This window comes from Vitis riparia, chromosome 17 (assembly GCF_004353265.1).
Source record: "Vitis riparia cultivar Riparia Gloire de Montpellier isolate 1030 chromosome 17, EGFV_Vit.rip_1.0, whole genome shotgun sequence".
Lineage (NCBI taxonomy): Eukaryota > Viridiplantae > Streptophyta > Magnoliopsida > Vitales > Vitaceae > Vitis > Vitis riparia.
This window is the reverse complement of record NC_048447.1, coordinates 4,720,951-4,793,039: the sequence shown is the minus strand read 5'-3', so window position 1 is coordinate 4,793,039 and position 72,089 is coordinate 4,720,951. Positions and strand designations below refer to the sequence as shown.

General features: G+C 39.0%; 1 protein-coding gene across 2 annotated transcripts; it reads left to right on the top strand.

Moving 5' to 3' along the window:
- Positions 1-14,056: 14,056 nt before the first annotated feature.
- On the top strand, positions 14,057-40,669 carry LOC117934445 (monoacylglycerol lipase-like). Of its 2 annotated transcripts, XM_034856132.1 has the most exons (8): positions 14,057-14,262; positions 14,364-14,744; positions 17,145-17,183; positions 17,279-17,349; positions 39,495-39,559; positions 39,649-39,738; positions 39,838-39,930; positions 40,103-40,669. In XM_034856132.1, exons 2-8 carry the CDS (start codon positions 14,422-14,424, stop codon positions 40,508-40,510), a joined length of 1,089 nt encoding a protein of 362 aa, XP_034712023.1. In that variant the 5' UTR covers positions 14,057-14,262; positions 14,364-14,421; the 3' UTR covers positions 40,511-40,669. The 2 variants fall into 2 exon arrangements, with proteins under 2 accessions (XP_034712023.1, XP_034712022.1); XM_034856131.1 differs by lacking the exon at positions 14,057-14,262 and having other exon boundaries at positions 14,294-14,744.
- The last annotated feature ends 31,420 nt before the right edge of the window (positions 40,670-72,089 follow it).

The following is a 72,089-nucleotide window of genomic DNA, read 5'->3' as shown; positions in this document are numbered from 1 at the left end:
TGTGAAAATAAGAAAATTACTAAAAATCGAGAATTTGTGAAAGATGTTTGTCGAAAAGAAATATTGCAGCCAATTTTATTATATATATATATATATATATATATATATATATATATATATATATATATTTAAAATCAAGGAAAAAAATAAAGATGCATGCCTAGTGGAAAAGGAGAGGAAAATGGGATTTATTTAAAATAAAGAAAGAAAAATTGAAGAATTAAAATCATTTGAAAACAAGATTTTTTTTAAAAACAGTTTTTGAAAGCATGCATGAAAATACAGGGGTGAGACACGTGGGCTCTGAAAATGGACACAGGATGGTGGCCATGCAAACTGGAATCATGCATGTAGGCTCAGGAGATTTGGTTGGAACTGTTGATGGCGAACCTAGAGGCTCAACAATCTGTTGATCATCCTTCCCTTTTGCATCAAGTGCCAAAACATTAGCATCCATAAATTCCCCCACCAGAGGCCAACTTCTCAATTGCACAAGACCTATTATTATTGATCTTAGCGTCCTCAACAAGTGAAATTCTATTAGGGTTTAGCTCATTATCCTTGATGGATTTGGATTCTTCATGTCCAAGACATTCCCTTCCAAAATCCATCACTCAATTCTAGGTAAACCCTTGATTTAAAATCTTCCCTGGAATACCCTCACCGCATATTTTAGATCAAGATCAACTAATCATAATCATTCCAGCTCATGACTACATGAAATCGAGAAACCAACCATCTTTTCCTCCATAAATGAAGCAAGATGGGGACATGAGAAGGGCTAGGAAGAACACAAAAACCGACATCCACCATAAAGATGCGACCTGAATATTCCTCTGATTTCCCATTCCCACTGTGCAGAACAAAAGAGTATAAAGGTCGCAAGGGTGCAGTCATTGTTGGGCTTTATGGAGCCTAGTTTTGTTTGATCCGGTTTGACGACCCGACCCGAATAATATTGCATGGTTTTTTAATGGGAGATTTACTGAGGCTTAGTCCATGGAGTGAAGGCTTGGGTCGATAGGCCCGTTTAACCCATTGTGGAACCGCCTTTTGTAATTAGGGTTTTTTTAGTGTGGTGTGGTTGCTGTGTTTTATACAGAGAGAAAATATTGCAGCCGCAAGTCGTACTCTGTATTCTTCCCTGATAATAGTGATATCCCTACAACTCCGTGGACGTGGGCAAATTGCCAAACCACATAAATATTGTCTTATGCGTGTGATTGTTTTTCTTTGGCGTGTGTTTTCTCTATTTTTGTTTCTCACAGGTTGGGAATTCGTTTCAACTAGTATCAAAGCCTAGGGTTAGATTTGAGTGGAAGCAATGGCAGAGGCAGCAGGAAAGGCGTCTAGAATAGAAAAGTTTGATGGCATAGACTTTGCGTATTGGAGGATGCAGATTGAAGATTATCTATACGGGAGGAAATTGCATCTGCCTCTTTTGGGGACAAAACCTAAGAGTATGAAGGCTGAGGAATGGGCGCTTCTTGACAGATAAGTTCTAGGAGTTATTCGGTTAACTCTGTCTAGGTCTGTTGCACACAATGTTGTAAATGAGAAGACCACAACAGATCTGATGAAGGCTTTGTCCGATATGTATGAAAAGTCATCTGCAAACAATAAGGTGCATCTGATGAAGAAATTGTTCAATTTGAAAATGGCAGAGAACGCATCACAGCATCTGAATGAATTTAATACAATCACAAATCAATTGTCGTCTGTAGAAATTGATTTTAATGATGAGATTCATGCTCTGATCGTCTTGGCTTCTTTGCCAAACAGTTGGGAGGCAATGAGGATGGCAATAAGCAATTCTACGGGAAAGGAAAAACTCAAGTACAATGATATACGAGATTTAATTCTGGCTAAGGAGATTCGCTGAAGAGATGTAGACGAAATCTCAAGATCTGGTTTTGCCCTAAACCTTGAGACAAAAGGCAGAGGTAATGACAGAAATTCAAATCGGGGTAGATCAAAATCCAAAAATTATAATTAGAACATAAGCAAATCTAGATCATGCCAACAAGTACAATGCTGGAACTGTGGGAAAATAGGTCACTTTAGAAGGCAATGCAAAATTCCTAAGAAGAAGAATGAAGATGATTCTACTAATACTGTAACAGAAGAGGTACAGGATGCATTACTTCTTGTAGTAGACAATCCACTTGATGATTGGGTTTTGGATTAAGGAGTTTCGTTTCATACTACTTCACACCGAGAAATCATACAAAATTATGTTGCAGGTGATTTTGGTAAGGTGTATTTGGCTGATGGTTTAGCTTTGGACGTTGTGGGTCTAGGAGACTTTCGAATATTGTTGCCCAATGGGTCTGTTTGGTCATTGGAGAAGGTTCAACATATTCTTGACCTGAGGAGGAATCTGATTTCTGTTGGACAACTTGATGATGAAGGACATGCAATACTATTTGTTGGTGGTACTTGGAAAGTTACAAAGGGAGCTAGGGTATTGGCTCGTGGAAAGAAGACCGGTACTTTGTATATGACCTCATGTCCAAGAGACACAATTGCAATTGCTGATGCAAGTACTGATACAAGCCTATGGCACCACAGACTTGGTCACATGAGTGAGAAAGGAATGAAGATGTTGTTGTCAAAAGGAAAACTACTAGAATTGAAGTCCATTGATTTTTAACATGTGTGAAAGTTGCATCTTAGGAAAGCAAAAAAAGATGAGCTTCTTGAAAACTGGCAGGACACCGAAGGCTGAAAATTAGAACTAGTACACACTGATTTATAGGGGCCTTCTCCGGTTGCATCCCTTGGAGGTTCAAGGTACTACATCACTTTTATTGATGACTCAAGCATAAAGGTATGGGTTTATTTTCTGAAAAATAAATCTGATGTATTTAAAACTTTTAAGAAGTGGAAGGCCATGGTTGAGACAGAAACAAGTTTGAAAGTAAAATGTTTGAGGTCAAATAATGGAGAAGAGTATATAGATGGAAGGTTCAGTGAGTATTGTGTTGCACAGAGAATTAGGATGGAGAAGACCATTCCTAGGACACCACAACAGAATGGTGTGGTTGAGCTCATGAACAGAACTCTTAATGAGCGTGCTAGAAGTATGAGGTTGCATGCTGGACTACTAAAAACTTTTTGGGCTGATGCTGTTAGCACTGCAGCTTACTTGATAAACCGAGGACCATCAGTTCCCATGGAGTTTAGACTTCCTGAGAAGGTTTGGAGCGGTAAAGAGGTAAATTTTTCACATTCAAAAGTTTTTTGTTGTGTTTCTTATGTTCATATTGATTCTGATGCTCGTAGTAAACTTGATGCAAAGTCTAAAATATGTTTTTTCATTGGATATGGTGATGAGAAATTTGGCTATAGGTTTTGGGATGAACAAAACATGAAAATCATCAGAAGTAGAAATGTGATATTTAATGAACAGGTTATGTACAAGGACGGGTCAACTGTAGTGTTAGATGTTACAAAGATAGATCAAAAGAAATTTGAGTTTGTCAACTTAGTGAATTGACTGAAAGTACTATCCAAAAAGGGGTGAAAACGGTAAGGAGAATGTAAATTCACAGGTAAATCTGAGTACACCTGTAGTGTCAGATGTTACAGAGATAGATCAAAAGAAATCTGAGTTTGTCAACTTAGATGAATTGACTAAAAGTACTATCCAAAAAGGAGTGAAGAATATAAGGAGAATGTAAATTCACAGGTAGATCTGAGTACACTTGTAGTTGAAGTTCGCAGATTTTCTAGGAACATTAGACGTCCACAGCGTTATTCACCTGTTTTAAATTATCTCCTGTTAACTGATGGTGGTGAGCCAGAGTGTTATGATGAAGCCTTGCAAGATGAGAATTCAAGCAAGTGGGAGTTAGCCATGAAGGATGAGATGGATTCCTTGTTGGGGAATCAGACATGGGAACTGACTAAATTGCCAGTAGGAAAGAAGGCTTTGCACAACAAGTGAGGATACAGAATAAAGAATGAGCATGATGGTAGCAAACGTTACAAGGCCAGATTAGTTGTTAAAGGGTTCCAGCAGAAGGAGCTGCATTAACTACACAAAGATATTTTCTCTAGTTGTGAAGATGTCAACAATCAGACTTGTACTGAGAATGGTGGCTGTAGAAAACTTACATCTTGAGTAGTTAGATGTGAAGACATCATTCCTTCATGGTGACTTAGAGAAAGACCTTTACATGATTCAGCCAAAAAGGTTCATTGTTCAGGGACAAAAGAATCTAATCTACAAACTGAGAAAGAGCTTGTATGGCTTTAAACAAGCTCCTAGACAGTGGTACAAGAAGTTTGACAGTTTTATGCATAGAATTGGGTTCAAGAGATGTGAAGTTGATCACTATTGTTATGTTAAGTCTTTTGACAATTCTTATATCATATTACTGTTGTATGTGGATGATATGCTTATTGTAGGGTCTAGCATTGAGAAGATTAATAATCTAAAGAAGCAATTGTCCAAACAATTTGCAATGAAGGATTTGGAAGTTATAAAGCAAATCCTTGGTATGAGAATCATTAGAGACAAGGCTAATGGTACATTGAAGCTTTCACAGTCAGAGTATGTGAAGAAAGTTCTCAGCAGGTTCAACATGAATTAAGCTAAACCAGTGAGCACACCTTGGGTAGTCATTTCAAACTAAGCAAAGAACAGTCACCGAAGACAGAAGAAAAAATGGACCATATAAGCAAGGTGCCTTATGCCTCAGCTATTGGCAGCTTGATGTATGCTATGGTGTGTACAAGGCCAGACATTGCACATGCAGTGGGAGTTGTGAGTAAATTCATGAGTAGGCCTGGAAAGCAACATTGGGATGCAGTCAAGTGGATCCCAAGATATCTGAAAGGTTCATTAGATACAAGTCTTTGCTTCACAACTGCAAGTTTGAAACTGCAGGGTTATGTAGATGTTGATTTTGCTGGTGATATTGATAGTAGAAAGAGTACTATTGGGTTTGTTTGTACTCTAGGTGGTACAACTATATCATGGGCTTCAAATCTATAGAAGATTGTTACTTTGTCTACTACAGAAGCTAAGTATGTTGCAGCAACTGAAGCTGGAAAGGAGATGATTTGGCTACATGGTTTCTTAGATGAATTGGGTAAAAAGCAGGAGATGGGTATTATACACAATGACAGTATGAGTGCAATTTTTCTTGCCAAAAATTCGGCTTTTCATTCAAAGTCGAAGCATATACAAACAAAATACCACTTTATCCGTTACCTTGTTGAAGATAAACTGGTAATACTTGAGAAGATTTGTGGATCCAAGAATCCGACAGACATGTTGACTAAGGGTGTCACTACTAAGAAGTTGAAGCTGTGCGCAGCTTCAATTGGTCTTCTAGCTTGATGACAGGAGGATGAGTTGCAGGGATGAGAGATTGTTTCTTGGAGGATAGCGGTTTGATGTTGGTGATTGAACTAGTCTCCAAGTGGGAGATTTGTTGGGCTTTGTGGAGCCTAGTTTTGTTTGATCCGGTTTGAGGACCCAACCCGAATAATATTGCATGGTTTTTTAATGGGATATTTACTGAGGCTTAGTCCATGAAGCGAAGGCTTGGGCCGATAGGCCCGTTTAGCCCATTGTGGAACTGCCTTTTGTAATTAGGGTTTTTTAGTGTGGTATGGTTGCTGTGTTTTATACAGAGAGAAAATATTGCAGTCGCAAGTCGTACTCTGTATTCTTTCTTGATAATAGTGATATCCCTGCAACTCCGTGGACGTAGGCAAATTGCTGAACCACGTAAATACTATCTTGTGCGTGTGATTGTTTTTCATTGACGTGTGTTTTCTCTATTTTTGTTTCTCACAGGTTGGGAATTCGGCTTAATTCCCTTCAGTTATGTCAATTTCTATTGAAGCATCAGGACAATGGATTGCTTCTAGTTTAATTGATGGATCTGTACATGTTTGGGAAGTTGAAACTAGTAGATGCCTTCGAGTCTGGGAGGTTGGTGAAGCTGTCCATTATGTGGCATGGAATCCTTTGCCCGGGCTTCATATTTTGGTAGTCTCCACGGGACAAGATGTGCTTCTTTTGAACACTGGATTGAGGAAAGATGAAGAACAAAAAAATATTGAATAACTTCTTCGCATTGAGACACCTGGTTCAATGGATGACTCTAGAAGCACCACATCCATTGTGAGCTAGGTTCAAGATGATAAGCATGGTAGAATTAGGCTAAAGCATTTTAAGATTGTTTCCTCAGTAGAATGGCACCACAAAGGAGACTACTTATCAACAGTAATGCTAGCTGGTGAATCTAGAGCAATACTTATTCATCAGCTCGCGAAGAAGCTTACCCAAAGAATTCCATTCAAGTTGCATGGCCACCTTAGTGTGCACACAACCAGTTCTTGCCCATCTCCAACTTTGGTACCATCAGCATGACACAACATCTTGTAGTCTCTATCCCTCATACTCTATTGGGATTCAGAAACATCATGCAACCAATGCTTGTGATGCCCCAAGCCTAGAACTCCACTATTGCATGGTTTGCATGGCCACTCTCCTATGTTCATTTTCAAAGCCCATGTGTCTCACCCCTATATTTTCATGCATGCTTTCAAAAATTGTTTTTCAAAAAAATCTTGTGTTCAAATGATTTTAATTCTTCAAATTTTCTTTCTTCATTTTAAATAAATCCCATTTTAATAAATCAATTGCTCCCATTTTCCATTAGGCATGCATCTTTCCTTTTTTCCTTGATTTTAAATATTTTCCTTTTTTTTATTTATAAAATTGGTTGCAACATTTCTTTTCGGCAAACATCTTTCACAAATTCTTTATTTTTAGTAATTTTCTAGTTTTCACATTTTTAATAAGCATTGATAATTCTATAATTTCAAATGATGAAATTTATGGATTTAATTCATGCTAAAATAAATCGGGCTTTGGTGGGGCCCAACATAAGAGATTTTCTCATTCGTTGATTGATTGCTATGCTTGATTTGCCTTGTTTCGTGACACATGTGATTATTTTGTATTCGTTTACTAACCTTTGTTTTTCATGAAGCAATTAGCTCATTACTCAAGTACACACTTTGTCTTTCTTGTTCATTTGATTATTTTTAGATTGATATTTTCTTTTGGTATCCATGTTTAATCAATCAATTGTCACATTCGTTTTAACTTAATTAGTAGAGACCTAATTCTTAGGGCTTAGAGGGGTGGTATGGTCTATCACCGTACCTTCCCAATAGGTAACCCGACCCCCGGACTCAAACTCGATTTTTCATAGACCCATTTTTTCATTTAAGGTTTTTATTTCTTACTTTGTTTTTCTCTTTAAAAGTAAAACAAAAATAAGTGGTGATTCCAAAAAAATTTTAAAGAAAACATTTTTCAAAATAAAAAGCCCCATTCGAGTGAAAACATATGCAATAACTACGAGGTCCATAATATTATATATATATATATATATATATATATATATATATATATATATATTCTTCTTCTTCTTCCTTTTTCCTTTATTTTCTTCCTTCTCTTTCCCATTTCCTTTCCCAACTACTCCACCTACTCTCTTACCCATACCACTCCCCGTACTTACAAAGACCCATCCCCCCTCCTCTCTTTTCTCTTTTCTCTCTTCTCATTTTGGTGGCCAACCCCATTTTTTCCTGATTTTCTCTATCTTCTTCCACTTCCTTTCCCCCACAAAAACGCTTCTTCTTCCCACACACTACCACACCCAAACTAAAGAAAAAACCACTCCCACACACACAATCCTTCATTTCTCTTCCTTCTCTTCTCCCATCTTCCTCTCATTTTTTTTTTTTTACTCTTCATTATATTTTCTTCATTAGATTTTTTTTTTTTTTTTTTTTTTTTCCCGAAAACCTATCACCCCTCACCACCGCCAGCAAGACCATTGGCCAGTTGCTGTCGGCGGGCTACTGTCGAGCGACTCTCTTTTCTCCTCTCTCATTCTCCCATTTCCTTGACTTTCTTTCACTTTCTCATCTCACCCATTTTGTTTTATTTTATTTTTTTCTTTCATTTTATTCTCATTTTCCATTCTCCATTCCCAACCATCACCATTGCCACTTTTTCATCTTTTCAAAATTTGAAATTATGTAAGTTTTTTCTTCTTCTTTTTTCCTTTGATTTTAATAGTAATTGTTGTTGAAATTGAGCTTGTTTTATTTGTGGGTTTATATTTGGGCTTTGAGATTTGGGTATGCATATTGAATATCTAGTTAGCCTTAATTAAATTTATTGGTTTTTTTTTAATTACATGTGGGCTCAATATATTAAAATTTATTTGATTTTAATTGTGGATATATTTTTATGTATTAAATTAGGCTTGAAATATGAAATATTAAATTTAGGCCCAATTGAATTTATTTTGATTTGTCATATTTTGGACTTTGGTGAATTAATATGAAATTTGGACTTTGTTAATTAATATGAAATTTGAGTTAATTTTTATTGGTCAATTAATATAAAATTTGGGCTAATTTGTTGTTAGTAAATTAATATGAAATTTAGGCTAATTTATTGTTGGTGAATTAATTTGAAATTTGCTAATTTTGACTAAAGTAGTTGATAATTTATATGGTTGTGCTTATTTTAATCATTTAATTTGGCATGAGACAATTGTGATATATTTTGAATGTGGGTTTTCATATTGAATTAGCCTTGATTTTGGTTATGGGTTTGAGTTTGTATATTAAATTAGATTTGGATTATGAAATATTAAATTTAGACCTAATGTAATTTGTTTTGATTTGTAATATTTTAGACTTATTTGATTATGTTTATTTATTGACCATTAATATGAAATTTTGGACTAGGGCTTATAGTAAGTGATATATTTTTGTTAATTTGGGTTTATTTTAACTAATGAAATTTATTGGACTAAATTGAAGTTTGTACACTAGAAGGATATTTACATTTAAACTATTTTTGTTTTTGCATTGGCTCATTTTGCAATTCTGTTGGTTGAATACAAATTTATGACACGTGGAACATGAAATTTCATGTAAGAAAGTGAGCCTTGTAAAACTACACATGAAGACATCGAACTTATTGTAACCTTGTAAACTTGTTTGGGTACACGTTTTATTTCACACTACTATTTGATTTTATTTTTATCAGTTTCTATAAATATTTGTTTGTATATATTTACTTGTGTACATAATTGAATAAACAAATTAGAAATTATGTTTAAAAAGAGGAACAATTCAATAAATATGTTTTAATAAAATAATAGTTTTAAAATATTCTTCTTAATAAAAGAAAATTTTTTATTAATAAAAATTTAGAAAAATGCTTTTAGAAAAAAAATTTGTTTTTTAATAGAATTTGAAAAAATATTTTTAATAATAATTGTCCAAAATTTTCTTTGTTTGATAAAAATTGTTCAAAAAATTGTTTATTTTTTAATAAAATTGTCCCAAAGGTTAATTTTTAATAAAATTGTTCAAAAAAAATGTTTTTCTAAATAAATTTTCCCCCTTTATTTAGATAGGATTAAAAGTAATTTTTATGGATAAGAGTCTTAAATAATTTTTTAATAAGAATGGAATTTGCAAATTGAAGTTGTAGAATTTTTTTTTTTTTTTTAATAAAATTGGGTTGAAAATATTTTCGTAAACAAAGTTTGTAAAGAAATTAATTCATTTTTTAAATTAAGTTGTAAGAATTCATTCTTTTCTTAATAAAAGCAAATAAAAATAATTTTTGTTTCCAACTTGAAACTTTGTATTAAATTGTTTTGATAAAATAAGTGTAAATAACTTTGTTGAAAAGAAAAATTAAAAACAAGTAAAGTTGAATAAAATCATTTATTAGAAATAAATTGAAACGTTCTTGTTCATAAATAAATTGAAGTCACTAATTCAAAATTGTTTTTAATAAAATCCTTTAAGATCTCTTAAAAACTATTTTTTTGAAATATCTTTTTTGTAATTATTTCAATAAATCAATTTACATAATCCTCTTGTCATTTATTTTGTGTATTTCTTGTAATTAGATTTTATCATTATTTTTGTGTATATTGATTTTCACTATGACTTGTACATACTTATTTATGTGATTATTTTTCTTGGTATCTATAATTAATTAATTAATTAATTACCATAATTTCTTTAATTCGTTTAGTAGAAACCAAACATATACGAGTTTAGAGGGGTGTTACGGCTCATTACTGTACCTTCCCAATAGGTAACTCGATCCTCAAATTCAGACTTGGTTTTTACAAACATGTCTTTTCCAAATAAGAAGTCACATAAGGTTTTCTTTCTTATTTTATTTTTTCTTTAAAAAAATAAAACAAAAATAAGTGGTGATTTTAAGTCTTTTTTCTAAAAATCAAAATTTCACAAATTAATAAAAAGCGAGTCTTGCCATTCAAGTGGGGGCTCACGTGAAAAACGTGATTCCACATGAGGGTTAGAATCTTATGAATCATACATTTTAATGCTTGTTACAATTGAATTTTTTTTTTATTGATTATGAATTAAAATTTAATGTCGTTTATCTAATCATACCAAATAAATAATTTATAACAACCAAAGATAAAATATATTAATTTATTAACCTATATTTTCACCTACTAATGAACATTATTGAAAATCACTAAACAATAGAAAATTTAGGCGGAACATTTGGATTTATATAATCACAAAGCTTTTTATATCTTCATTTCATCTTGAAAAACTTAGTATCTCTCCAAGTACCAATATAAGGAAAAACTCGAATAGATAACAATAGAATACATTTTTTCAAATGATACATGCTCATGATAAAATAACTTAAAACACAATAAACAATAAGAAACACCACTTTATTTGTTAGAGTTGAACTTTTGGAAGTTATACATAAAGAAAAAGAGAGGATAAGTTCACCATAATTCATCTTATTTATTGAAGCGGTGTTTTCAAGAGGATGTAGGAAAGAATGCTGAACAACAAGCTTTATTATTAAGCATAACAAGACACCCAATATAAATAATACAAAACGTACTTTAAAATTACTCTCATAATCTATATCCTCTTTTATTTGATTTTCTAATATAATTAATGACAACTATCTTTTTTTTATCATGATATTTATTATATAAATAATTTATATTATAAGCTTAAAATAAATTCTACATTTATTGGGCACAATTTCATAAAGTGTTATTTATACATTTCTAATACATAAGAGTATGAATTTAATTTATTTACCAAACAAAGACAATATAATCAATTTTAGTACATCGAAGTTGTAAAAAACTTCCAAATCCAATTTTTTTAGTTGTTGCTTTTTGTTTCAGTTGTAAGCCTTGAAGAATTCTAGACACTCAATCAAGCAAAACAACATGTATAAAATACAACTAAAAAGATATATAGACATATTTAAACAAATATCCAACTAATGTAATTATTTCTTTATTAAAATACTTTTACCTTAAATTTATTCTTTGGACTCATTCTTTTTAAGTGAATAATCTTTCCTTCCACTTTCTCATAAAACATTTTTTTCAACTAATGCAATTATTTCTTGATTAAAATACTTTTACCTTAAATTTATTCTTTGGACTTATTCTTTATAAGTGAATAATCTTTCCTTCGACTTTATCATAAAGCATTTTTTTTCTTCTTTTGGAAGTATGTACCACTTTTTGGTTAAATTTTTCTCATGTATATTTATTTTCTAGTAAGTAGATATTCAAATTTAGAAAATAATTATGTTAGGCAAACAAAAACATTTTTCTTTACATTATCATTTATTTTCACCTTTTTATCATTTTCTTTTATCATGACTAATTGTGCATTTTTATACAATAATTATAAACAAATATAAGTATAATAAGAACAAGAGAATACAAATAACTACTAATTTTGAGTCACCTATCCAAATAACCCTTTCATCAATCACCGTAACAAAATAAATAAATAAATAAATTGAATTATTGATACAAAAAAATAATATTAAAATAGTAGTTATTTGGATAAGTAAGTTAATCCCGTAAAGTTGTCGATTAACATGTTAAATTGTACTCAACTATCTTCAAGTTTTATATAAAAGAACTTAACACTAGTTATGTCCAATTTTTACATGTTAAATACAAACTTTACTTTTTTTCATACAAATCTTTTTAACAAAAAATTTCACAAGCTCATGTTTACTCTAAAATTTTTGTTCTTTTCCTTACAACCAAATAATGTCGAGAATAGCAAAACTAAGGTAATTTTTTCCCCAAATGGGTTTACATACCTTCATCCGACCTCGCCATATGTTTCTCTTTAATCTTCTTTGCTTCTCTTACCTCAGTTTTAATGGTGGGTTGCAGTAATGGTGTATAGAGACGTACTCACAGTATTGACGAGAGATATGCAGATAGATGTATTATTGATGAGAAGGTAAAACTAAAATGTTTTGCTATTGGAGAGATATCATATCTTTGGTGGAGGATCTTACTCTTATCTATTTCTCTACTCTTTTATGCTTTTCTTAGCTCAATTTTATTGGTGGGTTATAAACATGGTGTATAGAGATGTACTCATAGAGTAGGTGAGAAAGAAGTAGTACCGATGAGAGAGGTAAAACTAAAATTTTTTGCTTTTGTAGGGATATCATATCTTTAGTCGAAGATCTTATGCAGTTTTGGAGGAAAATAGATAAGGGTAAAAATGTCCAAATTGGGTCATCTATCAAAACAATTAATCGTTCTTTTTATAATTTTACCTTTATTTTAAGTCACCTATCCAAATAACCCTTTATAAAATTCAAATTTGTCTTATTAAAAATGTATCCATGATCCAATAAGTCTTTTAAGATTTGAAGGAAGTTTGGTACGACCATGCTTGCTCCTAAAAAATAAATCATGTTATACTAATTTTATAACATAATTTCAGAGAGTAGATAATAAATTTTCCAATTTTCTTTTACTATACATTTAAAATAATAAATAAGAAGTTAAATAATACTTACATTACTTTTTTGGAGGAGACTATTAGAATTTGAGATGGATTCTAAAAGGGTTAGAATCTAAGTTAAGATACATACTTAAACACAAAAGAAAAATATCAATACATACATACATATATATATATATATATATATATATATATATATATATATATATATATATATATATATATATATATATATATATATATATATATATATATTGTTCCATTTTCACGGGAATAACCAATGATAATAAAACCGACCTAAACATTCAAAGCTCTGTTTTTATTTTTCTCGGCACCCTCCTTGTTTACAATCCCATATTACTTCGCCACTCCACTCAACAACCATACCTAGGATTAATCCTTACCTGCATTTGTTGCTGTAAAAGGTTTTGAAATATAAAACCAGTAATATAAAGAAAAATATTCTCTCATGAAACAAAATAGTTTTAAATTTTTTTAAAACACAAAATAATGGCAAAAAAAAAAAAAGAAAAAAAGAAAAAAACCTGCACTGAAAGCACCTCCCTACATAGATCGTGGGAAGACAAAATCTTAGGACCCAAAATGGGTGAGATGAAATGGGTAAATGTACTGTGCCACTTCGGGTGCTGAAATGGGCGAAATCCTTTCACCGACTTTCTTTCAAGAGCTCAAAGAATCGTGGTTGAAGAACAACAAAAAAGATTCAAGAGGGAACGAAGAAGAGAAGAGGGAAATGAAAGAGTCTAGGTAGAAGAAGATGAGTGAGAACAGACATTGCAACGGCCGGAATGGAGGGCGAATTTCTCTCAAAACAAATTGGTTATCAATTAAGGCCACTAGATCTTCTTAGATACAATACAGTGGATGAAGCACACTGGATTTGGAAAGAAAGCCGACTCACACACTCACATCTGAACGTGGCGAAAGAGGAGAACGTCAGATGAGGGGTGTCCAACTCACAAAATGACACGTGTCACCATGCAGAACCAGGAAGCCAAGACTTTTTTCCAGCATTCAATGACGCCAAATCGCCGCCGCGTACACCCCTGAAAGCTTCCCACCACTTGTCACATCTTCAACCGTCCATTTCATTCCCTCTCCTGTCTCGTGACTCCCTTACCACGCCATCCTTTGTAATAAATCAGAGGAGCTACATAACAACAAACAGTACAACTTTTTCCTTTTTCCCCTTTTATATATGTTAAATCCTAATTATATTAGTATTATTATTATTACCCAAAACTCATACGAAGAACAAATTCATACAAAGAAGACGAGGAGCAGCCTTAATTCAGTCGATATTCCTTTTGTTAGTTTTTCTCTACAGGGAATAAAGGGGAGGGAAAGAAGAAGATATTGGGATTGAAGGTGTTTTTTTTTTTTTTTTTTTTTTTTTTTTTTTTTTTAATTTAAAAAATGGCTAGGGTCGCTGACGCATCGGCTTCGATAATGTTGACATCGGGCGCTAGCGGCCTGATAAACGCCCTGCTGTCGGTAAGGGCGTTGAGGAGTTTGGTGGTGCTGGTGATGGCGTTGGTGCTTTTACTGTTGGTGCCGTTCCGAGGGAGGCGAGGATCAGTGGACAGGCCCAAGGATGACAAGCATGAGGTTACGCATGCTTCTATTCGGAAGGTTCCAGTGGTGAGAGTTCCCGCGACGGTTCCGTGGAGGTGCGGTGCGGCGGTGGCGGTGGACCAGGATGTGGCGGCGAGGAGAGCCCTGGCGATTGGTAGGGTGGTTCAGGAAGGTGGCGGTGGTGAGAAGTCAGTCAGGGAGTTTTCGCTGTTGACAACTTTGAGGGGCGACACTTTATTCACGCAGTCGTGGACGCCGCTCAGGGTCAAGATTAGGTATGTTTTTTGATTAGTTGTTCCTGAATTTCATCACGTTTACGTTGCTGTCCCTTTCTGTTTGTGTCTCACGATTGATTACATTAGGGCTTCGGATGTGTTCTCCTTTCGTTTTTTGAGGATTGTGTTTATGTTGTTTGGGTACAGATTGGAGGAAAAAAATTTCAAAAAATGTTCTTGTGCTTCATTTCCATTTCCAATTTCATTTTCTTTTCTTTTGGATGAAAATGGAATCAGGGATGTCATCGCTTCTACTTTCTTCCTCTGATATTTTTGCGGGTTTTGTTAATGTTATGGGTGGTGTATTTCGATTTCTTTCCGTCTACAGTAAGCAGATGTCTTTATTCTTATGTTTGAATTCCAACATAACCATTCAGTGAAATTCAAAAATACGAAATTGCCATTGACATTAATGGAACTCGGCATATTCTCTCATACCTAATTCATAAGCGTCAGACTTTATTTTCAATTAACGTCTAAAAGGAATATTGTGGTCTGCATTGACTGCCTCTGCAATTCCCTGCATTGGAGCTTACCCCTAGGATTGCAGTACCCAAGTAAAGCAATCCATTGTTTTTCTTGGATGCTTCTCAACCCAGTCTTTTTTGGGGGGCTCCCTCCCTTGTCTTTTTGTTGCAGTATTATATAAAACGCCACTAAGGACACCAGAAAATATTCCTCCCTCTGCTATTGTATGCAATGTGATAATGTTATTTCCTGACACGCTCTTCAATTGGCACACAATTTTATCAGATCTTTGTTCTGCAGAGCACTGGATTTGTGGGGATGCTCTTTTGGTCATTCTTTTGTTTTTATTTCTAAAATTGGTTTGCGCTTTTCTTGGTGGAAGCTGCTTCATTAATTTATGTTTTGGCTCTGCTGCTTGCAAGTTGTATACTCTCTCGGTTATATTTCCTGAAGTTAGTGGGTAGACTCTAAGTCACCATGTCAAAGTTCAATGTCAAGTTTTACTCCTGGATCATATTATGGGAAGTAATTATTTCTGTGAAATATGATGTATACCTACAGGAACAATCTTTAATAAATGAAAGAAGGAAAAACAAAAACCGAAAAAAGAAAAACCACTTACATCTTATTTGCTCAATTTTTTTTACCAGCATGATACTCGGAACGATTTTTGCTTATTTTTCAACTGCATGTCCCTGTTGAATTGTCGAATAATTTTCATGATGCACTAGGCTTATGCTGGCGATCACTTTTTAAATGGATCATCTGTGAAGTGGCTGGCCAGAATTTTGAACCTAGGATGTCGTGCTTACCTATTTATACCGATATGTTACAGAACCAGTAGTCAGAATAATCAAAGATGACTTCAGAAAATTAACAGCATCATAAAATGGTTTAAAATACTAAAATTTTAAAATCGTTGAGAATAAAACACCAGGTTTGTGAAGAAAAAAAAATAAAAATAGAACACCGAATTGGTTCCGGATCAATCATTTCAGCAGCAAAACTGACCCCTATTTAACACATTATGGGGCTTCCAGTTGGAACTGTAATTATGCATAGGTAGGTTGTAATGACACATCAATTGCCCAACTCATGTGAAATCTGAATCTCTGGTAAATTAGATGTTGGGTTTTGGACAGGTTAACACATCTTACCCTTTAGTTTTAAGGCCTATTTCCTGGAATAGCAGGAGCTAGCCAAATACGAACACTACAAGCAGTTGCTAGCTTCAGTCAACTATGTTGGATTTATCTGTTTTTCTCATGGAGCTGTTTTCTGCCTAATAAAGTGTGAAATGACATGCATGTTTTTGAATTAAATTTCTATCCTGGACATTTTTTTTCCCTTCTTGTTGTTCTTCCTTACTTTGGATCTGCCTCACCTACCAAAATGGTAATGTCCCATGTGCCTAAACAACAAAATTAAGGAATCATCTGTCATTAAAGGTTCCACTTTGTTGGGCCAACAATAATTACTCCCGTCTTAGCATTTTGCTTTCATTCTCTAGATAGTGACCCAGATGATCCTGAGAAATGTGTCAAGAGAAATCTAGTGTTTTCTCCATATTGACACATTCCAAAGATTAGATTGATTGAGGGACAGAGATGACCTGTGTTTTGTTGTAAATGTTTTCCTTTTATTTTAGATTAATCAAATCCCTAATGGTGTTCTTATATATTTTCTCGACTTCTTTAATTGAATGTAGAATGTATTCAATGTTAAATAATTGTACCTTTTTTCTTACATTTTAAATTAAGAAAGCCCTGATGGTTTTCCTTGAGCTCATCATGATGGAATGACTTTTATGACAGTCCCCTAAAGTTCTCATTGCTCTTGTTCCCTATAAAATTTTTCCCTTTTGCATAGGAGCATCTGATTTTATGTGCACCAACTATTTCATTTTTTGATGATCTATTGGATCTTATGCAGGGGACTGATTGTTCTTATGCATGGCCTGAATGAACACAGGTTTGCAATGTCTTCTTTCACCTCTGCGGTTGAATGCCATGTTAGTTGATTGTTTTACTAGACACATTCCTTAACATTTTCAATATGAATTATAGTGGCAGATACAGTGATCTTGGAGAGCAGTTGAATGCTAATGGGTACAAGGTCTTTGGAATGGATTGGATTGGTAAGTTTAAAACCATTTGACAGTGCTGCATTTGATATTATATACTCATAATCAGTCAATAGTTTTCTCTATGTGATATTATGATACAGAAAGCATGTCATAATTTCCCCAGAGATGTTCCATCTTAGCTTAGCTACCTCATTTATTGTTTCACTGGACATTTCCTTTGGTTTATTGTTCCTTAGTCTGACATAAGGAGGCAAAGTTAAATCATAGTTGAATATCAAAAAGCAGGCTGGCATCAATCATATGGACTCTTCCATCATAACATGATTTGTCCATGCTGGTTGATAGAAAGTACCTACTAGAAAATATTCCATACTCAGTTCATTTGTTTAGAGCTACTTATTGTGCAAGACTAACGCCACTCCATTACTTTCTCTAGACTATTTGAATCATTTCTATTGCATGTCTTGGCAAAACAATTTTACTATTTTTATCCTGGAGTCCCTGGTCAAGGTCCTCCTGATAAAAATGCAATGTAAACTCTTTTTTATTTTTTTCCTTTTCATTTTTGTTTTATATGGGAGATGTGCTATTTAGTACTTCCATGTTAATTATCCAACTATATTTCAATATTAAGCATTGAGTGCTCCAATTCAATACCCCTAGCTGTTAAAATATGCTATGAATCCAAAATGGCTTAGGTTTAACATCATTATGCAAGCAGTTTGGATTTAAATTGATCGTGCATTCTTGGAAATAAGAAAATGAATGTTTTATTGGTTCATTACTTTCTTGTAGAGTAATTGGGTCTTCATTTGCTTGCTTGATAACGCTACCATATAGTAGTTTTTCTACCTATTATCCCAATTCTAATGTCATTAATGACTTGTGCCATGTGTCCGACTAGTGATTTCTCTTGGATTCTTTTACCAATGTGCTAAAACGACCTTGTGGGGTAAACCATAAAAAAGCTAAGAGAACTCTGTCATTTTATTTTGTAATTGAGGGTGCTTTGGAAGTGGTACAAGATATAGCATGAGAGACTGAAGGGAAAATGGAGTCTTCGGCTATGATTGGTTCTTGGAAAATTTGAGGAAAAGTGTGAGGGAAAGAAAATAGAGAGAAAAAGTAAAGGGAAAGAAAAAGTGAAGGAAAATAAAAAATAAATTTGAAAATCAAGAAACTATTTTTATATTCTACTTCAAACTCATTTTACTTATTTTTCCTCTTCTATGTAAAGATTATATAATTTAGAAGAGTATAAATTTCTAACTAATGTGAAACTAAACATGAGAAAATCATATTCCTTAGCATTTTTTCTCTCTGTAGTACTTTCTGAGAACCAAACATAGTCGTAAAGTAGCATAGGAAGAGTATTAAGGGTAATTAGCTTGGAAATGATGAAAACCTAATGGAGAACTCTGTTTGATGAATGGAAATTGTTAAATGATTTATGCAGGGCTTTATACCACAATTTATCCCATTAGAAAAGGATTTTCTTAGAAATTTCAGTACTTATGGATATGGATTTTGCCTCATTTAGGGGTTCTAGAATCTGGAGTTGAACATGGAAATAAATATAGGATTGTGTACGGTTCAAAACTAGCCCTTGAGGCTTGGCTCAAGTGGTAATCAGATGGGGAGGGTTTGCGGGTGGTTTGAGGTTCAAATCCCAATGAAAACAAAAATTTACCTATTAAAAAAAAGTGGTGTATGGTTCAAAATTAAAAAATAGAGGAAGTAAAAGCTAATTAGGTGGCTTAGACAAAGAAATTCAGCCATGGGTTTCTAGTCAAGATCATCCATTAAGATTTGGGTTTTGATTATGTATGGACTAAGGTCTACTGATTGTAAAACAGGATAGAAGAAGACATGTTGGATGAGGTTGAATGCACAATATCCAGGAAATTAGAATAAAACAGAAAACCTTGGTTGCAACTAAGTTAGAGAAGGAGGGGAGAGAGAACCTAGAGAATTCACACCTAGGGTTATTAGGGATCATGCTAAGATGATAAAAGCATCACACAACCCAAAGCAAGCGTATCTGCTGCTGTAAGCTCAGAAAGTTTTTAATTAGCTTTTAGTGTAGGAGTTTACAATTGTTTAGCTTTAGTGAACTCATGACCCTGAACACCAATTGGTCAAGGTAAAGTTCACCCCTTATCAACCAGGGCCATTTAGCCCATTTAAATCAGAAAGCAAACAATAAGAAGTCTGACGCCATCCTGACCATTAAATTCCTCATAGAAAAATTACAAAATCACCTTAGGCTAAATTATTTAAAAGAAATGCTAAAAAAAATATTAAGCCATCAGTAAATAATGAATCCAAAATAAAATAAAAACACTTTCAGTGACAAAAAAAAAAAAAAAAAAAAAAAAAAAAAATCAAAGCATCCACCATATTTCTAATTTGCTAAATAAAAAATTGTGATTTAAAATTAGGGGTTCCTTTTCTCCTGCCCTCATCAAACAATTTTTTTTTTTTGATAGATAAACACACATAAAATATATATTAAGAAAAAATGGCGCTTAAGAGGCAACTCAAAGCATACAAGGAGTGTACAAGATTCGCCAAAAGGCAAGGACAAAAAGAAGCAAAAACTCATCAGCCCTCATCTAGAACCCAACCAATCAAAAAAGTTGATTAAAGGTAAAAGTCCTACATCTAAACAAGACTTAGACCAAGACCAAAGATTACAAACAAACGAATTTTTCATCATTTAAATCTAAATATCCTCATTAACAAAAGCTATCCTGTTTCTTTTCTTCCAAACCGTCCAAAATAAACAAAGAGGAGTTGCCATCCAAGCCTTTCTACACTTCTTGCTCACAAAGGAACCATGCCAACCTAGAAGAGTGTCTCCAGCCGAAAGCGGAAGGACCCACTTAACACCAAACAAAGCAAAAACAAGCTCCCACAAAACCCTCACCTTGGAGCAATGGATAAGAATGTGATTAATCGTCTCCTCTTCAGCACAACAAAGGAAACATCTATTAGCTATGTTCCACCCGCTCCTTTTGAGTTGATCCAGGGTTAGGACCTTCCCCCACGAAGCTTCCCAAGCAAAGAAACCCACCTTAGTAGGAACACAAGGGCTCCATATGATGTTCCACGGAAACGGGACTGCACATCTAGGTTCAAGAGAACTATAAAGGGATTTAACAGAAAAATTCCCATTCTTTCTCTCTTTCCACACCACCCTATCCTCCAAACCAAAAACTAGTCTCTTTCCTTGTAGAGTCAAAAGGAACCTCTCCACCGCCTCCACCTCCCAATCATTGAAAGATCTAGAAAAATGGGAATTCCACCCCCCCTCTTCCCCCAAGGAATCCCAACAATCCATTACCCACGCATCTTTTGAATCCGCTAAGGCATACAAATAAGGAAAGGAATCACTTTTTGAGGGGGTTCAAGCCTACTTTAGAAGAGGATGCTGTTTTTTGGAAAGGGGGGAGAAACGGACAGTTTAAAGTAAAAGAAGCATACAACTTGGTGGTAAATACCGTGGCTAATAATTTTCCGAAGAACAACATTTGGGTGGATAAAGTTCCAACAAAAATTCTGTTTTTTGCTTGGGAAGCTACTTGGGGTAAGGTGCTTACGCTTGATAGGCTTCAGAAAAGAGGGTGGCACCTCCCTAATCGGTGCTTCTTGTGTGGCTGCGAAGAGGAGACTGTAAATCACATCCTCATACATTGTATAGTGGCAAAAGTCCTATGGGATATGATATATGCTTTGGTTGGTGTTCAGTGGGTCTTTCCAGAAACTGTAAAGGAGGTCTTGTTAAGCTGGAGGGGCTCTTTTGTAGGGAAAAAAAGGAAAAAGATTTGGAAGTCTATACCGTTGTACATTTTTTGGACCCTTTGGAAGGAAAGAAATAGGCTTGCTTTTAGGGGAGGGATGATAGATATACAGAAACTTAAAAATTCTTTTGTCTGTAATTTATGGTGTTGGGCGAGAATGTATAGTGGAGAGAGGTCAATGTCTCTTATAGGCTCGTTGGAGTGGATAGCCTCCAATTAAGGGCTGGTGGGTTTTTGTTGTCTTGTTGGTGGTGAGGCTTAGCTAATTTGTATACCCCCTGTATACGTGTGGCTTTTTGGCCTCTTATCAATATATTCTGTGCTTACTTATCAAAAAAAAAAAAATAAGGAAAGGAATCACAAAGGGTATTGTTCCCGCACCATTTGTCCTTCTAAAATCTCACTCTTCTACCATCCCCCACAAAAAAGCAATAATTTGTAAGCATCAAAGAGCCTTCCTTTCTAATTTCCTTCCAAAACCCCACCCCATAGCCCTCCCTTACTTCGCGGGTGCTCCAACCTCCTCCTTCCTCCCTAAACTTCCTACTAATAACAAGCTTCCACAAGGACTTCCTTTCAACCGCAAAGTGCCAACTCCATTTGCACAAAAGGGCCCCATTGAGAATAGAAAGATATCTAACTCCCAAGCCATCCTTCCTTTTATCTGAACAAACAATTGCCCACTTTACAAGATGGGGCCTCTTGTCCAAAGCTCCCCCACCCCAAAGAAAGTCCCTTTGGATTTGCTTTAGTCTCAATTTAACAACTCTTGGCATACACATCAGGGACATGAGATAGATTGACATGCTAACCAAAGTGTTCCGAATGAGAGTAATTCTCCCTCGTTTAGAAATGAATTGCCTCTTCCACAAGGCTAGTCTCTTCCAAATCCTCTTCTCCACACCATCCCAAACCGCCACTGATTTGTGCAGAGCACCCAAGGGAAGCCCCAAATAAGTGGAAGGAAGAGCTCCCACTTTGTAGCTAAGATCTAGGGCCAACATCTCTGCATTCTCTACTCTTCCTACTGACAAAATTTCGCTCTTATCCAAATTGATTCTTAGCCTTGATTAGGCTTCAAACCACATTAACAACCAACTTAAAAGAGTCATTTGCTCTTGAGAAGCATCATAGAAAACCAGCGTATCATCAGCGAACAATAGGTGGGTAATTTGAAACCCATCACCACCCCGTTCCCCTTATCTTACAGCCTGTTAAAAATCCCTCCCTTGCTGCTTTATTTATGAGACAGCTTAAGGCCTCCATCCCGATCACAAATAAGTAGGGAGATAGAGGGTCCCCTTGCCTTAGCCCCCTAGTGCTGTGAAAAAAACTCGTTGGCGAGCCATTAATCAATACTGAATACATTGCAATGGATATACACCAATTAATCCAGTCAGCCCATTTCCCCCCAAAACCCATTTTTTGCATCACTAGCAACAAAAAATTCCAATTTTTTGATGAATAAAGAGAAATATATTAAGAGAAAAGAGGCACTTCAAGGAAGCACCCCAACGTATACAGGAGGTATACAAGAGAGAGAGAAAAAAAGAAAAAAACCTTTAACCAGGGCTTAACCAATCAACAAAATCTACAACGGAAGGGGGACTAGAACCAAAAAACCCCCTGGTCCACTCCCACATATTTCAAAGGAAAAACGATTTACACCCATGAAACGATTGCTCTTCATTTTGAAACGCCCTACTGTTTCTTTCCTTCCAAACAATCCAAAAAAGGCACAAGGGAGCTGAAAACCACACTTTCTTCATTTCCTTTCTCACACAAGGCCCAAACCACCCCAATAACGCCTTTCTAACTGAAGAGGGGAGCACCCACGAAACCCCAAAGAGGGAAAAAAGTAAGCTCCATAAACTTCTGGCCAACCCACAATGCAAGAGGATGTGATCAATAGACTCTTCCTCAGCCAGACACAAATAACATCTATTAGCCAAGGAGAACCCTCTTTTTTGAATACGATCCAAGGTTAAGGCATTTTTCCATGTAGCCTCCCAAGCAAAAAAACTCACCCTTGGAGGCACCAAAGAATTCCAAATAACTCTTGCAGGAAAATCTCCTAATCTTTCCGGCTCCAACGTCTTGTAAAAAGACTTAATAGAAAATCTTCCGTCCTTTGCCTTAGTCTAAATTACTTGATCTTTCACATCACTATAAACCCTCTTCCCATGCAACCTTAAGAGAAGGCGCTCCACATCGAACACTTCCCAATCATTAATCCGCTTAGAGAACCTAGGAGCCCACACTCCTCCTCCAGAATGGCTCCACACATACGCCACCCAAGCCTCCTTATCCAAGGATATAGCAAATAAGGAGGGAAAAGAAGTACACAAAGGATCATCTCCACACCACTTGTCCTTCCAAAAGCTAACCCTCCTACCATTTCCTACAGAATAAACCAAATTGTCACCTAACACATCCCAACCTCTCCTAATCGCTTTCCACAAACCAACCCCAAAACTGCCTCTCACAACATGGGGCCTCCAACCACCCTCTTCTTCCCCATACTTTGCACATATAACTTGCCTCCATAAAGCTTCCCTTTCCACCGCAAAACGCCAACTCCACTTACATAGGAGAGCCTTATTTAGCAACGCCAAGTTCCTCACACTCAATCCACCCTTTTGTTTATCTGAGTAAACAATAGACCATTCCACTAAATGGGGCTTCCTTTCCAGGGCCCCACCACCCCAAAAAAAGTCCCTTTGGATCTGCTCCAATCTCAAACTCACGCTCCTTGGCATCTAAAACAAGGACATACAGTAGATAGGCATGCTGGACAAAGTGCTCCAGATCAAGGTCATTCTGCCCCCCTTGGAGATATAATGCCTTTTCCAAAGTGAAAGCCTCTTCCTCAACCTTTCCTCAACTCCGTCCCAAGTTGCCAACTCCTTGAAACGAGCACCCAAAGGAAGACCCAAATAAGAAGAAGGGAGCTGGCTAACCTTGCAACCAAACTCAAGGGCCAACTCCTCTACATTCTCCACTCTTCCCACCGCGATGATCTCACTTTTATCCAAGTTCACCTTCAACCCTGACATGGCTTCGAACCACATAAGAAGCCAACTCAAGTAGGACACCTGATCAATGGAAGGCTCACAAAATACTTAAGTGTTGTTGAAATTTGGCATTCAAAGTTAGGGTTTTTTAATTTAGGAAAGTATTTTAGGAATAAAGAAGGAGAGATCATTTAGGATGATTCAGTTTCCTAATTTTAGGAGAGAATCAAGCTAGATTGATTTTTCTTATTCAATCAGTTGTGTATATATATGTGTATGGTGTGTACCTAAAAAATCAATAAAGGAATTCAGAAATTCTTCATGGTATCAGAGCCAGTTTTCTGGGAATTCAGAAATTCTTCATGGTATCAGAGCCAGTTTTCTGAAACCCTAATCCCTTCTGGCCACCTCGTATTCAGGCCATCATTCATTCCGGCCAAATCTCTCTGGCCATCTCTCAATCCGACCATCTCTCATTCCGGTCATCAGTCCCTGGTATCAGAGCCAGTTTTCTGGGAATTCAGAAATTCTTCAGAGCCAAGGGAGAAAACGCTTTCCAATCGGTAATCGTCGTCAGAAAAACATTCACCGCCGGAGAACTTTTCCGGCGAACTTTTCCGGCGAACTTTTCCGGCGACGGTTTTTTTTCACACCGCAAGGAGCGTCTGGAGGAGATCTACAACTTTTCCAAAAACACCGGAGCCAGAAAACCATCCACGCGCCGCCCACGCGCGTTTTTCCGGCCGGCGACTGCATCTCACGCGCCGGCGCGTGAGGGCGCGTGAGCCACTTTCCGGCGACGCGCTTCCTACTCCAAGCTCGCCTGACGCCGACCAGCCACCCTACGTACCTGTTTCTGCCATCCAAGCCCTGCACGTGCCTCTTTTGGGGTCTTTTTGCCTCCGCGAGCCCTCCGATCAGCTTTTCCGACGTCCTCCGGCTATTTTTCCTCAACTCCAATCCCTGCACGTGCCTTGGGAAGTGTTCTTCTACCTTTCCGGTCCATGACGAAATACGGAATGGCATCATCACAAGTATCCAGCGTCACGTCACCAGAATTAGGAGGCAGATCTGAAATTCCAAACCTTGGTGGTAGTGATTCCTCTCCTATTCTCATCACAGGACACAAATTAAATGGCCATAACTACTTACAGTGGTCACAATCTGTGTTGCTGTTCATTTGCGGTAAAGGAAAGGATGAGTACCTCACTGGAGAAGCAGTCATGCCAGAAACTACAGAACCGGGTTTCAGGAAGTGGAAGATTGAAAACAGCATGATCATGTCATGGCTTATCAATTCCATGAATAATGACATAGGTGAAAATTTCTTGCTGTTTAGGACTGCAAAGGACATATGGGATGCAGCCAAAGAAACTTACTCAAGTTCTGAAAATATTTCAGAACTTTTTCAGGTTGAATCAGCCCTACATGACTTCCGCCAAGGAGAGCAGACAGTTACTCAGTATTACAACACACTCACAAGGTATTGGCAGCACCTTGACTTATTCGAGACTCACTCATGGAAATGTCCTGATGATGCAGCAACATACAGGAAAATTGTGGAACAAAAGAGACTGTTCAAGTTTTTCCTAGGACTAAACAGGGAATTGGATGATGTTAGAGGCCGAATCATGGGCATTAAACCCCTGCCAAGTCTCAGGGAGGCTTTTTCAGAGGTTAGGCGTGAAGAAAGTAGAAAGAAAGTGATGATGGGATCCAAAGAGCAACCTGCCCCAACATTGGATGCCTCTGCCCTTGCGACTCGGTCATTTAATAGTAGTGGTGGAGATCGTCAGAAACGGGATAGGCCTTGGTGTGATTATTGTAAGAAACCAGGCCATTATAAGGAGACTTGCTGGAAGCTTCATGGCAAACCAGCTGATTGGAAACCAAAGCCACGGTCTGACAGAGATGGCAGAGCACACGTGGCTGCCAACTCTGAGAGCACCTCTGTTCCCGAGCCGAGTCCATTCAACAAAGAGCAGATGGAGATGCTACAGAAACTATTAAGCCAGGTTGGCAGTGGCAGTACTACCGGTGTAGCCTTCACTGCTAATCGAGGAGGAATGAAGTCGTGGATAGTGGACACAGGTGCTTCTGATCACATGACAGGAGATGCTACCATTCTTCAAAATTACAAGCCAAGTAATGGTCATTCATCCGTCCATATTGCTGATGGTTCAAAGTCAAAAATTGCCGGGACAGGTTCTATAAAACTTACTAAAGACTTGTATCTTGACTCTGTTCTCCATGTTCCAAACTTGGATTGTAATCTTTTGTCCATTAGCAAATTGGCCCGTGATCTCCAATGTGTTACTAAATTTTATCCAAACTTGTGTGTTTTTCAGGACTTGAAATCGGGGAAGATGATTGGCAGTGCTGAACTGTGTTCCGGGCTCTACCTCCTCTCATGTGGTCAATTCTCAAACCAAGTTTCTCAAGCAAGTTGCGTACAGTCTCAGAGTATGTTAGAGTCTTTCAATTCTGTGTCAAATTCTAAGGTCAATAAAGATAGTGAGATTATAATGTTACACTATCGCCTTGGTCATCCTAGCTTTGTTTACCTTGCAAAATTGTTTCCCAAATTATTTATCAATAAAAATCCAGCATCTTATCACTGTGAAATTTGTCAGTTTGCAAAGCATACTCGAACAGTCTATCCTCAAATCCCATACAAACCTTCGACTGTTTTCTCTCTTGTACATAGTGATGTGTGGGGTCCCTCCCGGATAAAAAATATTTCTGGCACTCGATGGTTTGTGACATTCGTTGATGATCATACATGGGTAACATGGGTTTTCCTTATGAAAGAAAAGTCAGAGGTCGGGCACATTTTTCAAACCTTCCACCTTATGGTTCAAAATCAATTCAATTCCAAAATTCAAGTCCTCAAGTCAGATAATGCAAAGGAATACTTTACTAGTAGTCTCAGTACTTATCTTCAAAATCACGGCATTATCCACATAAGTTCTTGCGTTGACACCCCACAACAAAATGGGGTGGCTGAACGCAAGAATAGACATCTCTTGGAGGTTGCCCGGTGTCTTATGTTTTCCTCTAATGTTCCAAACTATTTCTGGGGGAAGCTATTCTCACAGCTACTTATTTGATTAACCGTATGCCATCCAGAGTGCTTACCTTTCAATCCCCACGTCAACTTTTCTTAAAACAATTTCCTCACACCCGTGTAGCCTCTTCTGATTTACCACTCAAAGTATTTGGTTGCACGGCATTCATTCATGTGTATCCTCAAAATCGTAGCAAATTTGCTCCTCGAGCGAATAAGTGCATTTTCCTAGGGTATTCTCCAACCCAAAAAGGGTACAAATGCTATTCTCCAACCAACAAAAGATTTTACACCACCATGGACGTCTCTTTCTTTGAACATGTATTCTTCTATCCCAAATCTCATGTTCAGGGGGAGAGCATGAATGAACATCAAGTTTGGGAGTCTCTTCTTGAGGGTGTACCTTCTTTTCACTCAGAGTCACCAAATCCTTTTCAATTCGCGCCCACTGAGTTGTCCACACCCATACCGTCATCAGTCCAGCCATCTCCTATGACCATCCAGTCTCCCATGCCTATTCAACCTATAGCCCCACAACTTGCTAATGAGAACTTACAAGTTTACATCAGGAGGAGGAAAAGACAGGAATTAGAGCACGGATCACAGTCAACATGTGGCCAATATATTGACTCCAATTCAAGTCTTCCTGAAGAGAACATAGGTGAGGATAGGGCTGGAGAGGTGTTAATTCCCAGCATTGATGATTCTACTCTGCCGATTGCATTGAGGAAGGGTGTTAGGAGATGTACAGATCACCCAATTGGGAATTATGTTACATATGAAGGGCTATCACCATCTTACAGAGCATTTGCTACTTCTCTTGATGATACTCAGGTTCCCAACACAATACAAGAGGCATTAAAAATTTCAGAATGGAAGAAGGCAGTACAAGATGAGATTGATGCACTTGAGAAGAATGGGACGTGGACTATCACAGATTTGCCGGTTGGGAAGAGGCCCGTGGGGTGCAAGTGGATTTTCACCATAAAATACAAAGCAGATGGATCAGTCGAGAGATTCAAGGCTCGTTTGGTAGCTAGAGGGTTTACGCAATCCTATGGGATAGACTATCAGGAGACTTTTGCTCCTGTTGCAAAACTGAACACTATCAGGATTCTTCTCTCATTGGCTGTCAATCAAGATTGGTGCTTGCAACAACTGGACATAAAAAATGCGTTTCTAAATGGTGACCTAGAAGAGGAAGTCTACATGGAAATACCACCTGGTTTCGAAGGAAGTATGGCAAAGAATCAGGTTTGCAAACTCCAAAAATCCTTGTACGGCCTTAAACAATCTCCCCGAGCCTGGTTTGATAGATTCACAAAAGCAGTCCTGAAGCTGGGCTACAAACAAGGTCAGGCTGATCATACTCTATTTGTCAAGAAGTCTCATGCTGGGAAAATGGCCATATTGATAGTCTATGTTGATGATATTATTCTATCTGGGAATGATATGGAGGAATTACAGAATTTGAAGAAGTATTTGTCAGAGGAGTTTGAAGTTAAAGACCTTGGAAATTTGAAATATTTCCTTGGCATGGAAGTGGCTAGATCAAGGAAGGGAATTGTAGTCTCTCAAAGAAAATACATACTCGATCTTCTTAAGGAGACCGGTATGCTTGGATGCAAACCAATTGATACTCCTATGGATAGTCAGAAGAAACTTGGCATCGAGAAAGAAAGTACACCGGTAGATAGGGGGAGATATCAGCGGCTCGTCGGGCGCTTGATTTATCTCTCACACACTCGGCCAGATATTGGCTTTGCAGTGAGTGCTGTAAGTCAATTCATGCACAGCCCCACTGAGGAACACATGGAAGCAGTCTACAGGATTCTTAGATATTTAAAAATGACACCAGGGAAAGGTCTATTCTTCAGAAAGACAGAGAACCGTGACACTGAAGTATACTCAGATGCGGATTGGGCAGGAAACATCATTGACAGGCGGTCCACTTCTGGATATTGTTCTTTTGTTTGGGGAAATCTTGTTACCTGGAGGAGTAAGAAGCAATCCGTTGTAGCCAGAAGTAGTGCAGAAGCTGAGTACAGAGCTCTTGCACAGGGAATCTGTGAAGGGATTTGGATAAAAAGGGTTCTTAGTGAACTGGGGCAAACGAGTTCATCTCCAATTCTGATGATGTGTGATAATCAGGCAGCTATAAGCATAGCAAAGAACCCCGTGCATCATGACAGGACCAAGCACGTTGAGATTGACAGACACTTCATCACAGAGAAGGTGACTAGTGAGACGGTTAGATTGAACTATGTTGCTCTTTCCACCCCTACCAAGCACCAAACCGCAGACATCCTCACCAAAGCTTTACCTAGGCCTAACTTTGAAGACTTAACTTGCAAGCTGGGATTATATGATATATATTCTCCAGCTTGAGGGGGAGTGTTGAAATTTGGCATTCAAAGTTAGGGTTTTTTAATTTAGGAAAGTATTTTAGGAATAAAGAAGGAGAGATCATTTAGGATGATTCAGTTTCCTAATTTTAGGAGAGAATCAAGCTAGATTGATTTTTCTTATTCAATCAGTTGTGTATATATATGTGTATGGTGTGTACCTAAAAAATCAATAAAGGAATTCAGAAATTCTTCAAGTGTCATCCGCGAACAGCAAATGAGTGATCTCCACTCCCACACCTCCTCTACCACTGAGCTGCCACCCCGGTAAAAACCTCCCCTCCTTCGCTCTCTTCAACAAACAACTAAGGGCTTCCATGACAATCATGAACAGGTAGGGGGATAGGGGATCCCCTTGTCTCAATCCCCGAGAACTTTGGAAGAATCTTGAGGAAGTTCCATTAATAAGGACGGAGAAACTGATAGTCCCAATACACCACTGAATCCAGCTGATCCACTTGGCTCAAAAACCCATCATTTCCATCAACCAAAGAAGAAAACTCCAATTCACATGGTTGTATGCCTTCTCAATATCCAGCTTACAAAGGATGTCACCTCCCCCACTTTTCTACATCGAGTGAATCGCCTCATTCGCAATCAACGAGGCATCCAGGATTTGCCTTCCCTCCACAAATGCATTTTGGGACTTGGACACTATCTTACCCATCACCTTTTTAAGCCTATTAGCTAACACCTTTGCTAACAACTTATAAAGACTTCCCACCAAGCTTATAGGCCTAAAGTCCTTGAGGTCTTCAGCTCCTCCTTTCTTAGGAATTAGAACCATAAAAAAAGCATTAATGCTCTTGACGAACTTGCCCTGATCATGAAAGTCCTTGAAGAACCCCATAACTTCCTCCTTTAGAAAGCTCCAACTGAATTGCTAAAACACCATTGTGAAACCATCAGGACCAGGAGCTTTATCCCCATTGAGGTCCGAGAGAGCACCAAACACCTCTTCCTCAAAAAAAGGAGCCTCTAACAAAGCTGCAGCTTCCCCTTCCAGAACCCCAACCTGTAGCCCATTGCATCTGGGCCTCCACTCATCTGTTTTCGACAACAAAGAGTGGAAAGCCTGAACCACACCATCCTTGATGTCACGTTCTTCTGTTACCCATGTCCCATTTATCTTAATCTTCACCAGGGAATTGACCCTCTTATGTGCATTGACCATTTTATGAAAATAACCAGTGTTTGTGTCACCCTCCCTCAGCAATAACTCTCTAGACTTTTGCCTCCATGATGTCTCTTCCATTATCACCCACTTCTTATACTCCTCCAAAGCCTGCTTTCTGAGAGTTTGCTCTTCAGCAGACAACACCCTGTCCCGTTCTATTGAATCCCAAGACATCATCTGCTTTAAAGCTGATTCTTTTCTAGCAGTGACATTACCAAACACTTCTCTGTTCCAAATCTTCAAGCAGGCCTTAAGCGCTTTCAGCTTTTCAGACAGAGTGAAACTGAAAGAACCTCTAAATTGGAAGCCCATCCACCAATTCCTTAACAAATCCTTAAAACCTTCTTCCTTCAGCCACATATTCTCAAACCTGAAGGGGGAAGGCCCCTTCCTCGCTCCTCCACAGTCCAACAAAATTGGGCAGTGGTGAGAAACAATTCTGGGTAGAAGACTTTGAACTGCCCCACTGAAATAACACTCCCAATCCTCTGAAACTATAAGTCTATCCAACCTTGACTGAATCTGGTTATTCAACCCACCCATCCACGTGAAAGACCCCCCCTGCAAAAGGAGATCCCTTAATTCCAAGTCCTCAATGATCTCTGAGAATCTTCTCATTGCTGAAGACAGTCTTGAAATACTGTTCCTCTTTCTAAAAAATCTAATAACATTAAAATCACCCCCTAAGCACCACAGATCCTGCCATAATCCCCTGATTGTCCCTAGCTCCTCCCAGAAATCTTCCCTAAACCTCCCAACAGCAGGGCCATACACCCCTGTAAAAACCCAACAGAAGCCATCCTCCACATTCTTAAATCGACAAGAAACCAAAAAATTACCAATTTCCATTTCAATCAGCTCTAAAACTCTACTATCCCAAAAAACTAACACCCCCCTACCATACCCCGAGAATCAAGAGCGGCCCACTCCAAGAATCCGCCCACCCCCAAAGACCGAACCAAACTACATGACATACTTTGGATTTTGGTTTCCTGCAGACAAACCAAATCTACTTTTTGAGCCTTGATTAGAGATTTAATGAGTCTTCTTTTATCACTATCATTTGCCCCTCACATTCCAGGAGAGAATTCTTAACTTCATTTACCCTCAGAGACTGAACCCCCACTCTCTCGAAATAGAGCTCTTCCATACCTTGAACTTTTAAAATTAATGGAACACTCTTTTAAGTTCCCTTTCAGACTTTGAGGATTCAACCTTGACCCTTTTAGCCCCAGACCTTCGATTCTTTTGGTCTTTCCTCATGATCCATTTCTTGAGCATGGCTAGAATTTCCTCTTCACATCCTTTGGTTGGCATGCCCAGAAAGTCACTAAATTGGGCAAGGCAAGAGGAATTCCATTCCCCATCTGACTCCGCTCCAAGCACAAGCTGTCTCAAAGAGTTGCTTTCGTCGAGACTCGTCTCACTGACCACAACTAGCGCCCTTTCCTCCTCGGAAGAGGCCGCCACAACACTTCCGCCAGCCAAAACCATGTTCAGGGGGCGAATGCCCGCATCCGCTTCAACCATCTCCTCCCCGATCCACAATTGCGACTTCGGAACCCTTCGTCGCTCTTTTCCGACAAGAAATAGATGAAGAAGAGAAGCCCTGCACCCCCCGAGACACCAAAGGGAAGGGATGAGAGGAATACCTTGTCGCTTAAGCCTGAAGAGCTTCATCGGTGCCGAGATCCAAGCCGACGTCGACTTGAACCACTCCAACGGGACAGTCACTGCTGCACGATTGTCCCCCGTGAGGAGCCCTTAAGGACTATCCACCCCTTTTCTACCCTCCACCCTTAAAAGAGAAGGGCCACTCAATTGGGCCCAACCCAACCCACCTCTATCTTCAACAGCAAGCCCAGTTACCCTTTGGTCTTTTTGCAATTCAACTGGGCTTTTCCCCACCGGCCCACTTGCCCCCTTTGAGTCCCCTGTATCCTCCAAATAGACCCTCCTACCACTGCCTCCAAAATCATCCTCACCTGCAACTGCTTTTTGAAAACAACAGTCTAATCCTTCACCAAAACAACCACTCTTCCTTCCAGAGCTTGACACGTCTCCCCTACCAGTCTGTAACCGGAAAAGGTCTTTCTCCACTCCCATACTCGCGCGTGGACCACCACCGTCGTCACCTCTAACCTTTGACTCTAGCGACCCTTCACTGCAACTTCTCGGAACAACCTTGGAAAATTTCGGGGGGACTTCCCACCACAACTGGATGGAGTAGCACATAGACTCGACCACTAGCTGCAAGTACACGGGTAGACTTCTCCCATTCAACCTTACTAGGATCCTAGCCCACTGTTTGAACTGAATTCACCAATCCTTCATCCACTGCTATGAAGCCCTAACAATAGTCCCCAATTTTAATGAAGACTTCGTGGCTCCACAAATGCAAAGGGAGACCCAACACTCTCACCCATGCCTCCTTGTAAGACCCCTCCTTTACTAAACACCTAGTCTCGTGTTGCCATCTTTCCAAATTGAGAAGTCTCTCCCTGAACCTCCTAGGTCCTCTAACCAACACCCTTTCTACCTCCGAAATATCCTCAAACTCAAACAGAATTAAAGACCCCCCAAAAATATACACCTGCAAGCCAAATCTCAGTTGCCATGTACTCCTAGCCCACATTTCCAAAGCCTGAACCTTTGATACTGAAAAAGATCCCTCTCCAAACTTCCTAACCAGGCACCTCCTAAGCTTCTCTTCTTTGCCTTGCACAACTCCTTCTCCAATCTGAAGCCAATCCGCCAAACATTCATTCTTTCTTACTACACTCGCATACGACATGCTCCCACTTCCATTCTTCCCACTTTCAGCCTTCCGACTGCCCCTAATCTCACCCGGTGGATCCACCTTTTCCTCAGAAAAAGGAACAACCTCGAGCGACCGTAATTTCTCAGCCAAGATGAACCAACCCCCATGGTTCCCTTCTCCTTCTGGGAAAACTAGAGAGAAACTCTTTGCTTCTGCTGTGACCACCTTGCAGAAAATAAGAACCTTCCAGCCCCATTCTCCCAACATTCCAGCCTAAAAAACCTTCCTCTCTCCTTCCACCCTTTACTCCACCTTGGCAACCCAACATCTCTGCAACAAGCTTCCACTCCTGCCAGAAGGCAACGTAGATTGAGCTCCCCAAATCTGATCCACCTGGAGTAACCTCTTCTGCGCTCCACTATGACCCCTCTCAGTCTCCCTCCAAGCCCCTCAACATAGATGTCAAAGGACTGGCACTCCAATTAATATGATCGTATGCCTTCTTTATATCCAACTTACACAACACTCCACTTTCAGTCCTTTTCAGCAAAGAATCTATGGTCTCATTAGCGATTAGCGCAACATTGAGAATTTGTCTTCCTTCAACAAAGGCATTTTGGGATGAGGACACCACCTTTCCCACGACCTTCTTTAGCATACTAGCTAATACCTTTGCTAGTAGCTTGTACAATCCTCCCACCAAAATGATGGGTCTATAAACTCTTAGATTGTGTGCCCCACCCTTTTTTGGAACTAAAACCAGGAACGTGGTGTTCAGGCATTTGACAAATCTTCCCCTCTCATGAAACTCTTTGAAGAAACCCATTATCTCATCTTTAACGAATTCCCAACAGAATTGCCAGAAAGTGAGAGGGAACCCATTTGGACTAGGCGCCTTGTCCCCATTCAGCTCTGAAAGGGCGGAGTAAACCTCTTCCACAGAGAACACCTCCTCCAAACTGGCTGCCTCCTCAACCCTAATTCTATCAAAATCCAAACCATTCAAACTAAGGCGCCAACCACCAAGATGCGATAGTAGATTCTGGTTGGCCCTAACCACACCCCTCTGAATCTCTTGTTCTTCTGTCAACCAGAGACCATTAATTTTGATCTTTGCCAAACAATTCCTCCTTTTGTTAGAATTTGCCATCTTATGAAAAAATCCTATGTTCTTATCACCTTCCTTCAACCACGTTTCTCTTGATTTTTGTCTTAAAGAAATTTCCTCCATAAGTGCCACTGCTTGAAATCCTCCTTATCCTCCTTTCTAGCCTCTAACTCCAGCCAGATAAAGCTCTTAGTCGCTCCTGATCGTCCCAAAAGGACACTCTGTCCAGAGCCAGCCTCTTGTTCACCCCCACTTTCCCAAACACATCCTTGTTCCAAATCTTCAAATTGGTTTTTAAAGCCTTTAATTTTTCTGTCAGGATAAAGCTATAGGATCCGTTGAAATTGAAACCTTGCCACCAGCCTTTCAGCATCTCCTTAAACCTCTTCTCCTTCATCCACATATTTTCAAAATGAAAAGGAATTTGTCCCCTCCTCACCTTACCCCCATCTAACAGAATTGGAAAATGGTCAGACACTGGTCTTGGGAGAGTACCCTGCGTCACCCTGCTAAAATGAGTCTCCCAATCCTCCGATACCAGAAACCGATACAGTCTTGACATGGATTGACCATTCAACCCTCAATTCCAAGTAAAGGGCCCTCCTTGTTGGGGAAGGTCTCTCAAAGCCAACTCATCAATCACCTCCGAAAACCTTCTCATGGAAGCAGATATTCTCCCTTCTCTACTACGCTCACTAGGAAATCTGATCACATTAAAATCCCCTCCAATACACCATGGGTCAATCCACAACCCTCGAATGACCCTTAACTCCTCCCAAAAAAATTCTCTGTATCTTTTCAAGGTAGGCCCGTAGACCCTCGTAAAGGTCCACAACAAGCCATCCTCACAATTTTTAAAGCGACATGAAATTGAGAAGAGACCCACCTCCATACCTACTAAATCCAATACTCTGTTATCCCATATGACTACCCACCCCACCAACTGCCCCTCTTGCATTCACTGCTTCCCAACCTAAAAATCTTCCCACTCCAAGATTGCGCACTAACCCAGGGACACATCTTGAATTTTAGTCTCCTACAAACACACCAAATCCACTCTTTGAGACCTAATCAAGGCCTTGATTAACTTCCTTTTATTTCTGTCATTAGCCCCTTTAACATTCCAAGATAAATTTTTTATCTTCATCTAAGGGTCGAGAGTCAGGCCCCACCTCCTCTGACCAAATTGTTCTCCTTGCTTGCACCATTATAATTAATGGACCACTTTAATTTTTTCAGTTCTCGATCAAACTTAGTAGTCCCTGTGGTTCCCTCTTATTACTCTGCTCTCTTCTTCTCTTGGTCCTTAAAAGCAAATTCAAAATTTCAGCTTCAAAGCCTTTTGTTGAAAATCCCAGAAACTTGCTGAGCCTCGCCAAACAAGCTGTCATCCCATCGAAAGCCTTTCCCCTCCAAATCCTGAAGCAACACCTCATCCTCACCCCCCACTCTTTCCTCAACTAGAGACTTCTCCCCCTCAAAGGCCATCTCCCATGTTCTACCATTAGCCAAAATAATACTGAGCGGGTTCTGCTCCTCTCCACCATCCACGGAGGCTAACCCGCCGAGAGACCCCCCCTTCACCCCCCTTCACCACAACCTAACGGAACCTAGAAGGAGTAAAAGAAGAGAGATCCCAACCCCCCACGAAGAACAAAGGAGAGTCGACGTACCTGGATGCCTCTGCAAACAAAGCTTCTTTAGTAAACGTCGCTCTTTCCACCACCTCAAGGGCCTCTAGCGACAAAGTAGCCCTCGAAATCCCTTCGAGAGGATCCTTGTCTCCTCTTTCCTCTCTTGCCTTGCCAATTGAAGACTCCTCTGATGCCCTAGAATTTGGGATTGAAGACTCTGGTCGTGTTGAATACCCTTCTCCCGTTGCGCCAACAACTTCGGGCCCAAGGCCCAAAACATTTTCCTCCTCACAACCCACTAAACACCCTTTTAAGGCGTTTAAAGCAATGAGCCTTAAGACATCATCTTCTCGGCCCAAAACCACCTGAGGCTCCTTTTCATGTCCTTGGGCCTCTCCAAGGCCCAAACCAGTAGGCCCACTTTTGAAACCACCCAACCCTAAACCATGTCCACCCAGTCTATTTAAAAATGACTTCTCAACCCTTCTCTCTTGGACTCTGCAAGGAGGGTTATCTACCCTAATCCTCTCTTTAGTCTCTAGCTAGAACACGCTCAGCCTCACTTGGGGACTCAGATTCAAACAGCAAGAGTCCTCTGCCTAGCACAACAACACTCAATTTCCTCTTTAAAAGCCAATGCTGATGTGTTCATCTCCTTACAAAATCCAACTCAGGTAATGGAGCTATATTATTACCCCACTAGCCCACCATACACTATTTCATCTGATCTAACCTTCCTTGCACTTCTCTTTTCCCCAACTCTAACCAAACTGAATCGCCTATTCTTCCCGGTTTCAACTTTACAGCATCTGCGTAGGACTTTGTATCCACCCCCTTCTCCCTCCAAAGAACCTTCGAACTCCTCTTCTCCCTTAATGGAGGCTCTGGAACTCTGGTTTCCTTTAAGCCTCCAGAAGGGACCACACCAAGGCCTCTCAACTTCTTGGCCAGAGTATTCCATCCACCAGACAGCCCCTTCCCTTTTGGAAAGATAATGCTGATTTTTTTTTGTTTTGAGATCACGGACAAAGCATAGAATGAACCTTCCTGCCTCATTTGAATGACGCTCTAGCCTATACTTCCTACCCCCCTCCTCCCAGCCAAGAACCCAACTTCTGTTATTGATCCTCTACAATAGGCTTCAACTCCATCCAGTAAGCAACGTAAACTAACCTCCCCTAATCGAATCCATGAGGAGATACCTCTACTTCTCTCCCAAATACATCCTTTCAACTTCCCTCCCACATCCTCACCAAAATATTGAACGACTTAGACTCCACCACAAACCAACTTCTTCCATCCCTGGAAGCTCCAACTTCTCCCATTCCAACTTATATTGGAACTTTCATCAAACAACTTAAACCACTGGAGTTACACTACATTGTGTGGTAATGAGTGAAAATTTTGTCAAAATGATGGAAAGTCTGAACATAGTTGAAATAAACATCAAAACATGTTCTCTCTCTCTCTCTCTCACACATTCACTCCTTGCTTACACAACATATAGAATATCAGAGAGAGAGAACTGTTGATTAGACTGCCTTTGGCCAATCCTTCATAGTAAGATCAGAGAGAAAAACTGTTGGTTAGACTGCCTTTGGCTAATCCTTCATAGTAAGATCAGAGAGAAAAACTGTTGGTTAGACTGCCTTTAGCTAATCCTTCATAGTAATATAGTCTTTTATTTTGGAGCCGCACTCCATGAGTCATGTTCTTCGCCTACCCTAGCATTTTTGAATGTTCATTCTATTTGTGGTTCCAATGGTTTGGTGAAGCATTCACCGAGGAGATTTAAGCATGTTCCGTTTTTTTTTTTGTTTTTTTGGTAGCTTGGTCAACCACACAAGTTACAAAGCGAGGATTATTAACTTCCTTATGACCTTGAGTCATCTTTCTTTATGTGATTGAATGAAGGTGCTATTATGAGTATTTAATTTTGTTTGTGGAGTCTGCTTATCACCTTCTTTATTACAAAGGTATCCTCCATTGGTCTTGTTGAGTTCCATAGAAGAGGATGAAAACCAAAAGCAAGTAGATTTTGATACGAAAGATTGCAAATGCCTCAAATAATTTCAAAAGGATATCTATCACTACCAAAACATGGTTTACCTTGTATCTTTTTTGAGGCTGGAATTGAATTTTTAACCTGTACAAGATTTGGGCCTTCTTTGTATACAGCCTGTGTACGTAGGGAGTGCCCCCTGTTTTTTGGCGTGTTTTAATCTAATTTTCTTCTTTGTCTATCAAAAAAAAAAAAAAAAAAAAAAGAGATGGCAATCATTTCTGAAAAAGGTTTTTTGTTTTTTATTTTTCATTTCTTTTTCAACACTTGCATTCCTGCCATGGATCCATCTGGCTTAGCCTTCAAGGAAAGTCATCTTATTATTCTTATTTACTGTTTCAAATGTAGAGATCACAATTCTTCAACCATGCATATATGTTTGGATGTTGCAGGGATTGATTATTCCAATTCGGATACCCATTGGTGCAAAAAAGTAATATGTGAAGCTCCTCCCTAATATGTAAGCTTATTATTTTAGTCTTTGTGTCTGGCCTTATGCATATAAGATCATGTGGAGGATGCACACTTTTTAAGAAAAGAAAAGCTAAAGTATTAAGGCACGGTTTCCCTTTCATATTTGAGCTGGAGACCAGAATTATGGAATTAGAAGTGTTTCTTCATTTTCCCTCTTTCCTTTACTACCCTTTTAATTAGTGAGTATGTCCTTTTGGCTCATGTGAATTTTGGAATTGTGAGAGTCCTTGAGTTGAAATTTAAACGATGCCTGATAGGTCTCTTAAGCTACTATGGTGCATTCTAGCATAGGCCTTCTACCTGGAGGTTATAGCTGTACTTTTATGTTCTATCACCAGTTAGTTACAATCTAATGAAGGTATGGCCTTGCATTTCATTCAAAAAATACTTTGGAAATTTGGCGTTTGCTTATGGGTAAACTTGTATTTTAAGCTAAATGGACATTAGTTTTTGCATTTTCTTCTCTGGGGTAATATTGAGTGTAAATTCTTTGTGCTTGGTTACTTTTCCTATTTAAACCTTGTAAGTAAAATTTATTGGGAGGTTTAAATGTGGGTATATTGTTTGGACTTGAAATAGTTTTGCTAATTTGAGTTGGGTGTCTGTCTGAGCTACTCAATTTTCTGAAATTCATTCTCGGTTTATCCATTTCTGTAATTTGGTTTAATTTTACCATCCTTTTTCTTCTTAGGACATGGTGGAAGTGACGGGCTGCATGCATATGTCCCTTCTCTTGATTATGCTGTTACTGACCTGGTATATTTTGATGTTTTGTTCATAAGACAAATGAAAAAGAAATGAGAACTTGTACTTAATATGTGTTCATCTTTCTTAATTTTTCACAGCAAACATTTCTCCAGAAGGTTTTGGCTGAAAATCCAGGGCTTCCATGCTTCTGCTTTGGGCATTCAACAGGCGCTGCCATTATCCTAAAGGCAAGTCTTATTTGGAATATGGACTTCTCATGGTATTACATTCTTGTATTGCTCAGTATCCCTACTCTTATACCTTGTTGCTTGAATAATTAATTACAGGCAGTACTGGACCCAAAGATTGAAGGCTGCATAGAAGGCATAGTGCTGACTTCACCTGCAGTTGGAGTAAAGCCCCCTCATCCAATTTTTACTGTAAGAACATTTAATCACATGCATTATCTTCAAATTATGATGGAAAAGAGGGGAAAAAAAAAGGAAGAAGAAATAAATACAATGCAACATTTTCTGATGAAATACCCACTTAGAAATTGAATATGGGTCTGAGGGTTGATCACACCTTATCTCTTTGTTTCTGTGATGGCAGGTACTGGCCCCAGTTGTCTCCTTTTTTATTCCAAGATTCCAATGTCGTGCTGCAAATAAGCAGGGCATATCTGTCTCTCGGGATCCAGCAGCACTGCTTGCTAAGTATTCTGATCCACTAGTGTACACAGGATCCATCAGGGTTAAGACTGGTTATGAAATTCTTCGAATCTCAACCTACTTGCAGCAGAATCTGAGCAGATTGAGAGTTCCCTTTCTTGTTCTTCATGGTGCTGCGGATAACGTAACCGACCCAGAAGCTTCTAAAACACTACACGAAGAAGCCGCCTCAACTGACAAAACATTCAAGTTGTATGAAGGGTTATTACATGATCTCCTCTTCGAACCAGAACGTGAAGCTATTATGAAGGACATAATTGAGTGGCTGAATTGTAGAGTAGACGGTTAGGTAGTGTTAAGGGAGAAAAACTTCATTGTCCTCTCTAACTACATAAACAAAAAATTAGACAAAAAATTGCTATTTTAAATTAGCCTGAATCATTCCACTGAAGTAAATGCTACTAAAGTAAAATAAAAATGCTATTTGGGTTTCCCTTAATTTGGAAAACATTGTTTTTCTTTGCTTTCTTTATAATTTCCTTCTCATTGTATATGTGATTTTTCCTTCAGGTTGAAGATGAACGATAGCTGGAACAAATTTTTGATATCATCATTCTATTGTAGAAAGAGATGTTGATTTGTGTGCAAATTACATGTGAAAGCTAAAATGTTGGTATTTACATGATAATTGCACATAAATTAACTATTTTAATCTACATTTGTGCTAGTGTCTTTTTTGGAATTAATGTTGCAAGTTAGAGAGTATTTTTGTGTAGAATTCAGGTGTTCTATAGCTTTCACATTATTCTAAAGAAAAGCAAACAAGATTAATAGAGGATTGTAGGTTGATGAGTAGGAAATAAGGAAGTTTGATAACTAGTTTGAGACCACATTGCCACTTCGATGCTTGGTGATAAAGCAAAAAGAAAATTTGATATAGATTTTGATATATGAAGCTTGTATCAAACTTGTTGGAAATGAGGAGATTCGACACTAGGATGATACTTGAGTTTTTGGGTAGCTAGAGTGTATGAATCAGATCCACCATTCGATACACTACGACATAAGGAGAATGGTATCACTTAACATCAAGATGTGAAGATAGTTCACTGGAAGGAGGTGCACATCATTTTGATATGTGAAATCCCAATCTAACATGCAAAGTGTTGTATAGACCATTATTGATTAGTATCGATTTCAAATATCGGGCTTTTAGAAGTTTTGATGATTACTTTCAATATGTGAAGTGAATTCGACACAAGATAACATCAAATTTCTTCTATCGATTTGTAATGAAATAGTTATTTTGATATTGGGAGGCTAAGTAGAGTTTAATTGCTATATCGAATGTTGCATCAAATCTATGTTTTGGTATTGGATCTTGTAATAATGTATGTAAAAAATGAAGTTTTTGTTTTTAGATTGAGGATTTAGTTGTGCACGAGGCAGGTTATCATTGGGCTTGGTACATGTATCTTTGTTTATGAATAATCTACTTGTTAGGATAAAACCCTTAAAAGCATGATATGATGTAATAAACTTTTGGATTTTATTGTTTATTAATAAAATTTTAGTTCATTTTTATCTATCATAATTCCATACATTATACCTTGTAAGCATTCTAACCTGCATCTTTTGTGTTGTACGTGACTTGAGTATATTAGAAGTTGCACGAAAGATCTAAGTCAAGAGTTCCTTGTAAGAAGATGACTTGTTCACAACCATTTTATCTGCTTAGACAACTCATTAGAGGTTGTAGTACACCACCTCCTAATTGGAAGGATGACTGGTCTTGGCTATCAGGATGAGTTTCTCATGGTGAGTGCATTAGTGTGTATGGTTACACATTGGATAAGACTTATAGTGAGTCATGACTTTACTAGGCTACTTCGTTGTATTATCTTTGAATCTTGAAAGAATATTGAGCTTGTGTTAAAATTAGCAATGACTTTAACCTATGGATGAGATCATAACCTATTCATATATTCCCTATGAATTGGGTCACTATTTATTGGGACCTTGGATTACTCTGTTCCCTATCCTTAGATCTTGTAGGGTGCATGTAACTATCCCTAGGGCTTTCAAGATCTAGCACAACGAAAACATATGACCATAAAAACTATATTAGGATAAATATCTAGAGAAAAAAGTACTCATACTTGTGATCTGGATGTTCTTAGATCAAAATCCATCTGATGAATAACTTGCCTGTAAAATCTGGAGGTCTTGTACACCTAAGATCTTTTGTGCAATGACTTGAACTACACTTAGCACTCTAAAGTGTGGGCAATGGAAGGAAGGAAGTTTTGACTCTCGCTCTTTCTCTTTGGATGTGGAAGGTGACTAACTGAAAGTCATTAGGAAACCCTAACCCATGAAGGGGGATTTATAGGGTTACCCATTGGGCGTAAGTGACTTAAGCCCATTAAGGCTTGGGTCACTTAATATAGCCCAAAACGAGTTTTGATTGATTAATTAACCACATAAGGTCATCTAATTAATCAATTAGCTCAAACCGGAGACCTTGTTTGTTATTTCTTGTGCAACCTTGCATAATTACCAAAACACCCTTATGCACAAGAATGAACCTAGATCCAATCCAACCCTCATAAACCATGTCATCATGATATATGGGCTTAGAGTGGGGACCACTGGGACTCATAGGAGTATTGCCTCCCTCAAATCCAATTTTGAAGTTGATTAAACTAAGATAGATCACATGATGGCGTCCTAATGATTAGAAATTGAAGGAACAAATGAATAAACTTAAATAGAACCTAGGATGACATCCTAATGATGAGAAACAAATGGAAAAAATGAATAATCCTAGATAGAACCTAGGATGATGTCCTAATGATGAGATACCAAAGGAGATAAGAATAAACTAAGATAGAACCTAGGATAGCATCTTAACGATGAGAAATCAAAGGAACAAATGAGTAAGCTTAGATGAGACCTAGGATGGCGTCCCAATGATGAGAAACCAAAGGAACTAAGAATAAACAAAGAGAGAACCTAGGATGGGGTCCCAATGATGAGAAATCAAAGGAATAAACAAATAAGCTTTGTGTAGACCTTCCATTTTGTCCTCCTAGCACATGTTCTATTAGGTATTTGTCTGGTACTTTACAATAATTCCTTAGTGGCCCATTACTACTCGTGTAGTCTATCTTTTCTAAGCCACCTTGGGGAATTTGGTTGAGGGATTTATTAAACCCCGTTATGACTCTTGTCAGCCTTAATTTAGACTTAGACTTACTTAGGCACCTTAGGTCCACTTAGACACCTTAGGCCCACTTAGGCACACTTAGCCCATTAGGCACCACTTTAGGCCCATTTAGATACACTTGGCCCATTAGGCACCACCCTAAGCCCACTTAGGTACCTTAGGCCCACTTAGGCACACTTGGCCCGTTAGGCACCACACTTGGCCCATTAGGCACCACCCTAGGCCCATTTAGGTGCATTTGGCTCATTAGGCACCACCTTAGGCCCATTTAGGCACACTTGGTCCATTAAGCACCACTTTAGGCCCACTTAGGCACCATAGGCCCATTTAGATACACTTGGCCCATTTAGGCACCTTAGGCCCATTTAGGCACCCTAGGCCTATTTAGGCACACTTGGCCCATTAGGCACCACTTTAGGCCCACTTAGGCACCATAGGCCCATTTAGATACTCATGGCCCATTAGGCACCACTTTAGGTCCGCTTAGGCACCCTAGGCCCATTTAGATACACATGGCCCATCAGACACCACCTTAGGCCCACTTAGGCACCCTAGGCCCATTTAGATACACTTGGCCCATTAGGTACCACCTTAGGCCCACTTAAGTACACTTGGCCCATTAAGCACCACCCTAGGCCCATTTAGATACACTCGACCCATTTTGGCTTGCCTCTACCCGCTTAGGTTTATCTAGTCTTGCTTAGGTCACCTCTCAAGTAGGGTTGCATGGCTTGTATGACTAGCATGTGCTTGATTTTTTTTTTTTAATCTTATTTATTTATTTATTTATTTATTATTTCATTTTTATTTTTATTTTTTATTTTTTTAATATTTTTCTTATTATTGCATGCATTTAATAATTATATTTATTTTGTTTACCTTTTTTTATTATTTACTTATTTACTTATTTAATAGAAAATTGCTTGAATTGCTTTGACTTTAAATATGCATTGGTTGCCTAATTAAATCATGGAATTACGTAATTTAGCTTTTATTTCTTGTTTTTTTTTTTTTTAATGTCTGTCAATTTTAATCTTCTTTTATTTTATTTATCAATCTCATGATTTTCATTAGTTTTTTTTTAAGTTTATTTTATTTTGTTTTGCATGAGGAGACAATTACATATTTGGGAATGGGAAATCAAGGTCAGATTTTTTTAAGGAAAAAGAAGTCAATGGGCTATATATTTTTTTTGGGATGAAAAATCAGGATGGGAAGAAGATTGTCTTTTAAAGGCATCTATGGATTTGGGAAAATTGGAGGAAATCTGCAAGGAAGGTCCACACGCAACCACCATTGGAAAGTGTTGCGGGAGGACTTAAAAATGGACAACACATATTCACCATGAGGGAAAAAGGTGATTCAGCAGCACGTGAAAGAGGGATCTCCAGCGTTCTAGTGAATGAATGAAGCCAGTTTTTTGGAAAAATACAAGGGACAGTTGGGAGAACATCATGTGCATGGATGAAGGAAATAGTGAGCGTTACATGAAAAGAAGACTTACCATTCCAGAGGAGGATTGCAGAGACCAGAAAAAAAATGAGAAAAAAGGTGCAGCTGCACCAGAGAAGAAGGAAAGAAAGAAGAGCAAGACAATTCTAAGCACGTTAGGGGATGATTTTTTATTTTAGTGAGAGCTTGAAGATAGATTCAGCCACATCTTAGGGAGATTCTGAACACGGTTCTGGAGGAATTTTGGTTGATTTTTGAACGAGATTTAGAAGAAAATTATGGACATGGAGAACATGCTTCCGGGGGGAACTTTTGGAGGATGCACAGGCTGATCGGGGATTCTTTGTGGGGGAGGAACACACAAGCCAGATCGGAAGGAAAAGTGACACAACCGTGAAATAGGGTAGCCGCAAGCAAGGTTAGTGTTCTTTGATTTTGGTTTGTTTGATTTAAAAATGCAAATGAATGTGAAAGTGGGTGGTTGACTATGAATTTTATCAGTGGGTTTTGAGTTTAATTTTTTTGAAATCCAAACATGAATGTGAATATATGGCCGACTATAATGGGATTTAATGTAGAGTTTCATGTGAGTGTTCGTGGAGATATAAAGATTAGTGGCGGTGTGTTTGAATGGAAAAACAAAAAATCAATGGAGTATGTGTTTGGAAGTTTGGGTGTTTATTGAATAAAGAAAAAAAATGAAATGAAATGAGTGTGTGGAAACATGGCAGCCATGAGGAGTTTGTGTAGTGGATGATTACAAAACCATGTTTTTTTAAGTGTTTGGATGGAAAAACAAAAAACGGAAAAATCAATGAAGGTGCAATTACCTATGGAGTATGTGTTTGGTAGTTTGGGTGTTTATTGAATAAAGAAAAAAATGAAATGAAATGAGTGTGTGGAAACATGGCTGCCATGAGGAGTTTGTGTAGTGGATGATTGTGAAACCACATTTTTTTAACTAAAAAAAATGAAACATCAATTTCTTTTGTAACAAGTGTTTTGAAATGCATTTTTAGGTTGATTCATTTCTCATATCCTGTAATTAAGCACCTTTCCAAAAAGTTCTCAAGTGATGGTAGAGTGAGAAAATGATGTGCATAAATATATATAACTATTAATAATGATACCATTTATGATAGCTTTGTTCAAATAAAAAATCGTAATATTTAAATTATTTTAAACATTTTTTTTCTTGGATTAAAATATAAAATAATTGTTTATTTTATTTATAAAATTGATTATGTTTAAACAAATAATAATAATAATAATTTCTTTGCTTTCTAAATAAAAAGTTGTGGAAATCATCCTTTTGTAAATAAAATAAAGTCTAAAAAAGAAAAAAATTATTAAAGAAAAATTTAAAAGATATTTTTACATTTATAAAATATTTTTAAATGGTGGAATAATTTTTTTTATGTGAGGTTTTATTATTATTTATTTATTTATTTATTTTTGGTATTTTCTTTCCTAGGAAATTCTTTCCTTTGTAAATGAAGTAGAATCATTCATGGTCTTTTTTTATATGAGGTTTTAACACTGAACTGTTTCACGTGGGAATCATGGTATTTTTTTTTTTTTTTTTTTTTTTTTTGTAAATAAATTTTTTGAAAGCATTTTCTTTAAATGAAATCAAACCATTTTTTATTTAAATTAATTAAAACCTTATTTCATAAATAAAATTCATTAAAACTATCGAATTGGAAATCAACTATTTTTTTAATACTCATGAAATATTTCTTTTACAAAAGTAATAACATTTATTTTTTTGTAAATAAATTTTTGAAAGCATTTTCTTTAAATGAAGTTAAAACATTTTTTTTTTTTAAATCAAAACTTTCTTTTGTAAATAAAATTCATTAAAACTACCAAATTGGAAATTAATCGTTTTCTTTATAAATCAACACTCACGAAATCTTTCGAAAATGTGTCATATTGTGTAAATCAAACTACTTTTTTTTTTTTAGTCAATTTAATAATTTGATCACCTTAGGGCATACTTATGAATTCTTTTCTATATTGATCCATGTTGAATTTTTTTTTCCCCTAGAATCCTTAGTAGTTAATTTAAAATACCCATATTAATTTATATTTGTTTCTAAGCAATGAGTTACTGATTTTTTATGATCTATGCCATTATACGTTGTTCTTTAAATTATTAGATGTTGTTTTGGTGATCCCGATGCCCGGTAACGTTTATTATTTCTTTGAAACTAAGTTGATAATTGTGATAATCTCGTATTATTAGTTTCATTTTAAAACTCATTTATAAGCGCTTGATTGATTTATCTTAAGTTTAGATGCATTTAAAATTCCAACGATTAGTTCTTGATTATCTATGCTAGTTTAAGATTTTTTTTAAGTCTTTAATTTTTTTTATTTTTTTATTTTTTTATTCTTGATGATCATTTAAAAGATAGATTTTTTTTAAACACTTGTTTTCCATAGTTCTTAGTAATAGAATGAAAGTTAGATTTTTAAAATGTTAGCTTGTAATTCTTGGTGGTAAATTGAAAGTTAGATTTGTTAAAATGTTAGTTTACTTGATCTAAAAATCTCTGGTTGGTTGCTATAATAATTTTATCTTTAATTTTCAGAGGTCATCGAAAAATAGTGAAGATTGGCCTCCATTCTCACCATTTTAGTTTGCTCGAATTGTCAAAAATTTCACTTTGTGAATTCGTTTTCCTTTGTTTTACTCGGTATTTTATTTCTTATGTTTTGTTGTTATCATATTAATTCCCTTTATTTTTAGATCAAATGCTTTTCTCAAAAGATACCTTTGAAAATTTTGTGTTAAAAATAATTCATTTAGAGTCCTTACAATCAAAATCTTATTATTATTATTTTTTTTAAATACTATGCAACCATTTTTTTCGGTTTCACATCCTACTCAGTTTTCAATAAAAAATACGGTTTTGAGTAAGACACGAATCCAAGCTTATGGTCCCAAATAAATGGGATAATTCCAGGCTAGATTTGTGTATATCAATTGGGGAATTGGTGAAACCCTTACATAAAATCATCTTTTCAAAACTCATCTTTGCTGCCACCCTTGCCATTTATTGAAATCATATCTATCTATTTTTTAGGAATTATATACAAGATGTGTGCGATAATTGATGATTTCGTATACTTTGATTATTTTTGTTATGCTAATTAAATAACAAGCATGCCAAGATTTCTTTATTTTATTATTATCTAACCTCTCATGTCTTGTGGAAACGCATTATAAATTATCTATGCTGTCCTGGTAAGTCCTCTATCACCCACATTCTAAATTATATAAATATGCTTGTCATTGTGAACTGCACCTATACTTGATAGTGCTTGAGTGTCTTAATATACATGTTTCATTATTCTATTATTACTGGTTGATATATTATTTGAACTAACTTTGATGTCTTGTGATAGCGCTTAAGAAGCAGTCCAGGTACGCACCCTAAATTTTCTTCATGCTTCGTGATTGGTTTGCCCCAATTCCCTCAACTTAGTCAGTAGAGACCTATGTAGGGCTTAGAGGGGTGCTACCTCCTAAAGGTACCTTCCCAATAAGTAACCTGATCCTCAGACCTAGACTCAGGGTTTTTTTTTAAAGACACGCTTTTCCAAAAATTATGGAGTCATTTTTTAGGGTTTTCTTTCTTGTTTTATTTTCCCTTTTAAAATAAAAATAAAAAAGTGGCTACTCTGACTTTTCCAAAAATAAATTTTTTCACTAATAAAAGCGAGTCTCGCCGATCGAGTGGGGGCACACGTGAAAAATAAGGGTCCACAAATTGGCGACTCCACTGGGAATCTTGAGAATCAAGCTTGAACACTAGTTGAGGAAAATGTGGTGTTTAATTGGTTGATTAGAGGATACCTCATTTTTTAGGTAAGGTGATTTGGTCTGCTTGCTTGATTGGTTTGCTATCTTAACATGTCTTTATACTTGTTTGTCTTGCATGATTGCTTGATTGTTTGCTCACTTCAGGATGATTCACTCTCACATATGCTAGATAGGACTTTGTTTGTACGATACTTATCAGCTTCTCATGACTGCTTGTTGCATGACAACCTTTGCTCCTGCCTGATGTATGATTGTTTGTCTATGTTTACCTTCTCACTTTAGACCTTAGGTTTTTTAGATGCACCCACATCCTTCACTGTGCACTTTAGATTACCTTAAGTGTTGAGAGATGGGAGAGCCTTCACCGTTAAGAAACCCCCTAGGAACGCAAGGAAGTGCATGTGTAGAGGTGATAACCACCTTGCATGGAAGCACCTTGTCTCCTTGGAGGCGTGTAGAGGGTTGCGTACCACCGGAGGGTATGATCGCTTCTGCTAGGGATCCTTTAAGCCACCCATTTTATTTTATAGAGCCATCTCAACCTTATAGGTTAGCTTAAACCCAATTAGGATTTCATTCCTACATGTGGGTACATCTATGGACCTTTAAAGCTGCCTTGGTTACAGTTGGGTTTGGTTACCCTCTCCATAGTCTCATTTTGGTATGATCAGATATGAGTATCAGTATGAGTATCCATGGGTTGTATGCTTGATTACCTTTTAGTTGATTCCTACAAAGCTACCCTTATACAACGTTTCATCCAGTGTTTCTGTGTTTATAAGATTATTTTTGTGCCCAATCTGGATTCGCCTTCGTGGACTAGAGTTAGAGGCAGGTTGACTAAAGCATCAGATCAGCCAGACCAGAGAGTAGATCAGAGAGATATGGACTCCCAGGTAGTTAATGTTGACCAGTTTGTTACGGCCATGGTTTTGATTCAGGAGGCTATAGCCAGCCTCGGCCAGAAGATAGATGGGTAGCAAGCCCCGCAGGTCCTGCCTTAGGATAGCGCATAATATGAATCTACGACACCACCACCCCCTCCACTCAGTCAATCGGTTCCATACCCTGCACCGTATGTTTTACATAGTCAGACTGATGCTACCTCTCTTCCTATCGTAGCACCTATTCAGGCCTTAGAGGATGTACATGCTCGTATGGATAGACTCGAGCAGAGGATGAGACAGATGAGGGTTTCAGATGGAGCTATCAGTTGGGATGATTTTGATGGAGCATTGGTGACCAGTTTACTGACCCAATTCAGGATGCTAAAAATTGAGAGGTATACGGGCATAGGTTGCCCTAAGATTCATTTGAGGTTGTATAGTAGTGTGATGAGGCCCACTTGATTATGATTTTTCTCATGTCCTTGAGTAGTGCAACACAACGTTGGTTTGCTTCTTTAGATGCTTCACGTCGTAAGCCTTGGGATGATTTGACCCAAGAGTTTTTGGGATAGTTTGCGTTTAATACTGTCATTGACGTCTTGAGGAGAGAGCTAGAGGCCTTGAGACAGGGACCAGAGGAGTTAGTGACTTCTTTTATCTCCTGATGGAGGGAGAAGATTGCCTAGATTATTGATCGTCCTTCGGAGAAAAATTAGATTGGTATGATTTTGAGGAGCTTACAGCCCAGATTTGCCAGACATTTGATAGGATTTCCTCATACGGATTTTGGATCCTTGGTACAAGCTCTATATGGTATAGAGGAGGGCATTTCTAGAGGATTATGATCCGAGTCTTCCCCTTCTGACTCAAAGGGGAAGAAACCCTCAAGAGGACAAAGACTAGGAGATGTGGGTACTATCAGTTTAGCAGGATCGAGATCTCATAGGCACTATCAAACATTTGGGCAGGCTTCAAGAATCTATTACCCACAACGTTATGTTCGGTATAGACCACCCAGGCCCATGGCTCCTACATACCTACACCAGACCCCAGAGACTATTTTTGTTGCACAGGTCAAGAGAGACCTTCTACCTTATACCCTTAGCCTTGAGCTCCATAAACTACTATTCCACTCATGTAGAGGCTGGCACGACAGTTCTCCCAGCTAGGTATGCCTTTGAGTTGAGCTTTCCAAAAGCTCATGGAGGGTGGTTTGTTGACTTAGTTGGGTCTTAGGCCTGTATCCCAGCCCGTGCCACTGCGCTTCGGATGGATCTGTATTGTTCTTACCATCAGGGTACAAGGCATGACATGGATCATTGCGTCGCCTTGAGACATGCTATACAAGACTTGATAGATCAGGGTTTGGTTAACTTGGGGCAGCCAAGTGTAACCACGAACCCTCTACCGGCTCACTCTACGCATGCAGTGCCACCACTCCCGGGCAGCATCCATCACATAGATTTTGTAGAGGATGACAACATACACATGATGAGTTGGGATGATGGATTTCCAGAGCCGCTTGTTTTGGATGATGGTTATGAGGTTGACACAGTGGGTTCTCAGACTTCTACACCGTTCAGCTTGATTTTAGATTAGGTACCATTTGAATTGACTCCTATTGCACCATTGGCTACAACACGTTAGGGCCCATTAGTCCCATTTATCCTGTGGCCAAATGATGATGATTCAGAGGGGAGAGATGTATAGACTGTGACCCGCAGCGGGAGAGTAGCTCAGCCCCTACCTCTAGTAGCCAGGCCATTTGATGGTGCTGTCTCTGATGAGGAGGTCAAGAGAGAGGATGATGAGATACTGAGGCAGTTATAGAGTACATAGGCCCGTATATCTATCTGGAGTTTGCTAGCATCTTCTATTACTTATAGAGATGCATTGATTCGGGCTTTGAGCCAGATTCGCGTTGAGACCACCACTACTCTGGAGGGGTTGATTCATATGATGACGGCCGACAGGGCCACATGTATTATGTTTTTAGATGATGACTTGCCACTTGAGGGTTCAGACCATACATACCCTCTATTACAGATGGTTGTTCAGGCCATAGAGTTCCATCCGTCTTGTTGGACAATGACTCGACCTTGAATGTCTGCCTATTGGCTATTGCTATCGCCCTTGGTTATGCACCTTCAGACTTTGGTCCCTTTACACAGACGGTCAAAGCATATGACAGTACTAAGAGGGAGGTCATGGGTACTTTGATGATAGAGTTGTTGATTGGTCCAACTATATTCCCCATCCTATTCCAGGTTTTGAGGATTCCAACATCCTTTAACTTGCTTTTAAGCCTACCATGGATCTATAGGGCCGGGGCTATTCCATATTCCTTTCATCAGAAGGTGAAGTTTATACATGATAGGCAGGTCATCACAGTATAATCTCCTAGAGATATGTTTGCCTCTTCTGAGCCGATGCTTCAGATCAGTCATAGTGAGGATGACTTATTTTTGATTGGGTTTACATTTGATGAGGTGCAGACTCTTGAGGTTGAGGACTTCTGTAGAGATTTCATAGCTATGTCATTTGATTAGCATAGTAGTATGGTGGTACTAGACATGATAAGGGGTATGTCTTTTATGCTTGGTTTGGGGTTGGGACAATGTCAGCATGGACCCATGGAGTTTGTGACTACTGTAGATCATGATACACCATTTGGGCTTAGGTTTGTTCCTACAAAGGTTGACTATTGGTATATGGCGTGACTGCACATAGAGAGAGAGTGAGAGCCTGTCTGACTTGCACGCCATTCAATTATCTTGATTGTCCTTATAGGATGAGTTTGGTGGACTACTTCGTCGGAGGATCAGAGGTTCATCCTCATATGAGGGATTTTGTCGTTGTGACTGATATAGAGGGAGTGGATGAACTTCAGCATCAGTTTCACCATTTATAGTTATGAAATGAGACTTTTGGCACACGTTTCAATGATGATTGCTCCTTTGTCACCAGATCGAGCCAACTTCTTATCTTTGTGCTTGACAGTAGAGGCTACTAATTGTGGAGTATATGTTGAGCCTACTGGGGTGATTGATAGAGTTGGTCCTCGTGATGAGTATCGGGATGAGATGGATATGACGAGTATGAGTCAGATCACCGATAGGGTTTAGCTTGAGTCCTCTTCACCATTCGACCTATTAGGGATGTTTGCTATCGAGGTTGCTAAGGAGATCCAGACAGTCCTTGCTCCAAAGCTTATGGAGGATGTTGCAGTTGGTGATGATTTGTTTGAGGACATTTTTAACTCTATTGAGAGAGCGTTCGACTTTGTGGATCCACCTCTTTCATTTGACATTTTACCGGGATTCATTTCCTGCCTTGACGATGTTTATGATTCCGCATCTATGGATTTGAATATTTTCGAGTATTTGCTTGTCTCTTGTGATAGTATTTGTATATCTGGACCCCACTCACCCATTCTACAGATATTTGATATAGATGATGAGATTGCACAACCTGATTCAGATAGAGACTTTTTTGATCACGACTTAGATCCCATAGATAAGAGGGTTTCACCTGCTACAGGGGATGTTGAGACTGTTGATTTTGCAACAGAGGATCAGCTTAGAGAGCTGAAGATTGGTTCACCCCTGTCTATAGACAAAAGGGATAGACTTATTCATTTACTCATATCATATTTGGATGTCTTTGCATGGTCTTATGAGGACATGTCGGGTCTCGATCCCTCTATAGTCCAACACCATTTGCTTATCTTGCCACATGCCAGACCAGTTAAGCATAAGTTAAGGCGATTACACCCATGTTGGAGTCTACAAGTGAAAGAGGAAATTCATAAACAACTTAGTGTTGGATTTATATCAGTGGTTGAGTATCTAGAGTGGTTGGCTAATGTCGTCCCTGTTCCCAAAAAGGATGGCAAAGTTAGAGTTTGTGTTGATTTCATAAACCTTAATAAAGCCATCCCTAAGGATGATTTTCCTTTCCCACATATTGATTTGCTGGTTGATAGCATTGCATGTCATTCGACGTTGTCTTTCATGGATGGATTTTTGGGGTATAATTAGATTTTGATGGCTTCAAAGGACATGGAGAAGACAACCTTCATTACCGAGTGGGGTACCTACTGTTACAGAGTTATGCCATTTAGGTTGAAGAATGCAGGAGCTACTTATCAAAGAGCCACAACTACTTTGTTTCATGACATGATGCATAGGGATGTGGAAGTTTATGTGGATGATATGATTGTGAAATCCCGAGGTAGGGCAGATCACCTAACGACTCTAGAGAGATTCTTTGAGAGGATTTGTAAATTTAGGTTGAGGCTAAACCCTAAGAAATGCACCTTTGGAGTGACTTCTGGGAAATTATTGGGGCATATGGTCAATGAGCGGGGCATAGAGGTCGACCTAGATAAAATCAAAGCCATACTTGACATGCCTGTGCCGAGGATTGAGGAAGAGATTAGGGGTTTTCTGGGCAGGTTACAGTATATCAGTCGTTTCATGCCAGATTGACAGACATATGTGAGCCCATCTTTCGTCTTTTGAGGAAGAATCAACCAACAATTTGGAATTATGATTGCCAAATTGCATTTGAGAAGATCAAGGAGTACTTGCTTTCTCCCCCTGTTTTAGTGCCTCTTATGTTGGGACATCCACTTCTTCTGTATTTGTTAGTTTCAGACATGGCCTTGGGATGTATGCTAGCTCAGCTTGATGACTTAGGGAAAGAGCGAGCTACTTACTATCTGAGTAAGAGGATGTTGGAGTATGAGATGAGATATGTTATGATTGAGCGCCTCTGCTTAGCGTTAGTTTGGGCCACCAGGAGATTGAGGCATTACATGATTGAGTATTTGGTGTGTTTGATTTCTCGGCTAGATCCATTGAGATATTTGTTTGATAGACCTGCATTGACTGGTAGATTGATGAGATGGCTCGTACTTCTGACAAAGTTTGATATTTAGTATGTTTCTTAGAAGTCTATTAAGGGAAGTATTGTCGCTGATCACTTGGCCTCATTATCGATATCTGAGGGTAGACCAATTGACGATGATTTTCCAGATGAGGAGTTCATTGCTTTGACTAGCTTATCAGGTTGGTGCATGTACTTTGATGGTGTAGCCAACCACTCAGGGTTTGGGATAGGCGTTTTGTTGATATCCTCCTAGGGTGATCATATTCTGAGGTTAGTTCACTTGGTGTTCTCAAATCAATATCCCACCACAAACAACATAGTTGAGTATGAAGCTTGTATCCTTGGTCTAGAGACTGCATTGGAGCTAGGAATTAGACAGATGGAGGTATTCGATGACTCCAATTTGGTGCTTAGACAAATTCAGGGTGATTGGAGAACTAAGGACGTAAAGCATAGGCTGTATCATGCTTATTTAGAGCTACTGGTTGGGAGATTCGATGACTTGAGATACACTCGTCTACCTAGAGCGCAAAACCAGTTTGCTGATGTCTTAGCTACCTTAGCTTCTTCTGTGGACTTTTCGACTGGTGTGGTTATATGTCCATTGTTGATTGAGTCGAGGTTTGCACCCGCTTACTATTGTCTGATTGGAGAGACAAAGGTTCAAGATGATCTACCTTGGTATCATGATATTTATCAGTTTCTTAGATCTGACACATACCCAGAGGCTGTCACAACCAAAGATCGGAGGGCATTGAGGCAATTGTCCACTAGATTTTTGATTTGTGGAGAGAGTTTATATAGGCGATCAAGTGATGGTATGCTTTTATTATGTTTGGATCGAGCCTCTGCAGATCAAGTGACGAGAGAGGTTCATGTGGGAGTTTTGGATGACTATGGGAGACAGATTATTGTCAGTTTGTTTAGAGATGTCCAGAGTGCTAGATTCATGGTGATCTCATTCATGCACTGCCATCAAAGTTACATGCTTTGACCTTGCCATGGCCGTTTTCAGTATGGGGTATTAATATTATTGGGAAGATTTCACCGAAATCTTTTAGTGGTCATGAGTTTATCCTAGTTGCCATAGATTATTTCACTAAGTGGGTGGAAGTTGCATCATATGCGAGGTTGACATCAGCTAGACTCGCCAGTTTCATTAGATCACACATCATCTATCGTTATGAGGTGCCACATTAGTTGATTTCAGATAGAGGGGTACACTTTCGAGTTGAGGTTGCCACTTTGTTGCAGAAATATGGCGTCCGACATCATAGATCTTTTGTATACATGCCACAAACTAATGGGGCAGTAGAGGTAACAAATAAGAACATTAAGAAGATTTTGAGGAAGATGGTTGAAACCTCTCGAGATTGGTCAGAGAAACTCCCTTTTGTGTTGTGGGCATATCGTACCTCTTTTCGCACCTCTACAAGAGCTACACCTTATTCTCTAGTGTATGGTATGGAGGTTGTTTTGTCAGTTGAGACAGAGATGGGCTCACTGAGAGTAACTCTCTAGCAGCAGATTTCTAAGATAGAGTGGGCTCAGGCTAGATTTGATCAACTTAACCTTTTAGATGAGAAGAGATTGAGAGTAGCCGATCATGTTCAGGCCTACTAGAGAAAGATGGCTCATGCTTTCAGGAAACGGGTTAAGCCTAGACCATTACAAAAAGGGGATTTAGTTTTGAGAATTCTCAGAGGTTTAGTAGGAGACCCTAGAGGGAAATTCGGAGCTAGTTGGAGTGGGCCTTATGTTAATTTTAGAGTTGACTCCAGAAGGGGCTGCATGGTTGACTGACTTAGATGGAAACTAGTTTTCAAAGCCTACCTATGTGGATCAGCTGAAGAAGTATTATGTTTGAGATTATGGTCGCAAGATGGGTGGCCATCATTTCGGTTAGTCTTACACCTTATCACCTTTATTGATATATTAGACCGTTTCTAGCCCATTAAGCCTCACATGGTATGCTATACCCTTTTCTTTTCTATAGTTATGCTTATCATTTCTACACCTAGGCTGGGGTACTTTGATGTATAGTTATGCTTTGCTAGGAAAGTATCATGAGCTGTGGACTTATAGGCTTATCTTTCTCACCTTTTCTATTATCACCTCACCACCCTGTTTGTTATGTTCCACTATTTTTACATTTTCATCTCTATCTTGGCTTTCATTATTGGTCGTTACACTTCATATTCTCTTCACTTGGAATGTTGATTCTTCACATATTGATGCATATAGGGTAGTCGTATCACTCTCTTCATTCCATCATTTGGCATTGATTTGGAGACTTTAGCTTAAGAGGTTGTCTCATGGGATAGGGTTTCGTGTGTTCATCAGTGATTTGAGAGAGTGTGGACCCTCCCCCGATCCACTGACCAACGCGACTTGCGAATTAAAACAATAATGTGAATGTGGAGAAAAAGTGTGGTTTACGAGTTTTGGAAAATCCATCCCGACGAGGGAGGGTTTTTGTTTGGAGTCGCCACTTACTTTTTATTTTTATTTTTGAAATAGGGAAAATTAAGTAAGAACAAAAACCCTTCAATGACTCCAGTTAGGAAAAAATGGTCCGTGAAACTAGATTTCTGGATCCGGGGATCAGGTTACCTATCAGGAAGGTAACTCATACGAGATAGCACCCCTTTAGGCCTGGAATTCGGTCTCTACTAGTGAATTGGGTACGTTGGAGTATACAGGTCAAAGGTCAGTCAATTTCCCCCTTGGGCTACATGAATGACAAGACTCGCAATTCTAGTTGGCATTTGGTACACACAGAAAACTAATAACCAGAACAAAATTACGTACCCGAGGTCCCTAGCCGTGCGCTGCGAGAAATGGTTCGTCAATAAGCACAAGCACACAATACATGCAAATTCCAAATTTACTAAAATTTCCAGCCTTGACCAAACCATATATATGTAATCTCTAGGCTCTACCCAATGGCCACCAAGTGTAGCCATGACTCTGGACTATGTGGCTAAAATTTAGGTACTCTCATTCCCTTGGCTTTAAGTTGAGGGCTAACATTTTTCCCGTTTGAACTTCATCCCCTAATAACCGGAATTTTGGAAATTTTGGAAATTGAAGCTAAAAGAATAAATCTGGACTTTTCAAAACATCAGAAATTTTTGGAAATGACACTAAAAAAAAAATAAAAAAAAAATCTGGAATTTTCGAAACTTTTGGAAATTGATGCTAAAAAAATTAAATCCGGACTTTTCGAAACTTTTTGGGAATTGAAGCAAAAAAAATAAATTTGGAATTTTCAAAACTTTAGGAAATTTATGCTAAAAAATTAAATTCGGACTTTTGGAAACTTTTTGGAAATTGATGCTAAAAAAAAATATAAATCTGAAATTTTCGAAACTTTTGAAAATTGACGCTAAAAAAAATAAATCCGGAATTTTGAAAATCCTCGACAATGGGGGAACAGAGAGAGGATAGAGAGACCCCAAATGCAGATGAACAAAATGTCCCAAAATAGAGCATGGTCTAGAAGAACAGACAAAAGACTTATCAAATGGAAACCCATTTCGTGTAGAAGTTGATGGGATCTATGATCAATGGCACAACTGAAACCACATCCAAGCTTACCCTTTGATGAAAATCGAAAGCAAATGGGAAGAAAAGCATAGTAATAACACAATTTTACAACCAAACTATCCAACAATGTTCAAGAGCCACAAAAGTGGATGAAAAATAGAGCGATAAACGGAAGCAAGTAAGGGAATCACAATAAATATACCCGCATGTTCTCTCAAGCAAGAATACGTTTGGATTCCAGCTCTACTTTCTCACTCTTTGCTTCTTGTTTTCTCAACCCTTCTCTCAAAACCTTCCCTATTGAAAAACCTCTCCTCTTCTTTCTCTTCTCTCTTTGTTCTTTGTTTTCTTTCTCTTCACAAATCCCTTCTTCTTCAAAGCTATTTCCCCTCTTCTTAGACCTCTGTTTTTTTTTCCTTTTCCAATTCTCTCTGTTTTCCTCAAAACCTCTCAAACATCTCTTCATAGCTGTTTTTTTTTCTCCTTTATTTTCTCTCTCTAGGTGCCAAACCCTCAGCGACCCCTAGAATTTTCCCCCACGCTTTCAGTTCTCCTCCTATAGAGTCTCTTTACCCAGGATTTCTCAAAACCCCCTTTTTTCTTTCTCTCCTAAGGGTCTCATTTTTCTTCCTTCTTTTTTCTTCCTCCCATCAGCATTCACACCACCCCATTTTCTTTCCCATTCAGCTCTGGAAATCCTAACCTTCAGCTCGAAACCCCAACTCATTCAGCTCCCCCTTTCCCGAGGTGGGCAGCTGCCCCTCATAACTTCATAATTCCTTACCCACCAAGAATCCACATGGATTCAAGGTGGGTTACAATCCATCAGCAAAATGGTCCAAATCGGACCTAAAACTATTCTCCAAACCTATCCGGAGCACCAGGGCTCAAAACTACCAGAAAAAGGGCACAAAAAATGCCAAAAATAGAGCCGTTCGCTAGTAGCCTCGACGAACAGGTTGACCGGTTGGCAATCGATCGATCGCCTAAAAAAACTTGTCAAACTGGTTGAGCCAGTTTCCCATCTGGTCGATTGGTTGATAAAAATTCTCAAATTTTGATACAATGTTCCTTGAAGAATAAAGAATCCAACAAAAAAAATGGTGCACAATTCCGAGCTTGGATGAGGGAGAAATGACTAAAACAAGCCAGTGTGTTCCCTCATGGTCTCCAATTTAACCGAGGTTGTGGAGACCTCAACCTCTATCCCATAGCATGATACGAACCAAGGAATTGACCATGACGACATTTCATAATGGACCAAATGCTTGCACTAAATCGAACCATAGGCGAACTCACATGAGGTCCGAGAATCGATTAAGCCCAAGAAAGGCTCCATGGTCGTGACATATAGGAATTGAGTGCGGGCGACACCCCCAAGATATATGCAAGTGGCAAGGGACAAAATTGAGGGTCTACAAATATGCCCCTCTTCAGTAGAGATCACGAGTGTAGGGAATGTGAGTAAAAATATGAATAATTAGTGGAACAAAGTGAACTATACCAAAGAACTAAAAGAAAAAGACGAGATTTTGTCCTAGCACATGGCGTGAGTAAGCTCAAAACATAGGATTGCAATCATAAAAAGAAAATAGAATCACTCTATGTTGTGAGCCCAAGGCTCTAAGTGGAAAGAATGACTCTGGGCCATAGATGAGAAGACGAATCTAGGTCGTGAGCTTTGGGCACTAAATGGAAAATAAATGACTCTGGGTCATAAATGAGAAAAAACAACTAAGGGATCCAGGCATGATGCCAGAGAACTGTAAAAAAGAAAGAGGATCCAGACACGATGTCGGAGAGTCGCCGAAAAGAAAAGGGATCTGGACATGATGCCGGAGAGCCGCCGAAATGATAGGGGATCTAAGCACGATGCCGGAGAGCCTCTAAAATGATAGGGGATCCGGGCACAATGTCGGAGAGCCGTTGAAAAGAAAAAGGGATCCGAACACGATGCCTGAGAGCCGCTAAAACAATAGGGGATTTGGGCATGATACTGGAGAGCGGCTCAAATGATAGGGGATCTAGGCATGATGCCTGAGAGTCGCCAAAAAGAAATGAGATCCGGGCATGATGTCGAAGAGCCGCTAAATAGATGGGATTTAGATACGATTCCGGAGAGCCGCTGAAATGATAGGGGATCTGGGCACGATGCCTGAGAGTCGCCAAAATGAAAAGAGGATCTAGGCACGATGCCGAAGGGCTGATGAAAAGAAAAAGGGATTCGAACATGATGCCGAAGAGCCGGTGAAACGATAGGGGATCCGGGCATGATGTCGAAGAGCCGCCGAAACGAAAAGGGGATCTGGGCACGATGCTGGAGAGCCGCTGAAAGAAAAAAGGATTCGGGCATGATGTCGGAGAGCCATTGAAATGATTGAGGATTCGAGCACGATGCTGGAGAGCCGTTGAAAAGAAAAAAGGATCCTGATATGATATCGGAGAGCTGCTGAAATGATAGAGGATCTGGGCATGATGCTGGAGAACCGCCAAAATGATAGGGGATCCAAGCATGATATCGGAGAGCCGCCAAAACGAAAAAGGGATTCGGACACGATACCGAAGAGTCGCTGAAAAGAAAAAGGGATTCGGACACAGTGCCAGAGAGCCGTTGAAATGATAGGGGATCCGGGCACGATGCTGGAGAGTTGCTAAAAAGAAAAAGGGATCCAGACACGATGTCGGAGAGCCACTGAAACGATAGGGGATCCGGGCATGATGCCGGAGAGCCGCCGAAATGATAAGGAATCCGACCACGATGCTGGAGAATTGCCAAAACAGAAAGGGGATCCGGACACGATGCCGGAGAGCCACTGTAAAGAAAAAGGGGTCCGGACACAGTATCGGAGAGCCGCTGAAATGATAGGGGATCCGGGCACGATGTAGGAGAGCCTCCGAAATGAAAGGGGATCCGGACATGATGCCAGAGAGCTATTGAAAAGATAGGGGATTTGGACACGATGCCGGAGAATCGTTCAAAAGAAAAAGGGATCCGGACACGGTGCCGAAGAGCCGCTGAAATGATAAGGGATCCAGGCATGATGTCGGAGAGCTCTAAAATGAAAGGGGATCCGAACAAGATACCGAAGAGCCGCTGAAAAGATAAGGGATTTGAAAACGATACTGGAGAGCTGCCGAAATGAAAAAGGGATCCAAACACGGTGTTGAAGAGCCGCTGAAATGATAGGGGAACCGGGCACGATGTTGGAGAGCCGCCGAAATGAAAGGGGATCCGAGCACGATGTTGGAGATCCGTTGAAAAGAAAAAGGGATCTAGACACAATGTCGGAGAGCCGTTGAAATGATAGGGGATCGGGTAAGATGACGAAGAGTCCCTGAAATGAAAAAGGGGATCCGAGCACTATGCCGGAGAGCCGCAGAAACGATAGGGGATCCGAACATGGTGCGGGAGAGCCACTGAAAAGATAGGGGATCCAAACAAGATGTTGGAGAGCTGTTGAAAAGATAGGGGATCCAGACACGATGCTGGAGAATCATTGAAATGAAAACGGGATCCGGACACGATGTGGGAGAGCCGTCGAAATGATAGGGGATCCGGGCACGATGCTGGAGAGGCACCGAAAATGAGAGGGGATTTGGGCACGATGCCAGAGAGCCATTGAAAAAGAAAAAGGGATCTGGACACGATGCCAGAGAGCTGCTAAAATAATAGGGGATCCGGGCACGATGCTGGAGAGTCACTGAAATGATAGGAGATCTGGCACGATGCCGGAGAGTCGCTGAACAGATGGGATCCAGACACAATGTCGAAGAGCCACCGAAAATGAGAGGGGATCTGGACATGATGCCGGAGAGCTGCTGAAACAATAGGGGATCCGGCATAATGCTGGAGAGTCACTGAAAAGAAAAGGGGATCCGGGCGCGATATCGGAGAATCGTCGAAACGAGAACGGGATCCGGACACGATGCCGTAGAGCCGTAAAAAAAATAAGGGGTCAAACTACTCAAAGAGAGAGGGGGTATGCCCCAGTCTAGCGTCTAAGAAATGCCAATAAATGACTCAAATAAGCAAGAAATCAAACACCTAAATCAAGATGAAAGAAGGGGATATGCCTTAGTCTAAGATATCAGTACTATGTTGGAAAAGGGGGTATGGCTCAGTTTAGGATATCGATACCATGTTAGAAAGTCAAAACTGTACACGCGGTTAAAAGCAAAAAGCTGAAAGCATCAGACATAGTCATTCATAAAAAATCATGCACTATTTTTCACAACATCTAGTGTTCACAGAGTTGTTAAGGAGAATGCCCCTGTATGTACATCTAACATATGTATGTCCTGGTGAACTGATTCGTCCCCATTGCAGTTGTGCCATTTGATTCTGGCCCAGACAGGTGTTATCAACAAAATTTATAAAACCTAAACCACCTTACACTAGGGTAGCATAGCTAACCTAGTGTAGTGGCTCTAGGATCGTCCATAGGGATGGGTTTTCATTGTATAGTTAACTTTAGTGAAGAAAATAAAATGGTGCTTTTCCTTATGAAAATTAACTTTTAAAGAAAATGAAATTGTGGTTGCAAAGATTGATTCTAAGTTAAGCAAAAATAATAAGTGAAGTTAACTACAAAGAAAAGGTCTCTTGGAGTTTTAGGTCACTAGGATTGGGTTTCTTAGGCAAAGGGGGAGATTCCAGATCTTATCCTCGCGTTGGCGACAATAACATAAAGGATGGTTATCTCCCGAACTGGTTTTGTATTTAGCAATTAAGATTTGATCCAAAGGGTTCATGAAAAATGGTAATTGCTTCCCATTAATGGCTTCAAACACTAAAGACCCTCACCTTGAACCACCTTCCAATGGCTTGTAAATGATAACTAATGGACATCCATGGATCTAGCAATAAGCATCCATAGAATTTGAAAAACTTACCAAGTATTGGCCATTCAAGGTGCTTTTTTAAGGGATTTAAAGCTAAACCTTGAAATAAAAACCATTAATGGTTAACAACTACCTTCATTTAAAGCAAGGACAACTTCCACCTTTGCATTCGGGTCCTTCACCTAGCTTCCATCATTCCAAGAAACATAAAACCTAGCCACTCATCCCTTGAGAAATCATCCTCAGAGGTTGTTTAGCTAGAAAGAAAAGTGAAAACAAAATGAGAAGGAAAGGCAGAGCAAAAGCTCTGTATATTTCTTACTACGGGAATTTACAAGTGTTCAATGAATTCCATCCATCTGTGTGTCTCTCTCTGTCTACCAAAGATGTTACCAAAAGATATAAAAAGATATAAAAGAAAATATCTAGGTTGATTACAAGGAGAAAATAGGAAATTACACAAAATATCTGGAGATAAAAATTTAATGGAGTTAGTGCATAGGAAGATTTCTCATACCATGTGAAATTTCGCATGGTGTGCGAAATTCTTTGGCTGCCTCTTGTGGTTTCGCAGGGTGTGCGAAATTTTGCACAATGTGCAAAATTTGTCCTTTACTCAGTCCTGCAGCTGCTCCTCCTCTAAATTTTCGCATAGCCATGCGAAAATGTTGGTTGTTTGATTTCTTCCTCTGGTTTTCTTCTTTGCATCTCTGTTTGGCTTGGCAACCTATTGCCAAGCTTGGCAAAGGGCTATGAAGTGCTCCAAATCTTAGATTCTTCATGTATTTGAGCTTCAACTTGCATTGTCATGGATTTCACAAAATTCTCCCTCATTCTTAGCTTGTTTCAATGATCAAATAGCTACCAAAAACACCAAAACTTGCCAAAAACTGATTAGTAACCCTTGCTAGGTTCCTTATTGTGCCAATTGAGTTAAAAGGTATTAACTACTACTTAAAATGTTTAAAATAGTAAGTTTCAAGCTATAAAAGAGTACTTTTTGTGTAGTAATCACGAACCAACTACGAAAACGCCACCCCGAAGACCATCATCGGTCTGAAGATAGGAACATGACAATGCATAGGATATGCCCTAGTGTACACTCATGCTGGGTCGATGAATATGGATGAATTTGATCTTGGGCAAGCCCCAAAACCACTCTGTTGTATGAATAATCCAAGATGAATATGGAGTATGTCCTAAACATCGATGCCAAACCTCTTCAGGCGAGATGGACTGCATGCGTACATGTATGAACTAACGTCATCATGTAAGGGTAGGGGGTATGCCCCAGTATGAATATGTTAAAGCAGTAAGTAAAGGTGTCCTTGATAGTCCCAGCTCTTTGCATCATCTATCTCTGATCGTGGCCCATGGGGAGGGGACCGAATGGAGAAAGCATTATGCAATTCCTTGATATCATCAAGAAATGGAGGTTGGCCGACATCCCGTACTTTAACTATTAGACGGAGTCTGTTTGAATGAAGTATGTCGAAGCGAACGTGAGATCTCATGGACTCAGGGTGGTCTTACGACTCAAACCATAATGGAGGCCGGGGGTAAAATGGTGAATGAAACGATGGGAAAACAAAGGCCAAATACCCAAAAGATAATAACAAGCTTCTGAGTGCGCAATGTCAGATATCGGAGAATCGTGTGAGCCTAGTGACTCAGCCTACATACAAATGAACAATGCTGACTAACGGGTTATAAACGCTAGAGGACACACTGTTCAAGAAGCAAAACAACGATCGACGAGGGTAAAAGAAAATGAAAAGTGACAAGATGAATGATGAAAGGCTGAAGAAGAAAATAGTGAAAACAACCGGAATAGAAAACATGGCAACACGTGAGAATGATGAACATCTCACCCCAACGATGATAGGTCGAAGCAGGCCATTGTAGGACGGGAATGGTAATGTAGATAATGATCTAAGGAACCCAACACTAAGGGAACCCAATCCTCACTCCCAACGTATCTCCCAGTTCCATGCAGAAATAGATCATACAATGCTCTCACCTACTCTTAGAAGAAAAATAAAATCCCTTTTATGCAAAATGACATTTGATGACTGAGCCGTGATACTGAAGGCTAACAAGGTTAACTCAAACATCAATGAAGTGCACAATGAACAAGTTTTTTTTTTTTTTTGCAATGACAGCGCAAACCAAGTAGCTTGAGGGTTACACTAGCATAATCTAACAAGGGATTTTCAAACCCTAAACCCAAATAGTTCCTGCCAAACTAAGACTCTTGGATCAAAACCTAACGGTGGAATGAGGGGAGTGACATGCTCGACCTGAAATACTTGGACGAGAGCACATCATCATCACGCATGGGAAAATAAAAGAAGTACAAGACGACACGATAAAAACCTAACTCAAAAATAGATAAATCGGCGATGCCAAATGGACGAAAGAAAAACCATGAAAGACCTACAAAAAGGAACAAACAAACAATGACACAATATGCTCACAATACTCTCTGACCAAGGAAGTAGCTGCAAAGTGCACCATAAGAGGCTTCTAACCTGGGTAAGAAAAGGTATGCAGGGCTAAATGAACGAAAGGGTCGTAATGTACCATTTAAGGCTCAATGGGTTAGCAATTGGATATATCAATGTATGGATACACAAAAGGGATATGGCTACTCGAAACAATGGCCACCCATCATTCGACCATGATCTCACGCGTAAAACTTCTTCAGCTGATCCACATTGATGGGCCTCGAAAACTGATTTCCATCCAGATCTGTTAACCAGGCAGCTCCCTCTCGATTCGACTCTCGAATAGCATAAGACCCACTCCAACTTGGTCTAAACTTGCCCCTAGGGTCATTGATCAATCCCCTGAGGACTTTTAAGACTAGGTCACCCTTTTGAAATTTTCTAGGCTTGACCCTCTTCCTGAATGCATGAACCATTTTCCTCTGGTAAGCATGCATGTGATCTGCAACTCTCAATCTCTTTTCATCAAGTAAATTCAACTGGTAATATCTGGCTTGTAGCCAATCCATCTCAGCAATTTGATGCTCCAAAGCTAGTCTTAATGAACCCACCTTTATCTCAACAGGCATGACAACTTCCATGCCATACACTAACGAAAAGGGAGTAGCCCCTATGGACGTGCGAAATGATGTGCGATATGCCCACAATGCCAAAGGAAGTTTCCTTGACCAATCTCGAGATGTCTCGACCATCTTTCGTAGAATCCTCTTGATATTCTTATTTGTGGCCTCAACTGCTCCATTAGTCTGCGGCCTATACGCAGACGACCGATGGTGCCGGATACCGTATTCCTAAACCAGTGTATCCACTTCACCTCTAAAATGTACCCCTTTGTCTGAGATCAACTCGTGAGGAATCCCGTATCGATAGATAATATGTGATCTGATGAACTTGGCTCCCTTGGCCGTTATCAAGCTAGCATAAGAAACGGTCTTCACCTATTTGGTGAAATAATCAATAACTACTAGGATGTACTCATGACCACTAGAGGATTTCGGAGAAACCTTCCCGATCACATCAACACCCCATGTTGAAAATGGCCAAGGGGATGTAAGTGCATGTAGCTCAGATGGAGGTACGTGTATTAAGTCTCCATGCATTTGACATTTTGGACATCTCTGTACAAACTGGCAGCAATCTGTCTCCATAGTCAACCAAAAGTAGCCGGTCCTCATGATTTTACGTGCCAGCATGTGACCTTCCATGTGTGGCTTGTAGACTCCTGCATGGACCTCTCTCATCACCCTATCTATTGTGACTCGATCTATACATAACAACAACATGCCATATGATGACCTCTTGTAAAGGGCATCCCCACTAATAACAAATCTGGTGGCCAACTGTCTCAATGCTCTCCTATCCTTGGCTGTAGCTGACTCAGGGTAAGCGCCATATGCTAGAAACTAATGAATATCGTGATACCATGGTAGCTCAACCTGATTCTCAATATCTCCAATCAAACAATAGTAAGCTGGTGCTAATCTAGTCTCAATCAATAATGGTTGCATAGCCATCCCTACAGGAATCTCAATCACAGAAGCCAAGGCGGCTAACGCATCAGTGAATTGATTCTCTGCCCTAGGTAGATGTATATACCTCAACTCATCAAATCTATCAATCAAGAAGTCCAAGTAAGCATAGTAGGGTTTTAAATTCTCATCCCAAGTCTTCTAAATGCCTTGAGTTTGCTGTATCACCAAGTTGGAGTCTCCGTGGATCTCCAAGTGTCTGATCCCAAGATCAAGTGTAGTATCTAGGCATGTGATGCATGCCTCATACTCCACAACATTATTCGTCAACCGGTGATGATTGAAAAATGCTAATCGAACCGACCTGGGGATATGATCACCTAGGGGTGATATCAACAGGATGCCAATGCCAAATCCCGATTGATTAGCGGCACCATCAAAGTACAAGCGCCACCTTGCAATATTGGAAACTGAAACAAACTGCTCATAAGGGAAATCGTCATCAATCGGTCTATCATCAGTGATCCGCGACACTGCTACCCTTTACTGACTTTTGCGTGACGTACTGAATATCAAACTCTGTCAATAGTACCAACCATCTCATGAGCCTACTAGTTAGAATAGGCCTGTTGGATAGATATCTCAACGGATCCAATCGCGAGACCAAGCGTATGGAGTACTCTGTCATGTAGTGCCTTAGTCTCCTGGTGGCCCAAACTAGTGCCAAGCAGAGACGCTCAATCATAATGTATTTGCACTCATACTCAAGCATTCTCTTACTTAGGTAGTAAATGGCTCGCTCATTCCCTAAGTCGTCGAGCTGAGCTAACATATTGGATTTTAAATGCTACTTAGAATCTTGATTGAAAGGTGGGTCATGGGGTTTCCCAATCTCACTTGGATTACTTATATGTGTTTATCATATTCTCTTGGCCAATATATATCATTTTGTATTAATTTAGAGTTTTGGGCCCGTGCCAATTGTTGGTTGAGGCCATGAGTGGAGTCTAAAACCCTAATTAATTATCAAGTACGCATTGTTTTGTTGGAGTTTGATCCAAGGGTCATCAGCCTCATCCTCATGGCTTGCGGCTAGGGTTGCTCTTGGAAACATCACTTGTCGCGTGGAAATCATGGACCATGTGACAAGGAAAACAGAGAGAAAAAAAGAAAAAAAAAAAAGGTAATCATAGGTTTGTTCAAATATTTTTAGTAAATGATATTCTTAGTTTTTAAGATTGGTGATATGTATTGGATTGCTTATTTTTGAACCATGGTAATAGGGTTTAAATAATTTAAGATTGATGATACTCAAGCATTCTCTTACTCAGGTAATAAATGGCTCGCTCCTAAAGCCATGTCTGAAACTGACAAATATAGAAGCAGAGGGCGCCCTAGTGTAGGAGGCACTAAAATTGGAGGAGAAAGGAAACACTCTTTAATCTTCTCAAAAGCGTGTTGGCAATCATCATTCCAAATTGTAAGCTAGTTTTTTCTCAAAAGACGAAAGATACGCTCGCATATGTTTGTCAATCTAGCAATGAAACAACTAAGATACTGTAACCTGCCTAGAAAGCCTCTTATCTCTCTCTTAGTCCTCGGAGCAGGCATGTCAATTATGACTCTGATCTTCTCTGGATCAACCTCTATACCACGCTCGCTGACGATATGTCCCAGCAGCTTCCTAGAAGTTACCTAAAAAGTGCACTTCTTGGGATTTAACCTCAATCTGAACTGTTTGATCATCTCAAAGAATCTCTGTAAGGTTACTAAGTGATTTGCCCTATCTTGGGATTTCACTATCATGTTGCCCACTTATACCTCAACATCTTTGTGCATCATGTCATGGAACAGAGTAGTGGCGGCTCTCTGATAAGTGGCTCCTGCATTCTTCAACCCAAATGGTGTGACCCTGTAGCAATAAGTGCCCCACCCAATGATGAAAGATGTCTTCTCCATATCCTCTAGAGCCATTAAAATCTAATTATACCCAGAAAACCCATCCATAAATGATAACATAGAATGCCCTGCAGTGCTATCAACCAACATATTGATGTGTGGAAGGGGGAAATCATCCTTAGGACTGGCCTTATTAAGATCCCTATAATTGACACAAACCCTAACCTTGCCATCTTTCTTAGGAACGGGAACAACATTAGCCAGCCACTTAGGGTACTCGACCATAGATAAGAAACCAGCATTGAGTTGTTTCTGAATCTCTTCCTTAACTTGTAAACTCCATCGAGGGTGTAGCCTTCTTAATTTCTGCTTAACTGGTCTAGCATGTGGTAGAATGGGCAGGTAGTGCTGGACTATAGAGGGGTCAAGGCCTGGCATGTCCTCATATGACCATGCAAATACATCCAGGTATGACCTAAGTAGGTTAATCAGTTTGCTTCTCTCGTCAAGAGATAGGGAAGAGCCAATCTTAAGCTCCTTGGGCTTATTAGAGGTCCCAAAATCCACTGACTCAGCGCTACTGGAAACGGGTGTAACTTGTACCTAACTAAGAAAGTGCCTCTAAACACCTAACAGGGAAAGTGGCTTTGAATGCCTAATGGAGAAAGTTGATTACTACTCAAAAAGTGCTATTTTGTAGCTTGTAATTAACTCTTTTAAACACTTTTGAGTAGTAGTTATTGCCTTTTAACCCAATTAACATGTTAAGGACCCTTGCAATTGTTTCTAATCAAATTGTGTTAAGTTTTGGTGTTTTTGATAGCTTTTTGCTCACCAAAGCAATCCAAGAATGAGGGAGAGCTGTATATAGTTCATGGCAAAGCTTTTGGAAGCTCAAAAACATGAAGAACCAAAGCTTTGAAGTCCTTTGCCATAAGCAAATCCGGAATGCAAGGAGAGAAGCAAAGAGGAGAAAAGCAAAGAAGAAAACAGAGGACCGCAGCTGCAGTCTTCCTTCACACTTTTGGAGCACTTACCGAAGTCCATTTTCTACATGATATATACCATTTCAAAGCTTAGGAAGTCAAGAATCCAACGCTTCAAACCGTGTATGATTTGGATCTGAAATGAGGAAGTTACAGCCTTTGGAAGACAACTGCATCAAGCTGAAGGAAGAATTTTGCTCGGCTGCGAAATCACCCTTTTGTTGCGAAATGATTTCGCAACCATTTTGCACAGTGCTGTGGAATTCCTCCTGAAATTACCCGATATTTGTGCACCGACTCTTTTAGATCTTTTCTTCAGATATTTTTGTATAAATTTCCATTTTCTCCTTGTATTTAGCCACTCATGTAATTTCTTAGCTAGGAAGTATCCAAGGAAGGGTAAATTACCTTCCTATATAAACTCTCTTGTAAACACTAAAAAAGAAGACTCTCGGAGGAGCTTGTTCCAGGGGTGACTCTCTTGGAGTAGCTTGTTCTAGGGGATCCATTATATAGATATATAATTATATAGAATATACAGAGCCTTGCTCTGTTTTTCCTTCTCTTTCATTTTCGTTTTCTTTCTATCCAAACATTCTTTGAGGATTTTTCCTCAGAGGATGAGAGGCTAGGCTCTTCATCTCTTGGAGTGAAGAAAGCCGGGTAAGTTTCTGAATGAAAAATTGGAAGTTTTGTTGTTTTAATTATTAATGAAGAGAAAGTGTGACCCGTTAATGGTTTTTATCTTTTTAGTTAACTTAAAACGCCTTTAAATCACCTGGGCCAACACTTGGTAAGGCAAGTGATCTCCGTCCATGGAGATTCACTAGTTTACCCCTTGCGAGCTTCTGGGAGGTGACTTGAAGGTAGGATTTTCTAGAATTGCCAACACTTGGTAAGCTTTTGGACTCCAAGGAGACATCCATTAGTTATCTCTTGCGAGCTTTTGACGGGAAATCCAAGGTTAAAGATCACCTTGAATGGCAAGTGCTAGGTGAGAGGCACGAGCCATTGCAAGTTGCATCAGTGAGAGGGATTTAGTGTTTGAACCCATTAAAGGGAAGCATCTATACAACACCGGTTGGAGAAGGAACTATATGTTAATTCTCTAATGCGAGGAAAAGAAACAAGTGATCGGAACTCTACTTTTTGTACAAGGAATCTGAGCCCAGTGATCTAAACTCTAAGAAACACTTTTCTTTGTAAGTAAAATCAGTTACTATTTTTGGTTAGTTTAAAACCGAACCTTTTTCATTCAAACATCTTTATGTTTTCTTTTAAAGCTAACCTTGAAATGAAAAGGCACCAATTCAGCTTTGAATTGATATCATTTGTGAAGTGAAAACCCATCCCAGTGAACGATCCTAGAGCCACTATGCTATAGTAGCTTTGTCTTTGCTACCCTAGTATATGGTGTAATAGGTTATAAATTTTGTTGATTACTCCCTCAATCAAGGAGCACCAGCTGGACACGAATCAGTTGAGACACCAATTAGGCATGAATCAAAAGTGTCTCAGAACGTTTTTTTTAGAAAGTGGTCTAGAATGCCTAATCGAGATAGTGGCTCTAAACGTCTAACTAAGAATGTGGCTTTGAACATCTAGCTAAGAATGTGGATCTGAATGTCTAACTAAGAACGTGGCTCTGAACGTCTGATTGAGAAAGTGGCTATGAGTGCATAAGTAAGAAAGTGGCTCTAAATGCCTAATTGAGGAAGCGGCTCGAAGCCCTTAACAGAGAAGGTGAATCTGAACACCTAATTGAAAAGGTGTCTCTGAAAACCTAAGTGAGTTGGTGGTTTGAACGCCTAATTGAGAAAGTGGCTTTGAACGCCTAACGAAGAAAATGACTCTTAATGTCTAACTGAAAAAGTGGCTCTGAACACCTAATTGAGATAATGGCTCTGAACACCTAGCTTAGAAAGTGGCTCTGAACGCTTAACTAAGAAAGTGGCTCTAAGTGCCCAACTTAGAAATTGGCTCTGAATACCTAACCGAGAAAGTGGCTCTGAATGCCTAACCAAGAAAGTGGTCCTAAACGCCTAATCAAGAATGTGGCTCTAAACACCTAATTAAGAATGTGGCTCTGAATGCCTAACCAAGAAAGTGGTCCTGAACGCCTAATTGAGAATATGGCTCTAAACACCTAACTAAGAATGTGGCTCTAAACACCTAACTAATAATGTGGCTCTAAATACCTAAGTAAAAAAGTGGCTCTGAATGGCTAACTATGAAAGTGGCTATGAATGCCTAATGGAGGAAGTTTCTAGGAATGCATAATCGAGAAAGTGGTCTTGAACACCTAACTATGAAAGAGGCCCTGAACGCCTAATAGAGAAAGTGGCTTTGAATGAATGCCTAAGTGAGAAAGTGGTCTTAAATG

Excerpts from the sequence above, each read along its gene's own strand:
- LOC117934445 (XM_034856131.1), top strand. The coding sequence starts at position 14,311 with ATGGCTAGGGTCGCTGACGCATCGGCTTCGATAATGTTGACATCGGGC. Across the intron at positions 39,560-39,648 it reads ATTATGCTGTTACTGACCTG|CAAACATTTCTCCAGAAGGT; the intron begins GTATATTTTGAT and ends AATTTTTCACAG. Across the intron at positions 39,931-40,102 it reads CCCCTCATCCAATTTTTACT|GTACTGGCCCCAGTTGTCTC; the intron begins GTAAGAACATTT and ends CTGTGATGGCAG.